Raw genomic sequence first — 68,178 nt, 5'->3', positions numbered from 1 at the left:
GGTCCTAGAGGGGACAGTTTGGGATAAAACTGGAAGATTTACATTTCAAAGCGCATAGAGAGGATTTATAAATGCAACTTTCTATAAGGTAGCAATTGTAAGGGGGTGGGGGGCCTCAGGGCTTATCTGCCTATTGGTAGGTTTTGGCTGGAACAAGGAGTAAAATTTCCCAGGGACTTTGAGCTTCCCCCCACCTCTCGCAGGCACTTGAGGGTGGGCTGGGGTCACAGCCTTAAGATGTGGAAGCCATCCTAGAGTTCAGTCAGATCTCTGAGCACCAGAGCTCTGACAGAGTGGTTATGGGCCGAGAGCTCTCCAATTCTCACAGGTAACATCTTGATTAATCAGTTTCTCCCAATTGTCCAGCAGGTTCACCGTCAGACTCTGGTTGACTGGTCGGCTTAGAGCCCGGAAAAGCTGCATCCTGAGGACATGATGTTTTCACTTCTTTGTTTTCCTGTGCATGTCGTTTCTACGTGTACTGTTAAATCCGCATGTTAGTCTGTGTGGTGGCTGCTGTGTGGATATAGATGGCCAAACGTATTTAGTTCTGGGAAGAACTTTTACTGGGGAAAGGTCCTCCAGGCAGTTTGAGTCTGGATTGTCAATTGATGAAGGGATCCTGTTTTTTTATTCTCTCAGGATTTCACAGTGTTTTAAATTTTGCCGTTTCTGTGCGTTTTACTGTCTCATACGTGACTAATCACTGCCGGAAAGTCTGGGCCACGTAAGACACGGTGTCAGTTGTCAAAGAGTACAGCTGCTGAAGGAGCTCCGCTTGCTTCGCTGCAAGACGCCACCAGAAAAGGGACGGGAAGTGTGCAGTTCAGAGCTTGTCATTTCTCCGTGACCCAAACAAAGCTTCGCTCTGAAATGAAGTCCCGGCATTTGGCGTGCGAAACGTGAACTCTTGGGACAGTCTGGGCGACCCCGTGAAGTCTGATGTGTGGTCGTGTTCTTATATTTTGTTTGTGGTCTGGTTGAAGGGGCTTCAGGACAGCTCTCTGTAGTGCATTTCCGGCTCTCCGAGGCCTGGGAAGAGAGGAATGTGCCTTATGGTCTAGGAAAGAGCTGTGGCCTCCCACTGAACAGGGCCAGCACCACTTCATGGCTTTTTCATTGTCTGGTTATGTTTGAATAGCACCCCCGCCTAGGGATTTGAGGTTAAAACGATGTACGTAGTAAGCATTTGTAAGTTTGCCCAAGTAAACCAAAGCCCTGTAACTTTGCCAAGAAACGGATAATAAAAAGTGTTTCTCAGGGTTGCCGTTGGTGCCGCACCGCGCTCGTTCTCACATGCAGTAAATGGCCTGTGGCTGGTACACCCGCGGTGGGACGGGCAGGTCAGCCGCGGCAGGCACCGCGGGGGGGGGGGGGGGGGGGGGGGGGGGGGGGGGGGGGGGGGGGGGGGGGGGGGGGGGGGAGGAGTAAGCAAGCACCTTCTTACAGCAGGAAAGCTTCCTCGCGGAATCTGCTTGGCCAGCCTCTGGTCTGGAAGCACATCTGCTCAGAATCCTTACCTCGCGGGCTCCGCAGCCTGAAGAGGGGCCGTAGGGGTGAGGCGTGGTGCAGAAGACCGCGACGAAACACTGCACTTACAGTGTGCCCGGTGTCCTGCCAGTTCTGGAACAGAGCAGAAAAGGGGGAGAGCGTCTTGCCCTTCACCTCCTGCCGGTGGATGACGTGGACAACAAGCGAGTACACCTGTGCCCTGTTGCCCCGTTGGGCCCCGCGTCCTGAGCGGGGCCAGAGGTGTGAGCTGTTTGAGGTCAGGAAGGCCGGCCTCTCAAGGAGGCAGCGTTTGCGCAGAGAACTGAATGGAGGACCGAGCCGAGCAAGGCGCCAGGAGGAGGACGTGGGGTTCGTACTTTCCCGGGTCCTGCCTGGGGGACTCTAGTGGAGAGAGTGGCTGGGGGAGCGGATTAGGGGGTCGCTGGGAAGGGGAGCCGGGAGAGGGTGCAGCTGGGCTGCATGTGGGCGGCAGGGAAGGGGACGGGTCTGCAGGTGTGCAGGGTGAAGGCACAGGTTCCCCAGAAGGGGTGACGCTCAGTAGGAGAGTCGCTTCCTGCCCTTGACCTACAAGGCTGTCCGAGGCGGCGTGGCCTGGCCCCTGCCTGTCTGGCCGCCTCCCACCTCCGCTGGCGCTTCCTCCAGCCACGCCGGCCTCGGGCTCCGGTCCTTGCCTGCATGGCTCCTCTGCAGCTGGGCGGGGGTGGGGGGACGGAGGCCGGCCTGAAGCAGCCGGAAGTGGAGGCTGCGTACATGTAACTCCTGAAAAACGTGGACGGACGGGTGCAGAGTGCAGGGAGGGCCTTCCCTTCCTACGGCGGGTGCCCGGCTGGCGCGTCCCGTGCTGGAGCCCGCACACGGGGAGGCGGTGCCCTCTCGAGCTGTGGGAAGCACGGCCAGCCCTCCGTCCCTCCCTCGCTCACGGCCGCGACGCCTCTTTCCATCCTTCACAGAACCAAGGGGCTTTGTGGGCTCTGGAACCGACCCAGCGGCATGGGACTCCCCAGGAGTTCTTCCCCCCCCGAGGCTTCTCAAGCCGGGGAGCAGGAAGGTACGGCCTTCGTTCCCCTGGGGGCACCTGCCGTCGGCAGCCCAGATCCCCCCACATCCCCTCCTCGCCCCCCCCCCACCAGCCAGGGTCCGAGCTCTGTGCCAGGCCGCCTCCAGACCAGCCGTGGGGCTCCCGCTGTGGCCTTAGGAGGCTGTGCCCCCTCTCCCCGGGGCCCTGGCACCTTCCAGGCTGCCTGTCTTCTCGTCAGGCCTTCGCGGGTGTCCTCCCTCCCTCCTCCTGTATCAACCCGACTTTTCTGTGAAAAGTTGATGGAACCATACAGATTCACGCACCGCGTTCCTGTGATCCCCTCCAAGCACTTCCTGGGATGATGACGGGAAACAGACGAGAACAGAGCCCAGCTCTCTGGCTGCATCAGCCACGGGCCGTCTTCCTGCGTTCTGCTCCAGCGGAGGCCTTGCTGAGCCTTGTGGGGGCCGTTGCCACGGCCGCAGGGCTCTACTGCCAGTTCAGAGCTCCTGGCGCACGTGGGTTAGCCCCCGGCCGTCCCCACTCCGCGCCCTGAGAGCACTTGGTTGCCAGTGTGGCTCCCGTGATCTCCACACGCGGTGCCGCGTTCACAAACACACTCTATTACAAGCCAAAAGGGACTTTGCAGACGTCATTCTCCACTGTGTCGTCCTGCAGACGCTTCAGAGCAGAGCTGGAGCTTACGAGGAAATCCAAGCGCTTCAAAGCACAGGCAGGATCCCGTGCAAGTTGCTGGCCTCAAGGTGGAGGCCGCCGCGCATCGAGGGGACAGGAGCCCAGCCCTGCAGACCCAAGCGACTGGGTTCTGCCAACCGCCTGAATGAGCTTCAGAATGGCTTCTCCACCGGGGCCCCCAGCAAGGACGGGGTGTAGCCCGGCTGACGCGAGTGGAGACGCACGCCTGCTAGACCTCTGCCTTCAAAAGCGTGAGATGCTCAGTGGGGGGTTTTCCAAGCTGCCAAGTTGGTAATGAGCTCGGCAGCCGGAGCAAAGTGACTCAGCTCTGCGACAGAAGGTCCTTCAAGCCTTCACCAAGCTGCAGCCTCCTGCGCTCTGTTCTGTGATCTCTCACGACACAACAAACCTAAAATTGAATAGCTTTGGGCCCCTGAATGGCTCAAGCACTTGAGCATCCAGTCCTTAGATTGGGTCATAATCGCAGGGTTGTGAGATCAAGCCCCAGGTTGGGCTCCATGCTGAGTTTGGAGCCTGCTTGGGATTCAGGTCAAGAATTTGGAAGACTTGGGCGCCTGGGTGGCTCAGTCGGTTGAGCGTCTAACTTTGGCTCAGGTCATGATCTCACGGTTCGTGGGTTCGAGCCCCATGTCGAGCTCTGTGCTGACAGCTCAAAGCCTGGAGCCTGTTTCAGATTCTGTGTCTCCCTCTCGCTCTGCTCCTTCCCTGCTCATTCTCTGTCTTTCTCACTCTCTTAAGGATAATTAAACATTAAAAATTAAAAATAAATAAATAAGTAAATAAAAAAGAATTTGGAAGACTCAGCTCCGCATTTTGAGCTATCAGGTGGTGACTAGGGCTGGATTCATCTCAAATGCTTCTTCCTTTCAGTGTCTGGTGCCTGGGAGAAAACTGGAAGGCTGGGGTCCTGGGGCAACTCCTTGGCTCTCTCCCAGTGGTCTGTGCAGTGGTGGTGGCTTTGGGTGGTGGAATTTTTTGAGACCTTAGGACCCCAAAGCTGCATGTACCCGGAGAGTCACGCAAAAGCTGCAGTCTCTCCTTTTCAGATGGTCCCAGGTGGCACATAATGTCACTTCGGCCATACTCTTCTAATTTAGATGGTCACAAAGGCCCAACCAGATTCCCAGAGAGGGGACATGGATTCCTCCTCTTGACAGGGACGTAGCAAGGCTCTGGAAGAGCATGTGGGACCAGCAAGGCCGCAGTGGCCGTCTTTGGAGAATTGACAGTCTTCCCTCTGAAAACTCATGCTCACGCTCCTCCTTCCTGAAGAGCCCCCAAGTCTTACCACCTTGTGTCGCGGTCCAGGGTCTTGTCATCAAGATCAGACCCAAGGGTGGGAGAGGGTCCCCGGGGACAGCCACCAAGTACAGCTCTCCACAGGTCGTGCACCAGTGAGATGCACCATCTGCCCCCTACCCCCATCGTGGGGCCCGCATCGCCCAGCAGCTGCGGACGGAGGCAGTTCTGAGGCGCAGCTGGGCTCTGTTTCCAGTCCCTCCGGCAGGGCCCAGTCTTCCCTGAATCCAGCTCCACCCTCTGGGCCTTCAGTCCCAACCTCTGAACCGTCTTTCCTTTTTTTGGAAGATGTAGCTCGGGGCTGAAGTCTAGTAGTTTCTCCCCGATCGCTTCTTGCCTGCCGAAATGTGGGGTTCCGAGATGCCGTTTTCATTGTCTCGGGTCTGTCTCCCTGTAACTCAGACTGATGTGTTTGCTTTTGAAACATTGCCTCTTATTTACTCACGATTGATACCCCCCTGAAAGCCACACCCACAAAACTCACTCTACCTCGGGCTTCCGGGATATTTGCAGGGACAGTGTCCTTCATATTCTTAGAGGTCCTGTCGTTTGTAAGAGAAGATTCATGCGGCAGGGCCTTCAAGATCCTTAGAAGGCCGTTTGCGTGTCTGAAAGGCTCTGTGAGGTAACACCATAAATCTTCCTGACATTTTAACAGAGGATTTCTAGTCATGCTTTTGGGTGCCATCTTTAAATTTTTTTTTAATGTTTTACTTATTTCTGAGAGAGAGAGAGACAGTGTGAGCAGGGGAGGGGCAGAGAGAGAGGGAGACACAGAATCTGAAGCAGGCTCCAGGCTCTGAGCTGTCAGCACAGAGCCCAAGGCAGGACTCGAACCCATCAACCGTGAGATCACGACCCGAGCCCAAGTCAGACGCTCAACCAACTGAGCCACCCAGGTGCCCCTTGGGTCCCATCTTTAAACCATATTCTCCTGAGAGCAACATGGATTTGATCTCTGTCCAGAGCCCTTCTTACATGTTAGCACTGTTTGCCGTCAAAAGAGGCTGGGAATGAGAACCCAGCAAACCCAGGAAGTCCTGGCTCTCTTACTTATTTATTTTTAGAGAGAGAGAGAGCACGCACATGTGAGCAGGGGAGAGGGGCAGAGGGAGGGAGAGAGGGAGAGAAAGAGAGAGGAGAGAGAGGGAGAGAGAGAGAGAATCTCAGGCAGGCTCCATGCTCAGCACAGAGCCCAATGCGAGGTTCAGTCCCACGACCCTGGAACTATGACCTGAGCCAAAATCAAGAGTCGGACGCTCAACTGACTGCTGGCTCTTTTGTATTTAACAGCTATTTCTTCTCTTCCATGCTACTATGAACACTGCCCTCACATTCCTTAGTTTGACCAGTTCATTAGGTACACATTTTCCGTAGGTTGTCAGGTTCTCTGCTGCTGCGTAACAAAGACCCCCTCTCCTCCAGAATCCCCATTGTGTTTTCAGCCTTCCCTGAAAATCACCTCCAGAGCCTCAGCTTTCTCTGTCTCTTCAACATCTTCCCAACCCGTGCCCACTGCCCAGTGCCAGACTCATGCCCACGTTTTAGACTGTGTCTCAGCAGTACCCATCTCCAGAGGCCGCATCTCCTCTAGCGACCTGCTTTCATGTACACCGTCTCTTGAAAACTTAGTGGCTTCAAACAACAGCCATTTATTTCTTGCTCTTTCTGTGGGTCAGGAATTTGGGAGCAACCCAGCCAGGCAGTTCAGGCTCAGGGTGTCTCATGAAGTTGCAGTCAGGTGGTGACTGGGGTCATCTGGAAGGTTTTGTCCACTCACACATCTGCGCCCTGGCCAGTTGTCCTGGACAAGAAGTGTTAAGTGGTGATTGGAACTTACCAGAACTTTCTACATTAACTCTGATGGAAATAATTTCTATTTGCAAGTCTTTAGATTGTGGGTTACGTGAAACAGACCTACCACGCATTAATTAATCACTTGATGGAAGACCGCTCCTGAATGGATTTTAGGTTCACCGACTGCATCACGACATGCAGGAACGGATGGCCCTGGGGAAAGCCAGAATCCAGAACTATTTCCTCTCACTCTGGTCACTTCTCTCCCTCTCCCTGGTGTGGCATGATGCAGTCTGCAGATGGCAGTAGCCATGTGGTCTTGCTTATAAAATGTACACGTTTTGGCAACGTCATTTTTACATTGGGAGTGATATTAAAAGCGGCTGTTGTGATGGCTGATCTATATTTTCTAAAATTTGCGAGTCTGGTGCTGTGATATCCAGGGAAATAGGACACAGAAGAGATGGACTCAGAGTGAAAACGCGATACGGAAGATGCCTGGAAGGTGCCGAGGGGCTGAATGCCACTTCCTGAAGAAAAGCCTCCAGGCCCAAGTTTCGAAAGTTGTTGTTTTTTTAAGTAGACTCTAGGCACAATGTGGGACTTGAACTCAGGCCCCCAAGATCAAGAGTCGACGCTCTGCTGACTGAGCCAGCCAGGCGCCCCAGGCCCAAGTTTCTAAAGAACAAAACCCAGAACAGCTGGGCATCTGGGTTAGACTTCTCCGACCGAGACTGAGTGGCATAACAATATGGAGGAAAAGAGTGTGGCATTTTAAGTTATCTAGGACCATAATCCAACCTCGCCAGGTGGATCCATTAGCTTTTGCGGCACAAGGCACCTAGGTCCCAGTGACGACAAACGTCGCTCAAGGGCCTGCAGTCTGGCTGGGATCTGGGTGATCCGGACTGGCTAAGTAAGTGTTTGTGGGCCAGCTGGGCCTATGTAGGGCACCTTGGTCAAATGTTTGTCCCCTCTCCCCCCCGGAGACTAGTAAGAGAACCCAGCATGTTCTTCTCCTAGCAGAGACCGAGTAAAGATGGCCCCGCCATGTCTGCACACTTTAGGCATGTGCTATGTCACGTCTGCTAACATGCCATTGGCCGGAGCAAGACACCAATCAAAGGGCGTGGGTGCAGGAAGGGGTGAAGAACCGGCATCCTTTATACCATCTGCCACAATCTGTCCCCTTGCCAATTACTCATGTAAAATTTCTTCCTCCTCCTCTAAGGATCCCCCCCTGATTTCTTCCAGTCATGGCATCCAGCTAGACGTCTGGGATCCTGTGGCCCACAGCAGCTTTTCCATGGCCCAGAGGCTTATGAACTTTTCTTCCTTTTTTTTTTTTTATAATGTTTTATTTCTGAGAGAGGGAGAGAGAGAGAGAGACAGTGTGAGCAGGGGAGGGTCAGAGAGAGAGGGAGACACAGAATCGGAAGCAGGTTCCAGGCTCTGAGCTGTCAGCACAGAGCCCGACGCGGGGCTCGAACCCACGAACCAGGAGATCGTGACCTGAGCTGAAGTCGGACGCTCAACCGACTGAGCCCCCCAGGCGCCCCATGAACTTTTCAAAAGACAAGTTCCTGCCCACTTCTCAGTTCAGACTACCATAATAAATACCATAGACTGGGTGGCTTAAAACAACAAAGTATTTCTCCCAGATCCGGAGGCCGGAAATCGATGATCAAGGTATTGGAAGATTTGTCATCTAGTGAGAGCCCTCCTCCTGGCTCGCGGACCGGCTGCCCGCCCGCTGTATCCTCACACGGTGGAGAGAGAGGCGGTGGGCTAGTTCTCTGGGGTCTCTCTTCTAAGGGCACTCATCCAGTCACGGGGGCTCCACTCTCATGACCTAATTACCTCCCAAAGACCCCGCCTCCAAATGCCATTTAAATGGGGATTTGGGTTTCCACATATGAATGTGGGGGGAACACAAACATGTAATCTAGAACACCTGCACAGAGACAACACACAATGGTGACGGGACAGGATAGCGCCCATTTGTAAGGAAGGACGAATTACAGCAGTTACCGAATTACAGCAATGTTGACGTGCTCTAGGCAAATACTGTCTGGTCCCTACTGTAAGGATAAGGCATATTCCTCGATTAGGCCTTGGTCCTGCAACCTAAAAACAGTTCACTAATGCAGGTGTTGGCACACTTTTTTGGGTAAAGGGCCAGATTATCCATTTTTTATGCTTTGTGGGCCACATACAGTTGTTGTTTTTAAACAACTCTTTACATATGTGAAAGCCATTCTTTGTTCAAGGACTATAATTTGCTAACACCGCCCTTTCATTGTTCTGGACACTTGTCTGTGCTCTCCAAGTGTGTCATGTTCTTCCTTTTCCACCACACTCCTTGGTCACTTCTGAAGAGGGCACTGAAAAATACATCAATTCTGGCTACGGAGCTTGTTTTCTGCCAGTAGAAAAACTGGGAGCCTGGAAATCTTTATACATGTTGGAGAGTCTCCGTCTTTCTTTATCCAAGCTGGCAGCATTTTTGCTAACGTGGCTGCCTCAAAAACGTAGTGGGTTTCCTATGTATTTTATTCCATTCCATTCATGTACCAAAAGCCAGGCAATCCCTGTTATGTCTAGATCTCTAGACTTAATTACTGCTACTTTTGTCATATCTGGCTGCTGAGAGATTGCTAGAAGCCTGTGCTAGGCAGAATTTTAATACAGGTCCTCATGGGCTTTGCTCTCTGCTATTCCTCCTGTGGTTAGTTACATTATGTGGGAAAAGGGGGATTATTCAAGCACACCTCATCCAATCACGTGAACCCCCATAAACCCTTTAAATTATAAAGTAGCGCTTTCCCTGGCTGAGAGCAGAAGGTGATGTCAACAATGACAACGGTGAGTGGCACCTGGGTGGCTAGGTCAGTTAAGCGACTCGCTATAGATTTCAGCTCATGATTGTTATACCGAGAGACACAGAGCCCAACCGAGAGCACTGAAGCCGAGTTAAGGGAGTCTTTATTACCGGCCAGGACCACACAGAGTTAACACAGAACTCTAAACTTGCCGCCCTGAGTCCAAGGACTTGGGGCTTTTTATAACGAGCAAGCGGGCAAGCGGGAAGTACAGAAGCAGACTTGAGCCGTTTTTGTAAAAAGGCTACAAAGTGATAAAGAGCACGGCCCTTGTCCTGGTGTGTAGGACAACAGTTGTCATTCTGAAGGCGAGGCTTAGGATTGTAGGGGGTCTCAAAGAACAGGGGCGCCTGGGTGGCTTAGTCGGTTGAGCGTCCGACTTTCGCTTAGGTCATGATCTCGCGGTTCGTGGGTTCGGGCCCCGCGTCGGGCTCTGTGCTGACTGCCAGCTCAGAGCCTGGAGCCTGTTTCAGTCTGTGACTCCCTCTCTCTCTGACCCTCCCCTGCTCACGCTGTCTCTCTCTCTCTCTCTCCCCTAGAAATAAATAAAACATTTAAGAAAAAAAAAAAGAATAGTTATAACCTCAAGGACAGAATATGCCAGCCGTGTCATAAATAACCGTTAACAGGGACCATTAACCCTTATCTTTTTACTTGTTTAGTTTTTGTTTTTCCTCGCACCTGAGGATAGTCATGTCGCCCTCCAAGCGTAGACCCAAAAGGTAAACTCTGGATCAAGATGGAAGGACTGAGACTAAATTCACATGCAACGTTCCCCACCGGCGTTAGGTATATGAGTCAAATCATGGACTCATCATCTTGGCTGAGCCTGTTGTAGGAAAATCTTAAGACCGTTTTCTTTATTAAGTTTATCTTTTCTCTTATAAAGTTGAGTAGCCACTTTACAAGACATGGGCCAAATAGGAGGCCCAGTACCGAGAGCACTAATGGACTTGGCAATAGCCTAACGGAGAGCTGGTAACCAGGGGGACCGTGAGAATAGAGATTGGTACCAGCCCTCCCCGTGTTGTGTAAATTTTTCCCTTTCTTTATGTTATTTCTGACCAGGGCCAAGCTCTCTCTCGTTACTCCAGAATAGTCTGTATAAAAGCAACAGGCTTCTCCCAGCGCGGCACGCAGGCGTCCTTGTTTGAAAACTGGGCTGTCTAGCCCTCGCCGGTCTTGGAGGACAACCTCAGCTGGGGGGTCAACCTGTGTCTCAAGCTTAGTAATAACAGATTTTATGAGACTGAGGTCCTTGTCCACCTGTCCAATTATTAAGGAAGCTGTCCCGACAGCCGTAGAGCCAGCACTGCCAGCCCCCACTCAAATGGGTACCAGAATGGGGGTGGCACGTTTTGAAAGGCCAGGGGTCATTCCAAAATGGACTTGTCCTTCTTCGCCACTGGCTTTTGGGCAGCCACTCGAGCGGTGGTGTCAGCTTGTCGGTTCCCAACTGCCTCCAGAGAGGGGCCTTTCTGATGTCCTTTGCAGTGGATTATTGACACTTCAGTTGGCAGCCAGATGGCTTTCAGCAAGCTTAAGATCTCTCTCTCTCTCTCTCTTTTTAATTGTCTTTTCCTGCTGAGGTGAGGAGCCCTCACTCTTTACATAGGGACCCACACACACGTCTGTGCCAAAGGCATACTGGCTGTCCGTATAGATGCTGACAGTTTGCCCTTTCACCAACCTCAGCACCTGAGTTAGGGCAACGAGTCAGCTTTATGTGCTAAGCTCCCACGCCCCAGCGCCTGGGCCCAGACTACTGTTCCCTGATGATCAACTACTGCTGCCCCTGCTCTTACAAATGGGGCCCAGATTTGAGGCAATCACTACCAACAGAACATAAGGTGAGTGCGAACAGGAACCTCTCACACTGTTTTCCCAGCTCTCTAGGGTAACCTCTGCCAATTCAATGGCAAAGAGTAAGGACAGTCTATCTTATCAGAATGGTGATTCCTCAAGCTTCTGCCGTGCGTAGACCAGCCAGCTTCCGCGGTGTGGCTGGAGCAGGGCTGGAGATCTCAGGAACCAGTGTCTTTCTGAGGGTCAGTTTAAGCGGGTTGACTGGATCTGGATCATTTTGCCAGGTTGAGGGCTCTTCTGAGTTGGCCTGCTTAACTCCGGAGTGATGGACCCATGGGGTGATGCCTGAAACTTTATTAAGGGCTGAATCCTTTGCTTGGTTGTAGATCTGTGAAATCCACCTCCAAGTATTTGAAAGGGGTGACCCCCATCCTTTGAGTAAACCAGATCTCCTGGGTTTAGTAAATGTCAGATCACGTTTAGGGAGGATATGGTTTGCATATTTAGAGATTCATCCTGTTTTCCTGTTGTTTAAATAATCCTATGCCCATGGGGTCATGTTATCATCCCCACAGAATAACAAACACAGAAGATTGTGTGTCCATGAAATACTGTGACAAGTTTTCTGAAGGTTACCTCAAGTTGTCTAATTTAGGCAAACAATAAACATTTAAAGACAATCAGAACTAGAATTTAACATCCATAATGGTGCGTTGTTGAAACATAGTTTTTCTCTCTAAAAACCCCCATTTCCAGAGATAGCCAAATCAAGACAAAAGCATTCGTAGAATAGTCCAGTCTTAACAGCCCTGGCCCAATTGTTTACATAAGCTCAGCAAGAATAGCAACTGTTCATGAGGATCTTTCCAAGTTTACTTTGCTGGGACCTTTTATAAGGAATCTCCAGGTTGAACTTTTTTTTTTTTTTTTTTTTAATTTTTTTTTTCATGTTTTATTTATTTCTAGGAGAGAGAGAGAGAGACAGCGTGAGCAGGGGAGGGTCAGAGAGAGAGGGAGTCACAGATTCTGAAACAGGCTCCAGGCTCTGAGCTGGCAGTCAGCACAGAGCCCGACGCGGGGCTCGAACCCACGAACCGCGAGATCATGACCTAAGCGAAAGTCAGACGCTCAACCGACTAAGCCACCCAGGCGCCCCTCCAGGTTGAACTTTTATTAGCCTCTCCAGGCCAGAAGGCAAGTCAAGTACTTGCCATCAGACAGATGGCAATACCTGTTGAATGGGGCGAATTCCTCTTCACGAGGTCCCCAAGATGGCCTGAGATTCCTGCACCTGCCAGGAAGTGACCTTCTTTACTCACCTGCGGAGGCTGCTGGGAACTCTTGTAAGCAAGGTATCAGGCCAACATTTCCAAGAGGCTTTATGGCTCCATGTTTTATAAAGCCAACCTTAGTTCCTTAAAGTAGTCTGGTCATATCTGAGTCGATGCATGACTCTCAAATATGACATTCCAGTCAAAGCCTTGGTTAAATACCCAGTGTTTTCAGTGGTGATCTGTTACAAGATGAACAGATTCTTATCGAACTTATGCAAACAATTGTAATTGCCATAAAAGAAAGAATACTCATTGGGAGTTTTTGAATTTTAGAGGGTTTAAGCAGAGAGAAGATGCCTCAGTTTACAAAAGAATATGACATTTCTGTATACCACAGCTATCATAAGAAAAAGTTTCCTTCATCTGGATATGCAAACATTAAAGAACCAGCAATATTTCCAACAAGACTCATTAAACTATAATCTTCCTCAGTTCATTTAGTCCCACGTTCCTAATTCTTGTTCAGTGTGAATGCAGCTTTTTAGCTCTGGATATTCTCACCCATTTTAGTATCAGTCTTAAAGATGTCAAATACCTGTATTTGTCACAAAAGTTCTTTTTATAAGTCTCTTTGAAGAAGAAACACTTCTTTTAAGAGAATAATTATTTTTTTTAAAAAACTTCATGTCATAGTTTAATTCTTCAATTTCCTTAAGGATGTATTTGATTTCTCAATTATTTCTTTTTTCTTTTTTTTTTTTTACAAATAGTTTATTGTCAAGTTGGTTTCCATATAACACTCAGTGCTCATCGCCACAAGTGCCCTCCTCCATGCCCATCTCCCCCCCCCCGCAACACCCATCAGTCCTCAGTTTGAAGAACAATTATTTCTGACAAAATCTCCAAAATGGACATTGTTAAAGATCTGATGAGAGTTCCTTATGATGCAATTGACAAAGAAATTCAGTTATTTCTGTGACACATAACATTTCAAGTAATCAGAATATTAAGTGATAACCTTATACCAAAACATGAAAACTTTAGGAATTGCCTACATATTTGGGCAGTTACAGCATTTACCCGTGCAGAACAGCCTAAGGTTTACCATTGTACAACAGTGCTTTTCTAAATAACTTAGCATCCCAAATAAAAGGGCCTGATTGGCCAAAAGACTTTTTTTTACCATCTAAATCCTGGGAAGTCTGTTAAAATCTTAGGAAGTTATAAAGCACATCCTAAGTAGGATTACAGATCATTACAAATCTTAAAACTTTATTTGTTTAACCGAAGTGGCAATAAAAGATCCTAAAGGCGAATGTATAGCATTATATAGTCATTAGCAAAGTTGGTAGCAAAACCTAGCTCTTTTAACACTGAGAAGTTTTAACTAAGCAATCAAAGACCTGATAAAGATGAAACCTAAAGCTTTGGTTTTCTTGGCAGACAGAAGAGAAAAACTTTGTTTACATTGTCTTATCAAGAGCAAATCAAAAATCCAAGAAAACTTTGTCTTTTGAACAGAGAGAAAAGCAGAGTTTTAACCTTATACCAATGTAGTTTTAAAATTTTACTTTTCTTAACCTTAGTCCATCCTAAGCACACATAATGTTTCTTTCTAAAGAATTTTTACAACTTTTCGGGGCGCCTGAGTGGCTTAGCCGGTTAAGTGTCCGACTTTCGCTTAGGTCATGATCTCGCGGTTTGTGGGTTTGAGCCCCGCGTCGGGCTCTGTGCTGACTGCCAGCTCAGAGCCTGGAGCCTGTTTCAGTCTGTGACTCCCTCTCTCTCTGACCCTCCCCTGCTCACGCTGTCTCTCTCTCTCTCCTAGAAATAAATAAAACATTAAAAGAAAAAAAAGAATTTTTACAACTTTTCTTTGCTTTAAACTTTGTCCCAAAGCCATTTTTCTCCAAACAACTAGTCTCATTTAGGACAAAATTACACTTTTTAAAAAACCCTTAACAAAAATGTATTTTGATTTCTTATATCTTTTTTTTATATATCTCCCATTTTTCTACATACAGGGATGCTTTCCTTATTTCCAACAGTCTTAAATACACTCAGAATTTTAACTGCCAGAAACCTTAGTCTCCAGTAAAAACTAAGTAGCCATCAATTGTAAACTCTATGTTGTATCAGAATTTTCTAGATGGCAAACTTATGAATCCATTAAGCACAAAACATGTTTGCTGGGAGCTGCATTGGCCTCGCTGGATGGCAGTCACCATGAGGAAATGGCAGCATTTGCACAGCTCCGGCCATGAGAAGTGAAAACTGGTATCTCCTTCTGCTACTACTGGCTCATGTTGGAAATGAGCCTGCTGGTATTGACCAGGCCTCACAATATTCCATATCAGACTTATATTCCTCACACAGATTTTTCATAAGTAATAGCATATTCCTGCCTCTTCAAAAGAGATTTTAGATGAAAGCACTGTAGATGTTTGTCAAAAGGCTCTTTCTATGGGCCTTGCAGATCCAAGACTTAGATAATTAAGTCTGGTTAAGAACACAAGAGTTACGGAAACTAATTTGACAATAAACTATTTGTAAAAAAAAAAAAAAAAAAAAAAAAGAACACAAGAGTTACAATTAAGTTTGGCCCTGAGACAAAGAGCCTAACTTAGGGTTAAGGTACAGATAAGGGCAGAACATAAGTTACTACATATACCTTTGCTAATTGGTGATGTATAGCAGCCCCTTCCTCAAGGCCTACATTCCACAAACACCCTCCCTTACCCGGCAGCTGGGATGAGGATGGATCAGAGTAGCTAAAACATAAACCCAAATACAAAGGCTGACACATTTAGGGCCCCCATGGTATTTACACATTTAGCTGCGACTAAAAAGGCTTATACAAGCATTTATTAACCAGCTCAAATATATTCTTCCTCTTGTGAGCCAGACAGAATGACTCCTAGCCGATGTATGTACAACCTAACCTATGACTTAAAACCTGTTTTTGTACACTTTTCAAAGCATCTTATCACAGAGAATTATTTTAAAAATTCCATTTTCTGATGTCGTGTTACCGTTTGACCTATAAATAAAGACACCAAAACGGACAGGACAGAGATGCCTGCCAGGTGATTAGAAGGAATCACGGGACTCTTATTTTCTCACCGACACCGTCCATCCTTCAGAGACCCCTGGACCGGCTGGAGCTGGACTCCGACACATGTTTTTTCCTAACAGTTCCAAATATCCGTAGTCTTTGGCAACAAGTCAAAAGCACAAACCTACCTCTAGTAATTAGTGCTTTAACTTCTTATCTTGGTAGAGAGCCAATGAATTCAATTACAATTTCTCATGCAAGCAAAACTGTTTAACGTTTTAGGTTACCAAGGACCTTGAAAGTTATCTTAACAATTACCCATGAAAACTATGAGACAGACCAAATTAGCCATCATTTTAAGTCATCCTTTTGTTAACAAATTGGAACAGAGATAACAGTAATTTATTTGACCTTCAACAAATCCAGGTAGAATACACATTTGTGTGGTTTTTTTTTTAATGTTGGTAAACATTGTTTATCTCAAACCAACAAACTTAAAGCAACGTAAACACTGAATACGTTTAACTAGGGTCCACGTAAGACACTTTGTTCCCCATGGTTAATTTTGGCCTGGAAAGTTGGTGGGGAAATCTGACTTCAGTGGCCTTCGCTCCTCAACATCTAGGGGAGGAGGAGGAGCTGATGTTGCCCGAGGCCTTGAGGAGTCAGTTATGCAGCACCCCCCTTCGGCCCCCAAGGAAGGGCAAAAAAGGAGAGGTGCCAGGAGAAGGCAGAGAGAGAGAATTCCCAGTTTTGAATTTTGTGAGCTCAGACAGAGGAGAAGACTTCACGTTTCTTTCGTTTTGTTTTAACCAGTAGAATAGGCAGTTCATGTCAGTCCGGAGAAGACAGGGAATTTCCCCGAAACAAAAGGAGTTTCGGCAGCTGCTTAGGAATATTCCTTAAAGTCCCCATCTTGAGTGGGCACCTGGGTGGCTCAGTATGTTGAGCATCTGACTTCGGCTCAGGTCATGATCTCACAGTTCGTGGGTTCGAGCCCCACGTCAGGCTCTGTGCTGACACCTCAGAGCCTGGAGCCTGCTTCGGATTCTGTGTCTCCCTCTCTCTGACCCTCCCCTGCTCACGCTGTCCCCCCCTCTCTCTCTCTCTCTCAGAAATAAGTAAAAAAAAAAATTAAAAACAATTATTGTTTTAATAATTTTATTTTTTTAATAAAATTGGCGGGCCCTTTCCGATTCAGGCACTCATTCTTCCAGTGTCCCTGTTCATTGCACCCAAGGGGGAAGGGTTTGGGCGATCTCTAACCAGGACTTGATACAGAAACTGATCAGAGTAATCTGGTAATCTGGCTACAACATGCCAGAGGCGGCGGATGGTTGAGACACCTAAGGTTTACTCTGAGGGCCACAACCTACACCAAAAGTGAGCCATTCTAATTTACATAATTTTATAGTTTTCCAAAAACCCCTTCTTTGCACGGTCCTAATCCCACAATGTTCCTGTGAGGTGGTGTCGCAAAGACAGACAGTCTCAAAGACTTCCAATGAGGAGACCAGTCAGATGCCCGTCTGGCCGTGTCCCAAAGGAACTTAGGTGGCGCTTAGACGCAGCGGTCTCAGCTTTGTGACTTACGATCGGGAACTATTCCGACGTCGCTGTAGATTGTATGCCATTCACCACGGAATCGCAGATGGGCCCACTCAGACTCCGTAGGCTTTTGGGGACCTTAAGGGTAACCGCCCGTGGAGCCACAGAATCGAACCCGGCAGGCAAGCCCGACCTAGTCGCACATTCACACTCACATACACACCGGAGGTTATCACATTCCCTCCCACAGAACTCCTACAGATGAGACTAAAAACAATGACAATGACAACAGGACAAAACAGGTATAGACGTGGCCACAAAACAGGTGAACAGGTTTACTGAAGGGCCCAATAGACCAGTGCGCCCCGGGGCGGGAAGGAGCTGCGTGCAGCCTTCCACTTAATCCCCCAGACAGAAGCACATGTGCAATCAGAACTCAGATGATAAACGGACTTACCTCTGGAGGTTCAGACAGGTGACTGCCACAGGTTAACTGGGGCCATTTTCGGGGCAGCAGGAAAGACAAGAGTGTTTCCCCAGGTGCCAGGACATCAGAAGCCGGGGAGGGTGTAGGCGTCTCCTGTTTCACCCCGAAAAGGAATTGGAATTTGGAGGTCTGGGGTCTCCGTAATCTTGCTGGGGCCTCCAAAATGTTATGCCAAGAGACACAAAGCCCAACCAAGAGCACTGAAGCCGAGTTAAGGGAATCTTTATTACCGGCTGGGACTGCACACAGTTAACACAGAACTCTAAATGTGCGGCCCGAATCCAAGGACTTAGGTTTTTTTATAATGAGCAAGTGGGCAAGCGGGCAGTACAGAAGCAGACTTGAGCCGTTATTGTAAAAAGGCTACAAAGTACTGGTGTGTAGGACAACATTTGTCGTTCTGAAGGCGAGGCTTAGGGTCGTGGGGGGTCTCAAAGGAATAGTTACTACCTCAAGGACAGAGTATGCCAGCCATGTCATAAATAACCATTAACAGGGACCATTAACCCTTATCTTTTTACTTGTTTTTTTTTTCCTTGCACCTGAGGATAGTCATGTCGCCCTCCAAGCATAGACCCAAAAGGTAAACTCTGGATCAAGATGGAAGGACTGAGGCTAAATTCATGTGCAACAATGATTTCACAGTTCGTGAGTTCGAATCCTACATCAAGCTCTCCCTCTCTCTCTCTGCCCCTCCCCTGCTTGCTCTTGTCTCTCTCAAAGTAAACTTTAAAAAGGATAAAAATATTTGCCGATATGTTAACTAGCACTTGTAATTAACATACCATAATGTACAGAGCTGTCAAATCACTACTTTATACACCTAAACGTGTGTCAACTACAATTTTTTAATAAAGCAGTAAGAAAAAATGTTGGGGAATACTGTTAAAGCAACATTTATTGAGCTCTTGCTGTCTGCCACCGCAGGGGAGGGCAGTGCGGAATCTGAACCAAGAACCTGCCCCCAGGGCCTGTTGTCGTAAGGAGGGGCTTATAGGATCTGATGAGGCAGAATTCTCCAGAATTCCTGCCCAAGGACACACTTGGCGCCAGGCGGGGCTGAGAAATGGTGCCGGCCCAGACCTACACTGCAGTCCGGGTAAAGCAAGGCGCAATGAAACCTACGCTTCCAGCAAAAATAGGGTCGGAGGCTGGGCTGGGCGGCAAGGAGAGCGGGGCCATGCAGGCGGCGTTGGGGACAGCCACCTCCCGGGAGGCCAGCGCAGGGGGCGGCCGGGGCGGGGCACGGCCCAGACCCGAACCCCTGACGCTCAGCACGGCCACCCCGTAGCTCGCTGCACTAAAGGACTGTGGCAGTGCCGACCCAGTTCGGTACTTAGGACCGAGAACGTTAGGCTAAGAGTACGACGCAGTCAGCGCGGTCCCCGGGCCGCGCTGCGCACCACACGAGCGCAGAGGGCGACGCCCGCAGCGCCCGAGCCTCAGGAGCCAGCCCCTTGCCCTCGACACACCGGGACCTACTGACTGGGGAGCGCAGCGCCGGGGCTGCGCGGCCGCAAAGGAGCTCTCGCGTGTCGTAAAAGGGCCGCACGCGGGCACGGCTCCGCCAGACGGCTGGGGCTCCATTTTGGACGCCGACTCGGCTGTGGAAAGTTTGGAGGACCTGTTGCTCGTCACGGAGGCGCTCCCGCCGAGCTCGGCTCCGCGTCCGGCGCTCGCGGTCGGCGGCCCGGCCTCCCGGGCTCGGCGAGCAGGCCCGCGGCGGGGCGGCGGGGCGGCGGCGCCGCGATGGGGCCGGCGGGCGCGGACGAGCGGCCGGGGCCCGAGCAGCCCCGCGCGCGCCCCCGGAGCCCCGCGCGCGCCGCCCTGGAGCGCGAGCACGTGCGCGCGCACCTGCGGGCGCGCCTGATGCTGTTGGAGGTGAGCATCCTGCTGGAGCGGCTGGAGGGCGAGGTGGCCGCGGTGGAGGGCGCCGTGGGGCAGGGCCGCTGCGGGAGCGGCGAGGCGGAGGCGCGGGTGCTGCAGCTGTGCGAGAGGGCGGAGAGGAAGGCCGCCGAGGTGGCGCGCGTGGGGCGGAGGATCGTGGAGCTCCACGGGCAGATGGACGGCTGCGGCTTCTCCTGACGGTCGCGGGGGAAGGTAGGTGGCGGGAGTGGCCGCGGGGGGGGGGGCGGGCGACGCGCTGGAGAGGGCCCGGGACGCCCGCCTGGCGGTGCACGCGGGGCGGTGGAGGAAGGGGGGAGGGGGTGCAGACCGGGGGTCGTGCTTGTAGGCTGGTGACAAGTGAAAGGCGATTAGGTGGTGTTAAAAATGACACGTGAGGGGCGCCTGGGGGGCTCAGTCAGTTAAGCGTCCCACTTCGGCTCAGGTCATGATCTCACCGTTCGTGGGTTCGAGCCCCGCGTCGGGCTCTGTGCTGACAGCTCAGAGCCTGGAGCCTGCTTCAGATTCTGTGTCTCCCTCTCTCTCTGCCCCTCCCCTGCTCACGCTGTCTCTCTCTCTCTCTCTCTCTCAGAAATAAAGTGTTAAAAAAAATTTTTAAAAAAGAATTTCAGTTGTGATCGTTAATTTCCCCACCTGTGCTCTAGACTGACTGCTTGGAGAGGCTGTAAGCTGGACTTTTTGGTTTTCTCTCCCTTATTTTTCTATATTTTCACCACGTGAAACTAAATTTCCAGTATTCTTCTGGGGAGATGGCTTCAGCATTACATATGCAGATATGATTATGATTATTAGATGAATTCCGTTTCAAAAAGACAGGTTTTAGGTATATACTCTTACATAAAATAATAGGGTGCAGATTGTGAGCTGCTGCGAGGTCATATTCGCTACTGTGATGTTAAGGCGTTTTAAGTTCCAAACTATGCTCTTTTGCTTTGCCTTTTTTTTTTTTTTTTAAATGCTTCCTGGAATTCGGGGACCCCATGAAAGAAGCTTGAGGTCAGAGTTCTGCAAGAGAGAAGACACTACTTGGACGCAGCTGCTGAAACAAGAAGCCGGACCCCAGTCAGGGAGGTGGATGCCACCGCTTTGGATCGGATTGAGAGGCCCCCCAGGGGCTGTCGGGCGCGGAGAGTGATGTCCCCGCTTTGGGATTCTGCAGTCCGTCAGCTCGGAGGAGGAGAGCTGTGTTGTTTCCTTTTCTTTGTTTGCTTGTTTGTTTTTTCCAGAAGCATAATGTTTTCTGTGGCATGTAAACTGGTGCACTCTGTGTAACGTGTCTGGTAAGCACCGTAGACTAGAGGATCAGTTCTGGGTGCCGTGAATTTTGGCTGAGTTTGAGGTAAACCTTTTTGATCCAGTCGCGAGTTTCAGGAGCTTCTGCGCCTCAGCTGCACATGACAGCTGCGTGGCCTGGAGGGTTTGGGGGAGGACCTGGAGCTGACGGGCCCCACACCGATAGCAGGGAGCACCTTCCAGGCTTAGATGACACCCGGCCGAGGTCCTCAGAGCAGAGCTCCCAGGAACTGAGAGCAGAGCTCTAGCTTGTAAAGTCTGTTTTCCTGGAAAACACGCATTGAAAGCCAGTTTTAAGAATCTTTCTGCAAATTACCAAAGCCATTGACTCGGCCAGGAAATGGTGAGATAAATAATAAATTGTTTTCACAACGACAGTTTCTCTTTGATGGTCCTCATTGTCAAATGTAGGCCTGGTGCTTCTGTTTGGGGAGTGTGCTCAGAGGCCTGTGGGCCAGTGGGAGGCTTGGTCTGCAGGGAGAGGGAGGCTGTGCGGGGAGACAGGAGAAGGCAGAGCAGAAGGGGCCTCATGGAAGTGTTGGGTCTGGCCTCTGCCTCAGGGACTTAACGTTCACTGTGACGTGTGTCACTCTAGACTGCTGGACTCTCGCAGTTTCCTGGAGAGACAATCTGGGGTTGAGACAACGTTGAATCACAGTCCAGTGCCCCCGGTGCTGGTCCTTGGTTAACCACGGAATGAGGGTTCGCAGATGCTGGAGGTACATCCGTGGAAAAGTGGTTATCCACTTGGATCTGATATCTGTCATTTAGAACAGTGCCTCGTTTTAAGGCAGGAAAAAATGGGTATTGGGTAGTGGTACTTTCTGCAGAAAACATGGGAGGGGGTATCAGGTGTGGGGGAGGTGTTGCTGTTTATATAGGATGGGCAGATGACACAGTGGCCTGAGTGAAGACAGGTGTGTGGAATATTCGCGAGGGCACCCAGGGAAATTGTACTCTATGTCCCAGGTAGGTGGAGCGAGCAGGGCAAAGGGGTGGGGAGCCGTGTGAGGCCCAGGTGGCGTAGGAAGGACCGTAGGCCGGTGAGGTCCCAGGGCTCGGTCGCTCTGACGGCAGATGATGTGGAAATGGTTTGAGGGTCTAAGTGGCGGTGTAGCAGGATCTGGTCGGGTCTGAGGGAGACTCGCTGGCCGCTGGGTTGAGAATTGCCCGTCGGGGGCGGAGCACGGATGAGAGCGGGCAGGCAGTGGGGTTTCTGGGGCAGGGCGGTCGCTGCAGGCGCGGGTGAGCGTGGACCGCGATCTGAAGGCGTCGCTGAGGGGCTGTGTAGACGTGCGAGGACCCAGCAATGGTCCTGAGGTTCGCGGCCCGAGCACCTGTTGCGGGTGGCCATATCATTTGCCAAAGTGGGGTAGTTTTGAAAGGGAAAGGTGGCCCTAGTAACCGTGTGGTTTGGGCCCACAAGTGTGAACTGGGCCTGGCAGACAAGGAGGTGTAGGTACCCTGAGTTTTTACTGTGGTGGGAGCACTGAAGAGGGAGTCCACTGAGCATCGGAGTTTGAGAAAACTTTTCAGATGAAGTGACTCTTGGCTTGGGTCCAGAAGCATGGGCTCAGGTGCCCGACCGGCACCCCGGGCACAGGGAACAGGCGTCCTGGAAGTCTGTCAGTAGGTAGAAATGTGACGTGCTGGGGAGGGTTTGTGGGTGTTGGGGGGGAATGCAGAGGTGGTGAGGGGGGTAAGGAGCACGGGGGTAGAGGTCTGCACACGAGCTTTGTAGAGTGTAAACTTGGCCGTGTGCGTCCCCGCTTCTCCGCCTGGGGCTTTGTGCTTCAGGCTGCGCCTGCTTGTGCTGGATGGTCCCTCGAACCGGAGGCAATGCTGGTAAGATACCCCGTTTTTGAACCTGTGATGGGAAAAACATCGTTTAATTTTTTAAGTGACCTACGTCGCCTGCGAAGTTTAGTGGTTTGGGTGGTTACGGCCATCGGCTGAGCCCTGTGCAGCTGACCCCTTGGGGTCTCCTCAAAATGCAGGTTCTAACCTGTAGTTAAGGACTCAGTGGTGGGAGTTTCCGACAAGCTCCCCGGTGGGGCCTGCGTTGCTGGTCGGGGTTCCAGGTCCTGATAGCGGGGCCCCCGGGTTGCGGGTGGTGAGTCGAGAACAGTCGGGAGGCAGAGTGACGGCGGGCTATGGAGAGATTTGAGGGGGGCGACAGCACTGTCACATCTGTAGTTTAGGAAACATGCACACGGCTGAGAACACGGACGAGGCAGGGGTGTGGGGTGAGGTCCGGGATCTCACTGCTGTGATGGCACAGAGGGGGCGTGAGGAGCAAACCCACCTCCCTCCCAGACTTCCCTGGCCTGTGTGTGCTGCCCGTCGCTATGTGCACTGTCACCGCGTGTGCCACCGATCGCTGCGTGCGCCGCCCGTCGCTGCGTGCGCTGTCGCTGCGTGTGCCGCCCATCGCTGCGTGCGCTGTCACTGCATGTGCCGCCTGTCATTGCGTGTGCTGCCCATCGCTGTGTGCGCTGTCGCTGCGTGTGCCACCCGTCGCTGCGTGTGCTGTCGCTGTGTGTGCCGCCCGTCGCTGAGTGCGCTGTCGCTGCATGTGCCGCCTGTCATTGCATGTGCTGCCCGTCGCTACGTGCGCTGTCGCTGCGTGTGCCGCCTGTCACTGCATGCGCTGTCGCTGCATGTGCCGCCTGTCATTGCGTGTGCTGCCCGTCGCTGTGTGCGCTGTCACTGCGTGTGCCGCCCATCACTGCTAGAGTCCCCTCAGTCTCCTATCCAAGCAGCCCCTGAGTCTGCCGTCCTTTCATCAGCGGGGCGATCGTGTGCTGTGCCCTGAGTGCTCCTGGGAGCACTGGGAACGCAGCCAGGAGCGGCTGGGGTTGCCAGGGTTGAGGAAGGAGGGTCTGCACCCCCTTCTCTGGGAGCGCCAGGCCCCCGGGGTCCCTCATCTGGCTGTCCCCTAAGGCCAGACAGTGGGTGACCAGGCGGCAGGGTCACGTGGAGAGGGGCGGGAATGGGGGGAATTCTCTGGGAGTCCGTTTCCTTTTCGAAACAGCAGTCATTGATATTCTAACCCTTGCTTTCGTCGAGCTCATGAGGAAGGTTGGTCTCTAAGACGTGGACGGGATGGAAGAGGTCAAACCCCGAACTCACTCACAGAGCTCAAAAGTGAGAGGCATATCGCTCCTGTTCTTGCTCGTCAGCGCCCGTCTGGGGTCCGGACCCTGGGTGTGTGGGACGGTCAGACACAAGTCTGGGTTAGAAGAATCTCCTTGGGATTCGGCACTTAACACACGTTATCTAATTGTCACCTATTTGGGCCGTCATCTTATTGTCCTCATAGTTTGGGTGAGGAAACTGAGGCTGCAGGAGCCCTCAGGAACTGGCTCTGTGACTCGGCGAGCGGCTGGGCCACCGTCACATGGTGGTGTGGCACTGTCTGCTCTTTGAGCTTCCTTGGGGTCTTGACATTCCACTCGTCCCCTGTTCATGTAAGGAACTGGCCAGCTCTTGGACACTGTCAGCCCCGGCCCTTGAGGCAGAGCTTTGAAGGCCCGTGTGTCACGCCGTCCCCTGGACTTTGGGAATTCCCGTGGGGGTCCGGCGCCCCTGGACTTGCACACAGGTCCTGTGCTGTATCCGGACCGAGACAGACGGGACAGAGGGTGGCCGGGTTCCTCACAGGCCTGAGGCCTTCTCTGCTGCCGGGAAAGGGGCGCTGAACAGACGAACGCGATCTTTGGTCTTCCTCCACCCCCACCCCTGGGTCATCTGGGGACACCCACAGGGCAGTTCTTGGACAGTCAGAAGCCCCCTGAATTTGGCCGAGCCGTGCAGTTGGGTCGTTCGCTCTGTCCACTAAGTCACACGTGTTCACCCACGTTCCTCATCTCCCTCGTGCAGAGCTCCGTGCTCGCCTCGCCGCCGCTCGGGCAGACGAAGCACCCCCACCAGACCCAGCAGTCTTCTCACAGGCGTGTGGAACTCCCTCTGAGTGGGGACTGTCAGATCGTCCCTGTACTTCTGTCTGTACTTTGTTCAGGCTGCTTGAAACCACGTAAGTGCACACCGTTTAGAAGTGCCCTCCCTTCCTGTTGGAACTTGGATCCTGTGGCGATCCTCTATCTAGTGCTAGTTTTGTTTTTGTTTTTTTTAATTTTTTTAATGTATTATTTATTTCTAGGAGAGAGAGAGAGGGAGTCACAGACTCTGAAACAGGCTCCAGGCTCTGAGCTGGCAGTCAGCACAGAGCCTGACGCGGGGCTCGAACCCATGAACCGCGAGATCATGACCTAAGCGAAAGTCGGACGCTTAACCGACTAAGCCACCCAGGCGCCCCTCTAGTGCTAGTTTTTTGGTGGTGGTTTTTTTTTTTTTAACATTTTTGAGAGAACACACGCGTGTGTGTGCGTACAAGTTGGGGAGGGGCAGAGAGAGGGAGACACAGAATCTGAAGCAGGCTACAGGCTCTGAGCTGTCAGCACAGAGCCCTATCTGGGATCGAACTCATGAACTGCGAGATCATGACCGTAGCCGAAGTTGGACTCTTAAACCAACTGAACCACCCAGGTGCCCCCATGTTAAGTACTAGTTTTGGTCTGGAGTAAGCCGCCCCAGCTCGCTTTTGCTTTGTAGTTTTTTATCATTTTAGTTTCAGTCTTTCTGTGCCTTTACATTTCATAAGTGTGTTTTGATTTTGTATGTTTTGGATTTTTTTAAATCCAGGTTAACAATCTGTCTTTTGGCTTGAGAATGACATCCTTTTACATTTATTGTAATTGCAATAGATGCAGATTTATGTTTACCATCTTATTTTGACCTGTTCTACTTTTCCCATTTCCTTTCTTGCCTTACTGTGGAGTACAAGTTTTTAAATTCTTTTCTCCCCGCTTTACTGGTTTAAAGCTCATATACTCTTACTTCTTTAATTATCATCTTCAAAATATGTACATGCATCATGAGCTTACCAGAATTTCAAGTTTATGGTATCTCTGTCGTCCTAAAATACGCAAGGATCTAAACACTAGGGTATGCTAGTCTCTTGTTCATTTGTTTTTTGAGAGAGAGAATCCCACGTGGGCTCGGCTCTGTCAGCACAGAGCCCAGTATGGGGCTCGAACTCAGGAACTGTGGGATCACGACCTGAGCTGAAACACAGAGTAGGAAGCTTTATGAGCGGAGCCCCCCAGGTGCCCCGTGGGTCCTTATTGTCAGGGTGTGGTTTTGCTGGGTATGTAGTGAGAATCCAGGCTCCACAGTCAGGACCAGAGACCGACGAGAAAGGGCAGGGTGGGCGGACTGGCGCAGTCTCCCAGCCCCAGCTCCTTAGTGCTGTTCACCACTCCGGCCACGGAGGCAGTTTTGCTGTTCCCTAGCCTTGACGATCACTTGATGGCCCCAGGCCTGTGCCAGGTTGTTGCCTCTGACCAGAACTCTCAGAACATTCCACTGTATCTAAAAGGGAGTGATAACAGAGAAAACACAGAGTGCTCTGAAGGAATCCTCTGGAGCAGAGACGTGACAGGGCGGTGGCTCAAGGGAGAGTTTCTCCATTTCTTTGACAATCTGTGACCGACCTGGAGCAGCATGACCTGCTGCGGGCCGAGCAGAGCCCTGGGAGGCAGCCTGCCCGCCAGCTCTCCACGACACGCCTGCGCCTCTGTCCTCCCTCCGTCCTCCGGCTGAGTTGACGTGGGCTTCCCCATGCTCAGTTCTCTCTGACACTGGCAGCCAGAGGCACGTCAGCACTGACGCTGTTTCTAGGACATTTCCTTCGGGAACATTCCAACCATGGTCTACATGCCCCTTACCCGGCACCTGCCCGCTTCCCCTGAGAGGCCTGAACTCCATGTGCTGGGGGCCTGTGGCCCTGCTGAGGCTCTCCCCATGCGGCTGGCCCCACGGTTCACCCTGCCCTGCCCCACCCACCCCATGGCCTCTTGGGTCCCTCCCTCCTGGGCAGTCTGCTTGGTTCTGGGATTCTGTGTTGGACGGTAATGGATTCATGAACCAGAGCCCTTAACGCCACCCCCCCGCCCCCGCCCCTGGTGTCCTGGGGTGGTGACCTGGAAAGCCCATACAAGATGGCAGAGTTGTGGCTTTCTGGTGGCTTCCCTGGCGATGCAGGTGAGCTCACTACCCCTCTGCTTCCCCCAGAGCAGCCCTCTGCCGAGGGTTCAGAGGCCTCAGCACCTTCAGCAGGCTCTGGCTGTGACCTGTCCCAAGGGCTACCCAGGTCAGCACATAACCAGCACGGAGCACGGAGGCGCCACCGTCATTGCTCTTTCCGAGTTTGCCGCAAGGCACATCCGCATAGAGTGTGTCAGATCCCTTCTGTCCCTTCCCACAAACAGGAGCCCTTGGGGGAACCATGAGGTCTTGGTCCCAGCCGCTTAGCCTCAGTCCAGTAATGCAGGCGGCCCCCTGCTGGCAGGTTCGGGGGCGGGGGGGATGGGGGAGAGCAGGGTTAGACCAGGGAAGAGCGTGCCGCCCCTGTAGAGACTTGGGCCTGCAGTAGGAGACAGAGGGGTCCACTCAGGACCCACAGCCACGGTCTCCCTGAGCTGGACCACAAAGTGGTGTCCTTGGGGGTGAAAGACGGCCAAGCTGTCTGCTGCTGGCGCATAAGGGGGGAGGATGGGGAGCGTGGGGAGAAGGAAGGTTTGTTTAAATTTTGCTGCCGTGTACCTGGGAAAGCACTTTTAACTGGAAACACTAGCCAGCTTTCCTCACACAGTCGTGGGGCGTTTCACAAGCCTGGCATGGGTGGCACAATGGAACGGCATGCCCGCCCTCGCCTTGACCATGACCCCTTCGGCCCTGGCTTCTGACACCTGCGTGTGGCCTCCTGGCCCCCCACCTCCGTCCCTGTTCTGACACCACCCACTGCTCCAGGCAAGGGGCCCTGCCCTGGGTTGGGCTCTGGACACTCAGAGGAGGGCTGGACCCCCTACCCCAGCCTTTGAGGGGCCCCCAAGCCCCTGGTGGGGCAGTGCTGTGGGAGCCGAGGCATTGGAGGGAGGCTGGAAGGAGGCTAAGGAGGATGTTCCCAGAAAGGCCGGGCCGCGCGGAGCACCTGCTGGGAGGGGGAGGGGGTGCCGGTGCCCATCTGGGTGGGCGACTGGCTGGGGGGGGGCTGAAAGGAAGGACGAAGACTGCCGCGCACGTACAGATTCCTGGAGGCGGGGGCACACAGACACCCTTCTGGAAGGGATCACAAGCAACTGTTAGTACTTCCCTTGGAGCGGGGGGGGGGGGGGGGGGGGGGGGGGGGGGGGGGTGCTGGGCAGGGTGAGCAGTCTCGGTCTCGCCTGTGCCTTCTGGTCTTGCTGGGTTCCCCACACCTGTTAATGTCAATAAAGGTTAGCTGAGTGGGAAAGGTGGGGCCTATTACTTTGTTTTTATACTTCCCTATATGTAAACAAAATAATACTAAAATCACAAATACAAAATAAAAAGTCTTTATGTCGATTTTTGAGAGAGAGGGGGACAGAGGATCTGAAGCTGGCCCCACGCTGACAGTGGGGTCTTGAACTCATGAACTTCAGGACCATGACATGAGCCAAAGTCAGAAACGCAACCACCTGAGCCACCCAGGCGCTCCTAAAATAATAATTTTAAACACTAAAGGTAAAGTGTTCACAGTTTTTCAAAACATTCAACCCCTTTGTCGTCTTAGCCCTGCGAATGTCGGAAGCAAGCCCGGGGACATGGGTCCTGGTTGTAGCGGTCTCCCTCTACAGACCCGGGAAGCAAAGTGTCCGTCACAATCGCTGGCCTGTAGGGGAAGTGGCTTGTGGGCGGGCACTCCCCTCTCTGTGTCCTCACAACACCATGAGGCCGGAGCCAGCCCGGCTGCTGGGGAGGATGGGTGCAGTGGGGGAGGGGTCCCCAGCCCTGTGCTGCCGTGCACACCGCCCTCAGTGAGGGGGAGCCCCCACTTGGGACAGCAGGGGCCGCTGACAAATCTGGGGAGCCTCCGGCTGGCAGGGCTGCACCTCCAGCCTCGATTCCGGGGGAGGAGGGGCCGGCCTCGCCTTGACCCCAGATCCAAGGCAGCTTCTCCAGTCAGCTGGCGCTTGACCAGAATTTCTAGTCTCGGGCTTTGGTATCAACCCGGGTGAGGAGCTGAGTGCTCCTGGCACTGGTGCGTCTCCCGCTGCCTCCCCACCCTGCACCAGAGGTGATCGGATGGTCCCCCGGTGGGGCCACACCACCTTCTCCAGGGCATGCGCCCGCACCCAGCGGAGGGCTACCCCCGCCACATGTTTGCTACACCGAACCTGGAGCAGGCTGGCGCTTGGGAAAACAAATCCACCAGAGTGCGCAGGAGTCCAGCGCCGAGCGAGGGGAGCGTGGCTTCGGCTCTCGCAGGACTGTGTGCCCGGTGGGGTTTCCAAGTGAGGAACAGAGCACGCACTTACGGATCGGTGGGGCCTGGGCAGGTGTAAACCCGCAGGCGGCCCGAGGCTGGAGATGGAGAGCAGGGTCGGCATCTGTCCTGAGCCCCCCTTCTGCAGATAGGCTGGGACCAGGCAGCGCTTCTGATTTGTGTCTGGAGTAGACTTCCTTCCTGCCCCTTGCTCTTCTACCTCAGTCTTTTCTCTTGAGGATGTCAACTGTTTGGGTGAGGCCCACCCACACGGCGGGTCCCCTCCCTCAGTTAAAGGCCACGGCCCAGTATAGTCACAGCAACACCAGGGCTGCTGTTGGACCACTGGACCCTGCAGTCCCGCCAAGCCGACACCTAACATTAACCATTGCGGCCGGCAGCGGGCAGCTGGCCCTCCTCACAGCCCTGGCGTCACACTTCATCTCATCTCCAGGGGAAAACTGCACTCACAGAGGCCCCCGACCAGCAGAGTCGGACTCAAGCCCTGCCCTGTGGGCCCGGGCATCGGCTCCCCTGCCCCCTGCCACAGGACTTGGCCCAGAGCTGGACGCTCGGCCCTGGTGGGTTAGGAAGTGCGGTTCGGGGGACTGGCAGCCTGGAAAGGCGGGCCTCGCTGACCTCGGGCATCGTGGGACCTCAGTAAAGCCACAGCCTCTCGGCGCCTCTTCCTCTGCCCTGTGCTCATACACCTAGGGGAGGGCGGAGCCCGGCTCACGCGGGTCCCACCGGCGGCTGGCGCCTGGCGCGGCGGCAAGGACCATCTTGCAGGAACCGGATAGAAGGGCCCAGGAGGTGGAAATCGCAGGTCACTGCCATGCTCCTGCTTTAGCTTGAAGTCTTCTGTGAGCTGCTCCACCCACACGGAAATACTTTTAAGATCCTGGATGTTCCAGAACGCCCAGCATGCACCGTGCACCCCAAGGATAACGGGCACCATGGAAAGGTGGGACACGGGAGTTCAGAGTCCTGGAGCGGGGCTAACCTGAACCCCTCATTTTACAGGTGAGGAAGGTCGTCCTACAGGGGAGAAGGGACACAGCAGTCACTCAGCGTGTCAGCTGCCCCGGGGGGAGGCCCCAGGCGCCCTGCCCCGAGGTAGCCCTGGGCCCACGGAGCCAGGCTTCTGCCGCCACTCTTCCCAGGATCCCCTGTGCTTCTGCCTAAAATGAAGATCAGGGGGCAGAGTGTTGGGGATCCCAGGGGAGACGTTTGAAGGACGGAAACCTGCTGGAGTCAGCCAGGCCTGGGTTTGAGTGCCTGGAAAGGTGTCTTGCGTCCCTTTGCGCAGACGGGCAATGGCTTTTCTGATTCACGTCACCCACAAGTCTTGACTCGCAGAAGAAAACTTGGCGAAGTTTCCTAAGGCGTGGCTCCGGAGGAGGCCCTGAGCCCCTGCGCACAGCTGCGGGCCCTCAGAGACGGCAGTGAGGCTGGGCTGCTTTCCCTCCGTTGAGCCCAGGAATCCCAAGGGTTTCAGGCAGTATCAGAAGCGGAGAGAGAGGCAGGGAACAGTCTCCCTCCGAGGCCCCCAGGAAGGAGCCAGCCCTGCTGACAGCGTGAAGTGGGACTTGCAGAACTGCGGCGGGAGCACCTGTTTTCAGTGTTTTCAGCACCTAGTTTGTGGTCATGGGTCACGGCAGCCCCAGGAGGCTAACAGCTAGCCCGGAATGCTCTCAGGAACGGGCCACGAGGATCCATCATGGCCGTATCCACATGGTGGCAACGTGGCTGCTGCCTCACCGGATGTCACTTCCAGGTTCCCGAAGGAAGACCAAGGGAGGCTGGAAAAAGGTTTGCAGGTGGCTGCTCGGGGGCCCAGGGCTCACTGCCGCCGCTCTGGGAGTCCTCTGCCCGGGGCAAAGACAGGGCCCTCACTGCAACGTGGTACGTGACCCCTGACATTCAGCTCGTTCCTGAGAAACTCCTTTCCTCAACTCTCTCAGCCTCCTCCCTCAGCAAATATTTGATCCATTACTGAGGATAAAACCGGTTTTTGCAGTGAGAGTGGAGGAGCCCGGCCTTCCTCACCCATGTTCTTGCTCGGAGCCTCTGTTTCCCCTTTTGCAAAGCGTGGGTCAGAGGGTGGGCCCCCTCCTTTTCCTTCTCTTTTCTGCACCCTGTTGAGGCCTCCTCCGGTTCCCAGATGCTCTTTGGGCAGCGGCCACAGGGTCCCTGAACTTGGTGGCTGGAGGGCTCCTGAGCCTGCAGCCTTCTCTTGGCCTCCCTCCCTCCCGCCTCACCTCCTCATCTGAATCTCCCAGCTGCTGAGTTAGCCTGAAAGGAAAATCTGACCGTGTCTCTTCCCAGCTGCAGACTAAGACCATCTGGTGTCCACCTGTCTGAACAGCAGGGTCCCCTGGGAAGCTTTGGGGCAGCAGAGCCCAGTGACACTGCAGCTCTGGGGGGCGGGGCCCTGACAGCTGGCACTGCAAGTCCCCCAGGAGCTGTGCTGGGCCGGCACGGCCATGAGGACCAGGTCCCAGTGAGGCGGCCCCCAGGGCCTTTCCTGCTCTGCACCCCGCTCTTAAGCCCACCCCAACTTCCCACCTCCAGAGCGGCATTCTTTGTGCCTCTGTTCCTTCGCTGCGCCCCTCTTCCCCCCAAGTCCCATCGGCCTGGCTCTCCACGCCCACCCCCCACTGCAGAGTCCCCTTCACCCTCCAGGGGCTGCCCTGCCCCAGGGCCTCCTTGCCCCTCTGCCCTCCCTCCCCTCCCTCTCAGGCCTCTCTCCGGCCAGGAACCCCAGAGGTCAGGGTCTGCACCCACGCGGGGGCCTGGGTGACTCCGAAGAACTTGCGGCAACAACATGGCTTGGGGCCTGTGCCTGATGGGTCTGTGCCGACCTGGGCCACACACGAGGGGCTTTGGGTTGTGTTTGCTGAGCACAGATGTCGTCCTCAGAGTGACCGGGACCCCCGACCTGGCCGACCTGTTCCCACAACCAGCCATGCCTTTCCCCCAAGCCCCTGACCTCTCCCAGGTCCTGTGACCCTGATACCCGTTTCCTGGGTCACAGAATCTCCGTGCCATAAAGGGGCACCAGCGACCGTGGGGCGCGCAGGTCTGGAGGGTGGGGTAAAAACGCACCCGGGACCGGTATCGGACAGAAAGGTGTTTCTGCATGATGTACTTCGCCACCTCCTTTTGGGAAGAAGCTAGCTTTGCAGATGAATGCTGTTAAAACACAAAATTTGGCTTTGTTAAGCGGAACCGGATAGCACCCCAGGTGGCAGGCAGAGGGGAGCTCCCGGAAGTGTACAAAACGGAAGGTTTTTACAGGAAAGAGGGTGCTGTGAGAGGTCATCAGCAAAAGGTAAGTTCGCACACGCAGAGACACTTTCCCTGGGTGTGGAGTGGGGAAGCCGGGAAGTGCCTGCAGGTCACCTGTTTGGGGGGAAGGGGCTGTGGCTGCGCTTCACCGGGTTGATCAGATAATTCTCATACCTGGTCAGGTTGCATTTCTGGGAGAGGCGGGAGCCGCAGCTAGATCAGGTTTAGAGGCCCAGTTTGGGGACTTGGCCCAAGTGACACCACCCCGGGCCTGTGCTTTTCTTTGTAACAGCAGTTTCTGTTACAGTTTTAACAGTTGAGACCTAGTCTGGAAAGTTCATTAGTGTTACCTCCTGCATGGTCGGCTGCCGGAGGCCAAGCATTCAGTGACTTCAGGCCGGCCTTCTTTCCTATCTGTGATCACTCTGACGGTGATCATTGAACTACGTTTTTAAAAAATCCCTACAGGGGCCCCTGGGTGGCTTAGTCGGTTGAGTGTCCGACTTTGGCTCAGGTCATGATCTCACGGTTTGTGGGTTCGAGCACCGTGTAGGGCTCTGTGCTGACAGCTCAGAGCCTGGAGCCTGTTTCGTATTCTGTCTCCCTCTCTCTGCCCCTCCCCTGCTCATGCTCTGTCTCTCGCTCACTCTCAAAAATAAATAAACCTTTATTTATTTATTTAAAAAAAATTTTTTTTAATGTTTTATTTATTTCTAGAGAGAGAGAGACAGCGTGAGCATGGGAGGGCCAGAGAGAGAGGGTGTCACAGACTGAAACAGGCTCCAGGCTCCGAGCTGGCAGTCAGCACAGAGCCCGTCGCGGGGCTCGAACCCACGAACCGCGAGATCATGACCTAAGCGAAAGTCGGACACTTAACCGACTAAGCCACCCAGGCGCCCCATAAATAAACCTTTAAAAAAAAAGTTTATTAATCCCTACAAAGATCTCCATCAGGAGAGGTCCTTGAGTAGTGATCCTTTTTGCAACAAGTTGGAAAACACCCACATGCCCCTCACTAAATTATCCCGGGGTGGGGGGGGTGGGGAAGCAAGGAGGGTGAGGGTGAGGGTAGGTTTGAGAGTGCCAGCGAGGAGGACCAGAGCCCTGCAGGCCCTGTGCTGTCGCCGGCCGGCCCCCACCCGCCCCCACCGGCTCTGGGGAAGCCCTGCCCTAGCCAGCCCCTCCTGGCCCCCAGCCGGCCCGTTTCTGTGCCAGGTCTTTGCCCCGGGGTCTAGCAGACTCCCCTTGACCCGCCTCAGGCTCCCCCGCACCTGCATCCTTGGGCCCACCTGTCTTCCCCGCCCAGCTCAGCCCAGCTGTAGCGGGAATCAGAAGTCACCTCCCCACCCTTGATGTCCCACCAAGTTCATCCCCCGCTCTGGAGGGTAAGCCCTTGGCCTGCCTTCCATAGGAATCCCCCAACCCTGTCAGCCTCCTCCCAGTAATTTCCCGCCCGCTGACGACCCCCCTCTGATGTGGCCCGGTGTCCCTGCGGGATGTCCCTGCCAGCTCTGCTGCGGTGGGAGCTGAGCCAGCCCCCTCTCATTGCAATAGTCCCGAGCCCTGTTGTGACAGCCCTGAACTCTCTTCCTTCCCCTTCTTTCTTTTTTTAAAACATTTTTTAACTTTTTTTTCTTAAATATTTATTTCTGAGAAAGAGCATGAGCAGGGGAGGATCAAGGAGAGGGAGACACAGAATCTGAAGCAGCTCCAGGCTCTGAGCTGTCAGCACAGAGCCCGAAGCAGGGCTCGAACCCAGGAACCGTGAGATCATGACCTGAGTGGAAGTCGAACGCTTAACCGACTGAGCCACCCAGGTGCCCCCTCTTCCTTCCCTTTCAACAAGTGTCACCACGAGGCCTCTTAACACCCTTTTGTCGTTGTTGGTGAGGCCCCAGGAGACCGGGACCTGGAGTCTCTCCGTAAGAAGGACTTCGGGACAGGGAGTGTGCCGGCCTTTCCCAGCCCCCAAATGATCAGCTACGGGGCCTGGCTAAGCCTCTCCTGCAGGGGACCTGGGAAACAACGCGGGGCTGACCTAGGACCCGCTGCCGCTCCTGGGGAGAGTGCCAGGCTGGGGCTGAGGCCGCTGCGCGTGGAGCTGGCTGGGCCTTCTGGCCACCCTGGGGTTCCTGGTATCCGGATGCCGGGCAGCCGGGCCTGGCAGGCCTCCCCAGCAGCAGGGCCCCAGCGCGCCACCCTGGGGACGGAGGGAAGGGCAGCTGTGTGCTCATGGCGTTCTGGCGTGGTCCATGCCTCTGTGTCGCACGCTGCCGCCGGCCCTGAGGTTCTGATAGACCGCGAGTCCTCCGCACCGGCCATCAGGAGACAGACGGACTTAGCATTTCAGGTCCCAGAAGCCCACGGCACCCCTGGGGCGCCCCAGCCAGGTGGCAGGAGAGAGGAGCCGGACGGGGTGGTGTGGCCGGTGGCGTCTCTGCTGGTCTCACTCGTCCAGCTGTGGGTTCGGGGAGCAGGACTGAGGCGTAGGTGGTCCCATCCGGAGTTCTGCTAAGCGCTGCAGGTGCAAAACGCGTGCAGCTCCGCCTTAAGTCCACGTGCACAGGGGCCGGAAGACCGGACAGGACCGGTCCGCACATTCCTTACTCAACAAACGCCCACCAGTCACCTGCTTACTGTCCCCTGACCGTAGTGTCAGCAAACCAGTGATGAATGACCCCAAGACACGGGAAGCCCGGGAAAATGTGGGTGCACCACAACTGCGGGCCGGGCGAGCTTTCAGGAAGTGTCCACAGTGCATTTCACGGACTGAGCAACGCGGCGGGGGGGGGGGGGGGGGGGGGGGGGGGGGGGGGGGGGCCAGGGCCTGCGGACCGCCCGGCACTGCTTGGCCCACCCTCTGTGTCAATATGAGGCTGGGCCTTATAAAGCGCCCAGAAGCCGCCGGCGGGACATTTCCTGGGCCAAGCCAGCTCCCGCAGGCAGGAAGGTGGGCGGCATCCAGCACCATGACGGAACTGGAGACGGCCATGGGCATGATCATTGACGTGTTCGCCCGCTACGCGGGGGCCGAGGGCAACAAGCAGAGCCTGACCAAGGGGGAGCTGAAGGTGCTCATGGAGAAGGAACTCCCGGGCTTCCTGCAGGTGGGCGCCCAGGGGCGCAGGGCCCGGTGGGGGGGGGGGCGGGGGGAAGGCAGGGAAAGTAGGGTGGCGAAGGCGGAGGGGGTACCCGGCTGGGCTGGCAGGGGGGAGGCTACCCTTCCAGGAGTGGACCAGCTGCCCTAGGGGATGAGGGAGCAGGGCCGGCCACACTGAGCCTTAAAATCCGGAGTTAGAGTCCCAGTTCGCTTGCCACCAGGATTCTTTCTCCGCAGGAGGCCCAGTGGGAGAGGGAGGGATGCAAACCTGAACCTGAGTGGTGGTGGGGGGGTGCCCGGGGCCATGTGTGAGGCTGGGTTTCCTGGTCCCTCACAGCTGCACCCCTCCTAGGCTGCGGGCTACAAACACCCCTTTCCCACTACCTGCGGGGGGCGTGGGGGGGGGAATCCCTGTCGCCTGGGGGGACAGAGCACAGATGGGAGCCCACCCTGCCTGTGGGCCATGTCTGCCCAGAGCCGCTGGGCCTGAATCCACCCCAGGGGACCTGTATTCCCAGGCCTGCCCTCCTCTGCTTCCCCTCCCCCCCACTACACTCCAGCTTTCCGCCGGCTGCCTCCTCCTCCCTCCCCACCTCTCCTCACACTCCCTTCTCCCTCCTTCCCTCCCCCCCTTCTCAACCTCTCCCTCTCCCTTCCCCCACCATCCTCCCTTCCTTCCCTCCTCTGCTCTCCCCGCCTTCCCTCCCATCCCCTTCCTTATACTCTTCCTCCCCCAACCTCCCTCCCCCTCCGAGGCCTCTCCTCATTCCCCCTCCCCTCCTCTGCCTCCCTTCCTCTCCCTCCCTCTTCCTCCTCTGCCTCCCTCCCTCCCCTCCTCTTCCCTTCCCTTCCCACAGGGACCCTCCTCCTTTCTGCTGCCTCCAGCTCTCCTCCTCCTCCCCTCCGCCCTCCCCCTACCTGCCCCCTAAGGGCTCTACACTGAGCTGATTCCTGGAAACGGAAGCCTGAAATGTTCAGTCTCCCAACACACTGAGGGCTTCAGTACGTGAATGCAGTGAGGATATCTACTTTTAAATGAATTTCATTTTTTGTCTATTATAAATACGTGTTTGTGGTCGAAAATGTGAGAATACAGAAATGTGGGGGCAGAGAACCCCCCAACACACCCGTCTCCCTCTTCCATCAGTCTTCTCCCCATGGAAAGTTGATGTGAATGAAATTCTAACATCCGCAATTTCTTTTTTAACTTAGAAGTACCGCAAACAAGCCTCAAGCCCCGAGGCTCCCGGAAAGCCCGCCCACGGGGCACTGGGCCTGGGGGCACATGTTCTGATAACCGGCCAAGTGGAAGAGCTTAGCCCGGCGGGTTTGAGACAAAAGGCTGGGGGATGCAGGAGGGGCAGACGCAGGTGGTCGTCCGGGGAACACAATTTGAGAACCCGTGGCCGAGCCCGCGATTTCCGTCTTGGCAAAAAGCAGGGGCTCGGGGCCCTCCATCCTCCAGGCCTCCAGCTGATGCGGAAGCCGGAGCTGCGACACTGGGCAACGGTGGCTGCAAACTTGAGGGGCCCAGCGTGGGCGGCCGCGGGGTCGCCCCTGCGCGGTTCCCGCTGGGTCCGGCGGCTGCAGGGCTGGGTCGGCGCGCCCCCTGGCGCTGGGTCTCAGCCCTGCACGGGGTGCGGCCGGGCCTCCGCAGTCAGGTGGGCGGGCTCTTGCAGACCCCCTGGGGCCGTGGGGGGGAGTGGGGGAGTCGCAGCCTGGGGTTGCCCCTGGAGCCCTTGCTGGTGCCGCCGCCCGCCGGGCCGTGAGGATCCGAGGCTCGGTGCGTGGACCAGACGCGGCTCAGTGAAGGTGACCCCGCAACGCAGGCGGCGTGCAAGGGTAGCGCACGGTGGCCGCGTCCCTGGGAACAGTCGCCACTCTAGCATCTTAAACAATCCAGTCTGCTGCAGAACGCGCGCCCCGGCGCTGCCTAATGCAGTTCAAATTCGGCCTAAAACAAAGGACGCGGGTTTGTTAGTTCGAGGCCGGGCAGTTCTTGGTGACTCAGCTGTCCCCGCCCTCCCCCACCCCCACGCCCAGCCGCAGTGCTTGGCAAAGGGACCCTCCGCGCTGACCCTGGGCCTCTGTCTCTAGAATAAAAGGGACAGGGACGCCGTGAACAAACTGCTCAAAGACCTGGACGCCAACGGGGACTCCGAGGTGGACTTCAACGAGTTCATCGTGTTTGTGGCCGCCCTCACAGCCGCCTGCCACAAGTACTTTGAGCAGGCGGGGATCCACTGACGCCCTGCAGACCCTGATCCCTGGAGGGGGCTGGGGGGGGGGGGCTGGGGTACCGCCCCCAGCTTCCAGATCCCTGGGGGTGATTGCTTCCCTGGATCACCCTCTGATCAGTAAAATGCTTGTGACACGCACCTAGTCTCCCAGAAATGGATGAGTTCCTTACGCCCTCAGTGCCCCAGCCCCCAACACAAGTTTTCTACTGTGTCACTTAGTGCTCCTGGCCTGTGGGGACAGGCAGTGACACAGGTCAGTTCGTAAGGGTTTATTCAGGGGCCATTTTCGCCTGGCTGAGACACCGTCCCTGCTTTTGTGGATCCCTCAGCACAAAGTGAGCGTCACCCTGTCCTGGACCCAAGGAAGCTCATGAGACCCACATGCATCTGTCCAGTCGGTTGGTCAGTCAGTCAGCCAGCCACTCATCAAACCCCGGGCCCCTCCATCTCTCCTTACATGTTTTCAAGTCACATCTTTTTTTTTTTTTTTTAAAGCTTATTTATTTTTGAGAGAGAGAAAGACAGGGTGAGCAGGGGAGGGTCAGAGAGAGGGAGACACAGAATCTGAAGCAGCTCCAGGTTCTGAGCTGTCAGCACAGAGTCTGATGCGGGCCTCGAACCCATGAACCACGAGATCATGACCTGAGCCGAAGTCGGATGCCAACCGACAGCCCCCCAGGAGCCCTTACATCTTTTTAATGTACAATTACCAGCATGTTCGTGCCACACACAGTAAAACACACTTAGGAAAGGGATGAGGCGGGGATTAGAATCACCAGCGAACCACTGCCCACACGCGTTTCCGGTTTTATGAAACTATCTTTAGAAAGAAACCAACCAGCGTGACTCAGGCGGGGGCAGGGGTGTTAGGTCAGTAGTTTGCCCGGATTGAGACTCGGGCCACCTTTTGAAAGCCCAGCAATTGGAATCTCCCCTTTTGCTTGAAGGCGTGTCCACCAGAGCAGAAATGGTGTCCGGAGCCTGGCCGAGGACACATCAGCAGGAGGTGTGGTTTGTCCCTTGCTGGAGGGGGGGGGGCGGGGAGGGAGGAGGAAGGGCACAGGTTCCCTTCAGCTTAGATGGGGGCCGATACACCTTTTAAAGCACGAAAGTCAAGCTAACGGGACGTGGGGGGGCTGACCGTGCAGAAGGAATGGAACCGGGTTTTTTTTTTCCTGCCATTTCACAACTTAGTCACAAATTGGATTTGTCCTGGGAATGACAAGTCGCCCGGGGGAGGCAGAGACCAGAGCCCTCCATCCCTGCCCTTGCCTATAGATGGGGTACAGGCCCCTGACCCCGGTCCCCCAGACTCAGCCCCCACCCCAGACACTTGCTCTGGAATTCTCTTCACCCAATCTTGCCGCTTCCCTGCCTCCCCCCACACCTGGGAGATTCTGTCTGGTCTGCTGAACACACCCTGCTCCCCCAAATTAGCCTCCCCTGGTTCTCTGTGTGCCCCTGGGCGGGCTGCGGAGCGCCCCGTTCCTCCTGGGTGAAGTCCACGGTCACCTCTGTGGGCTTCACACTTCCTGGGGGGCTCCTGGCATCCAGGTCCTCCAAGGCAAAAGCCATGTCCTACCTGCATTCTTAATGGCTGCAAGGACTTTGCTGGAATGAGTGGACCCACATTTGCCCATTATTAATGATATGGTTCTTCCTATTTTATTTATTTTCAGAGAGAGAGTGAGCGAGTGAGCAGGGGAGGGGCAGAGAGGCAGAGAGAGGAATCCCAAGCTCCATGCTGCCAGTGCAGAGCCCCACATGGGGCTTGAACTCAGGAATCGTGAGATCATGACTTGAGCAGAAACCAAGAGTCAGACATTCAACTAACTGAGCCACCCAGGCTCATATTTTTGTTTTTGAAAAAAAAAAAGTTACAATTAATTTGTTCACACATAAAATTTCATCTTCAGCTCAGATCATTTCCCCAAGACGGATACCATCTTTAACCTGGGATTGATTACCAGCTTCAAAGTTTTGGGGGCTTTTTATTGTGGTGAAAACACATCACATTTCTTGAGTGTACAGTGTTAAGTATATTCACAGTGCTGTGCCACCACGCTCCAAACTTTCTCTTCTTGCAAAAGTGAAACTCTGTACCCATCAGACGGCAAGTTCCCCGGCCCCTGGCACCCGTTATTCTAGAATTTGTCTCCTTGGAGACGGCACCCTTCCTCAAGACCCAGTAGTGGCATGTGCAAGGAAAACTGTCATGAGAACTTTATCAAAACTGCAAAGACCGTAACATGAATGGCATCCCCTAGAGCTGTGCAGTGCACAACATGCACAGCTGTATATGTATGATGCCCTTAGCCGGCAGAGATTTTCCTCCCTGAGCAAAGCACACAGCTGTGAAAGCGCACCCTCACTTTCTTCCAGGACTTAGACACGTCACACTGTGAGGGTGTGACGTGTACAGCTGCACCAGCAACTGGGCAATCAGAAGGACAGAGTTAAGAGGATCACGGAAGAGCTTTGGTTTCACCGAGTGGCCGGCAGGGTCGCTCCACCGCACAAATGGTGCTGGGAGGTCCTGGCTGCTAAAAGGAGTCAGACCCACGTACCTCTGGAATGATGGGATACAAAGCCATATTGCTTAGGGCCCATTTACTCAGTATCCGCCTCATAATCACTGCATAGTGGAAACTTGTGACTCATTCTGGCCATTCAACTTCTGTATCTCTTTCTGTGTTTGGGGACTTCATCACACATGCACCTTCCTGGGTGTCCAGTCTATCCACCCCTGTTTCTAGTAGAAAATACTAGACTCTCTTATAAGAGAACGGTCATGTGACCTAGCATCCACCAATCGGATTCATCCACACCCAGTGCAACTAAGCTAGTGTAGCCGGGGAGCTGGGGCACATGAGGGCACGGGAAACTGGTGTCCTTCGCTCCGAGCCAGCTGGTTCTGCGGTGTGGACTGCCTCTGGAATCGTCACCCTGAGGCTCTTCTCGAGCCCTCCCTGAGCTTCTGGAAACCGCCTAACTGGCCAGGGTCAGCTTCTGAGCTGGCAGCTAGGAACCCTGACAGATTCTGGCCACAAACCTCTCGCATATGTTATCTGATTTATTTTTTAAAGTTTATTTTTGAGAGAGAGAGAGAGAGAGAGAGAGAGAGAGACAGAGCGTAAATGGGGGAGGGGCAGAGAGAGATGGAGACAGAGAGTCTGAAGCAGGCTGTAGGCTCTGAGCTGTCAGCACAGATCCCGACGCGGGGCTTGAACCCACAGACCGTGAGATCATGACCTGAGCCCAAGCCTGACGCTTAACTGACTGAGCCCCCCCGGGCACCCCGCCAATTGTTCCTAATAAGATCTTTTACAGAGCAAAGGTGTCCTGTTTACAGTAAGAATGCGTCTCTGCAGCACTGACTTGTGTGTGTTGGCCCTTCTTCAGTCAGGGCACCGGACACAAAGTTTTCGGAAGAAACAAAACGCTGAGAAGTATCTCAACAAAACATTACTGGAGACTCAGTCGTCACCAGTGGCCGATGCAAATGGCGGCTGGAGAGGAGGACACAACACAGGATTTCAGACCTCATGGCAAGGGGAGTTTGGGCACAATGGGCTGATTTCAGAGCAACTGACAGAAGGCAATTCAAATTTTCTAGGCGACCTGAAGTTGTTTCAATTCCAGAGATAATCCAATCCGGGGGAAATTTCTGAGTGACAGTAGGAAATACAAAGCCCGGGGTGCCTCCAGAGGCCGCCACAGCTCAGGCAGGAGTTGGGCCACTAGTTCGTCACCACAGTGCTCCACGGAAAGGCCAGGGGTCAAGAATGATTCAGAAGACTCTTGAAGGGCCCTGACCGTGGAGGAGGCCTGGTATCGAGACTGAGTAACTAAGGGGCGCCTGGGTTGGTTGAGCGTCTGACTCCAGCTCAGGTCACGATCTCACAGTTCACAAGTTCGAGCCCCGCGTCGGGCTCTGTGCTGACAGCTCGGAGCCTAGAGTCTGATTCAGATTCTGTGTCTTCCTCTTTCTCTGCCCCTCCTCCACTTGGGCTGTGTCTCTCAAAACTGAATAAACATTAAAAAGTAAAAAAAAAAAAGACTGAATAGATAAAAATGCAACCCAACAGAGGAATATACTCCATGGTCAGTTAATCAAGGGGAAAAACAGGCATGCAAGGTTTCACTCCCAGAACATCTATTTTTAAATCAGTAAGTAACTTGTAACTTGTAAGTAGCTTGTAAGTTTCCTGAACCAAAGTCCCTAAAATCCCAGCAGGGGGTGCTCCTTCAGCCTGCTCCTGGAATGGAGAGAACATGGAGAAACATGGAGTGTACATGGATGGGAATGAGAGATAAACCTTGGGGGCTGTAGCCACGAAGACTCTGGGGTGAACTGGTTAGAGCAGTTTAACCTAGGCGGGCTGACCGATGCAGAGACACACCACGCCTTGACCCCAGGGAAGGCTGGCCGGTCCCTTCCCACGCCCCTGCTCCAGCGCAGACCCTCAGCTCCCACCTGCACCAGCGCCCATATTCTTGCTCACACCCTCCCCTCCCCCCCAGCGCTGACCCAAAGACCCCACGGAGGCGGAGTAAGCTTCCCACACTATGAACGTGCCCTCTGACGTTCTCTTGCTCCTCTGTCTCAATGGCTCCCAGCACTACCTCTTTCCCACTGAAGAATTCAAGGGCAGGGGGCGCCTGGGTGGCTTAGTCGGTTAAGCGTCTGACTTTCACTTAGGTCATGATCTCGCGGTTCGTGGGTTCGAGCGCCGCGTCGGGCTCTGACTGCCAGGTCAGAGCCTGGAGCCTTTTTCAGAGTCTGTGATTCCCTCTCTCTCTGACCCTCCCCTGCTCACGCTGTCTCTCTCTCTCCTAGAAATAAATAAAANGTTTCAGAGTCTGTGATTCCCTCTCTCTCTGACCCTCCCCTGCTCACGCTGTCTCTCTCTCTCCTAGAAATAAATAAAACATTAAAAAATAAAAAAATAAAAAAAAAAAAAGAATTCAAGGGCAGGAGCCCAGACAAGGATTCCAGAGACCGGAACAGCCTCTGTAAAAGACTTTGCTTTGTGCCCACGTACTTTATTATAAAAATGCCTGTTTTCTGCACTGATCCGAGACATGCATCTCAGCTTGTCATTATAAACATGTATATGTTCTCATCGAATCACATTCAGCGATTCTGGAAAATTGCAGCCTGTCCTGTGGCTTTGGGCAGCCATGAGCACAGGCTCCTGAAGATGAACTAACTCCCTAACGAAGCCCTCTCTCCTCTGCTCACCCCCTTCACAGGTCTCCACAATGGCCCCCCATTCTCTCCCCAGTGCTGCAGCTCACGTCCCTTCCTGAGCTTCGGATGCCCCCACTGGTTTATACTCTCACAAATTAGACTCGGCGTTCAAGGACAAGTCATTTGCTCTGAAGAGCTCTCCCCGTCTCCTCCATGCAGTCCCTCCTTGTGCTCCCACAATACTCCGGCACCCCGCGGTGCAGGAACCTGTCCCAGCTGGTCCCAATCGGGACTCCCCTTTGCATTCCTCGTGCCCTGGAGCGGACAGGCAGCACATCACACGCCCATGGACCGAGTGGCTACACAGAGCTCAGCGGTTGAAAAGCAGGGGCTCAGGCCAGATGATGGCCTCAAGTGCGTCTCGTCAAGAGCTGACTGTTCTGTCATCCTGTCCCCCCTGCACCCGCCACAAGCGATTCTCCCAAAGCAGGGGGCTTTGGTCATCTGAACATATTTATTAGAAAAAAAAAAAAGGTTTTTTAGAGAGCTTTGTTTTTCAGGGCAAACACCTATCGCGTGTCTGATTTTGACCTCCCGTCCCGGGGAAGTCTACCCTGATCAACTAAAAGGCACTTTATGGGCCTTGATGATGTCTTTTGCTTTGTCCACTGTCCCCGGACCCTTCGTAGATGGTCTCTTTGATGCGACACTGTGAAACGCCCGTAACGCGCGAGGGCATTACGACAGTGAAGGTACTGTGTCGTGCCCTGTTCTAACTTCTTTGTCACGTAGGGTCTGCTAGGTTATCTAAGTTGAGTCACCTGGCGGGTGGTACAACATACACCAGACAACGTGACACAGAACACAGCTCTCCTCGGCCCCACGGGACGTAAGGTTCCAGAATTCATACACAAACATCTTCCACTCCTTCCCCGTCTTCCCCAAAGCAGCCTCACCCCGTACATGGATCACCGGGTACACCCCAGGAGGGTCTCCCTGCACCTCTAAAGGGAGAAGATTCTGGCCCCGCGTCTACACAAGTCCCAGAAAACAATCAGGTCACATGGGTAACAGCAAAGCAGGAGACCATGACCCAACATTTCAAACATGGCAAAGTAACAAGAATTAACATGACAAGTAAAACAACTTTTCATTGAGCCCCATTTCCCTTACAAGAGTGTATCTCGTACAGAAGTTACTTTTCTCAGGGCCCCTGGGGGGCTTGGTTGGTTAAATGTCTGACTTCGGCTCAGGTCATGATCTCACAGTCATGGGTTCCAGCCCCGCGTCGGGCTCTGTGCTGACAGCCTGGAGCCTGCTTTGGATTCTGTGTCTCCCTCCCTCTCTCTGCCCCTCCCTCCCCTGCGCTCTCTCTCTTAAAAATAAACATTAAAAAAACTTTTTAAGTTAATTTTTCAGGACAATCTACACCCATATCTGGGTCACCGACTCAAGCCGGACTCCATCGTGTTAGTTCAGATGAAAGAACGAATTCTAGAGATCTTCCTGCCCCCAGGCACAGCTGCACCGGCCGGGAAACACGCCGACCCAGGCCGAAGAGAGAGGAGCGAGTGTGTGATGGTTCAAAGGAACTCAAAGGAATGAGACCCCCCCCCAGCTTGTGCACGTACAAGTAGATAGTTCAGGCACGAGTGGCAGCTGATCAACACTATACTAACTACGGAATCACCAGATGCGCCTAGTAAGATCGCTAAGATATGAAATAAAGGTTATTTCTTAATTCCAACTCTCTCAAGATAGAATAGAATTCTTTGAGGCCACAAGGGGCAGCAGAAATAACTAAGAAACCTCTGGTAATGACTCCAACACTAACCACAGCTCTCAGGAGACTCTTGCCCGAAATTTTGCCCTTAAAACCCCTCACCTGGGGGCGCCTGGCTGGCCCAGGCAGTAGAGGACACACTCTTGATCTCAGGGTGGTAAGTTCAAGCCCCACCTTGGGCATGGAGCCTACTTAACAAAACCCCCACCTGTAAGCCACTGGGCGGTTTGGGACTTGGACCATGAGGTCCCCGTTCTCCCAGGTGGTGTCATACCAATAAACTGCCCATCTGTCTTCACTGCAGAAGCTCCACTCAGTTTTTCACTGGCTTGCTGTGCGCGCCGGAGACAAATTCTCCGCTGGTTCTGATAACACAACCACCGACCGGAGGGGAGACTGTTACACGCGGGTAAAAGCTGTTTCAGTTTCCTCGAGGTGTCAGCCCAGCCTTACCAGGAGACCAGAGTCGTTGCCATCAAGGAGCCGAGTCTCAGATTTCTGTAACCTGATGTTTAAAAAAAATTTTAAAAAGTCACCATCCACCCTCTGACACGACCCTGGAAACTCCTAGCAAAGGCCTAGAGCTTCAGTTTCCGGTTTCTTTTCCTGGGTTTTCACCTTCCCCTATTTTGCTCTACGGGCTGGGTTTTCTTTGGTCCCCCGCCACCACCACCCCCCTTGAGCTCTACCTGCGGCAATTGTCCTTTTGGGGCTGACTTCTGGGTTTCATAAAGACGACCCCGAAGTGATTTTAATTTTTCTTTGATTGCCAGCGGGGGCGGAAGGAACCCCAAGAATCAGTATGTCCGTACTAACACCTGTCCGAGGTAGCGCGCACCCACTTTCCTCTTGACCCCAACTTTGCCCCCACTCCCCAGTTTCCGACGCAGTGCGATTGAGGCTGCACCTTCACTCCTAGAATAAATACTACTACCACTCGGGAAACTGTTCAGTCACGCCGACCGCAACGACCCGGACCGCCTCGGGCCCCGCCCACCCCTCCCCCCCCGCCTCACCGCCCGCCCTCCTTCACGACGACTCGCTTCTCTCTATCCGCCGGACCAGCTCCACCAGCATCTCTGCCATCTTCGCGATCTCCTTGGCCTTCTCCTCCGCCTTCTCGCCCCGTCTGGTCCCTCTGCCCTCGGCCCCGTCGTCGGGATTCTGCAGATGGTTCAGGGCGCTCTCCTCCGAGGCCTCCACCTGCGTCTTGATCTGGACGAGCATATTGTCCATCTCCCACAGCTTGCTCCGGTTCCGCAGGTGCGCCCGGCCGCGCTCCCGGGTCAGCGCCGCGATGTCCTCGCGCATCTCGTGGATGACGGGCAGCAGAAACTGCTCGAAGTCCTCCTCGGGCTCCAGCACCTCCACCTCCTCCGGCTCCGCCAGCCCGACGACGTCCAAGGGCCGCATCCGTCCCGCCAAACCGTCCCTGCGGGCGTCGGCGCGTCAGCGGCGCTCCCGGACTGTCGCTCCAAGTTCCCCCTTCCACGCGCTCCGCTTCAGAACCGCTCCGGGAAGCAGGGAGTCTGCGCAGCCTCCTCCGGCGGTGGGCGTGTCCCCGGCACCTGCAAGACTTGGCCACGCCCCCTCACGGCCACGCCTCGGGCCCGGCCCGGGCGCGCGCACTTAAAGGGGACTCTGCGGCGGGCGCGCAGGCGCACCGCGGCCACCACCTGCTTGCGCGCCCTGCCCCGCCCTCTTCTCTAATAGACTTTTGGGCAGCGCGGAAGTTCTTCGCTTCCCTTCTCGGCGACGGCATCTCGGGCTTTTACTTTTTCTTTTACTTCATTTTTTTAAGTGAAAGCAATTCTTCCTCCTTCGTATTTGAAAATGACAGGCTGGTGTTCACAGCACTTACTATCCAGGCACGCACTTCTTTAAGCGCTTAGATTAATTCATTAGATTAATTCATTAATCCACCTCCACAACAAACATTTAACCTCACAACAAACCTGTAAGATGAGAAACTGGCTAAAAACCGTACTTTGGGTCAGAATTGGACGTGAGCCATTTTGGGTCCTACTACAGTCGCTGCTCTTAACCACAGCACCTGCTCCTTCTGGGTCCTTAAGTCCAAAACCGGGGATCCTAACTCCGTGCTCCCCACCACTTCCTCCCAGACTTTTGTCCTGGGGGGATTTCTCTCTCGCTGCGTTGGGTTGTTCTGGTCAGTAGCGTTTGGGTCTCTCTTTGAGGTAGGGGAGCTGAAGGGACTCCACTTTAGAAAGGCTCTGTCTCTGCTAAGCTCCATTTACTCGGGTCCTATATTTTGCATCTGAATAAGGCAAAGAAGCTGTGTTCCTACTTCCGGGGGGAAACAAGATAGTTGATCATTTTCTGGATATTTGCCTTAGACTCCCAAACACCTGATAACACCTAACACGACGGTAGTTTTGAACAAACCTCAGCTGATGTTGGCATCAATACCCCCTACCTTCGATGATCTGTAGAATAACACCTTTATTCACCTGCCAGTCACCTTCGATCGGACCCTATCCTGGATTCCTGATGGAGCACATACACCAGACCCCTTTCCAATATAAACCTCTAACCTCAAGTGAGGAAGGGATTCATTCTCCTTTCCTTTCTTAGTCTCACAGACGCTCTACTGCTAAATTCTCACTCATGGTATTCAGTAAACTCTGTTTTTACTTTTTCTGGCCTGCAGAGCCCACCTCTGGGTCCGTGGACCCAGCCTGCCTGCATCATCTTCACGAGACTGTAAGCAACCCAAGAGAAAGGGCCACTTCTGATTCGCCTCTGTCCTTAGCCCCTCCTCGCCACCTGGACTCAAGGGCCTTAGGGAAAGTTTTAGAGAGATGGCCCCCTTCCCTAAAATATAAGCACCTCCATCATACTGGAGGTTCCAGGTGCTGGTCTCCTACAAGACCTGCAAAACAGCAGGGCCCCGGTAAATGCTGCTTTAATATTCATTTAACAAAGTTTTTGAGCACTGACAGTGTGGGCCGCGGTGGAACAGATGGAGTCCATTTCCAGGCTCGTGCAATCAGTGCCAAGCTAGCAGTAATTTGGAGGGGCCCTGCTTGCACAGATCAGAGCTTTAGTTTTCCAGTATCATAAAGACCAGTGACCCAGCCTGAATATCTTTCAGTGGGAAGATGCATAAGTGAGATGATGTGCATGAAAGTGTTTTGCAAATACCAAAGTGCCAGCAGATATGAGTGGTGACAATATTATAATGATTATGAAAGTGAATGGAGGTTGTGTGAGGCCGAAGGTTTCAGAGTGAGACACATCCTTCATTAGGTCCTAGTCCCTCCAATTACTTGCTCTGTGGCCTTGGACACGTTGGGTTACCCTGAACACAACTCCCTCGGTGTCAATTTCCACCTGTCGCTCTAGGGTGGGCATTGGACATATGATCTCCAATGATCGTAATATGATCCTTATAGTCCATAATAATTACACGGTTTGCTCAAGAATTTATGTCTTATGTTCTGAGTGGCCCCTGTCACTCTCAAAACTTTCCTTGTTTGATGAACTAGAATTTATTAAAATTGTCAAGTGTTCATCAAAAGCACCATAGAGTACAGATGCAAGCCACAGAGTGGGAGAAGATATTTTCGGTAGCTATATGACAAAGGGCTCATATTCAAACTGTATTGAGAACTTCCGTAGACCAGTAAGGGAAAGACAACTCAATTTAAAAATGGGCAAAAGACTTGAGCAAATACTTCACAAAAGGGAATATCCACAGGGCCAGTAAATATATAAAAAGGTGCTAAAGTTCATGATTCATCAGGGAAATGCAAATCAAAACCACAAAGAGCTAGGGGCGCCTGGGTGTCTCAATCGGTTAAGTGTAGGACTTTGGCTCAGGTCATCATCTCACGGTTTGTAGGTTCGAGCCCCGCATCGGGCTCTGTGCTGACAGCTCAGAGCCCGGAGCCTGTTTCAGATTCTGTGTCTCCCTCTCTCTCTGACCCTCCTCTGCTCATGCTGTCTCTCTCATAAATAAATAAAACATTAAAATTAAAAAAAAAAACACAAAGAGCTAGCACTCACTATACATCCACTGGCGTGGCTGAAAAGTAAAACACGGACGATACCAAGTGTTGGGGGGTATGTGGAAAGAAGCCGAGAGCTTCCAGAGTCATCAAGAATACCAAGGTTTCAGGGACCTTCCTCTAGTTTATTCCTCTTGTTTCATTTCACTGTAAGCAGCAAGAAGAAACTAGGGACGGTGGGAAGCTCTTCATGGGTCCTTGACATGTTCTAGATCTTGATCTGGATGGAGGTTACACGCGTGTGAAACAGATGCACTGAGGTTGCACGCCTCCGGGAATAGTTCCGTGATACTTTCGCGTTTTAAAAAGCGTTGGTGTATGAGCGCGTGCGCGAGCACGAGCGTTCAGGGGCTGGAAACAGAGATTGGGGCGCGTGCGTGCCCGCCCGTGCACGCGCGGAAGCCGGAAGCAAGGGCGTGCGTGCGCGCTCCCGCGGAGGAGGCGGGGCAGGGCGGGGAGGCCGGAAGTCGGGCGGGAGCGCGTCCCCAGCGGGCGATGGAGGGGCCTCCGGCGGACCGTGGGCTGTCGCGCGAGGGGTCGGCGGAGGAGGCCGAGCTCCAGGGAGCTGCCTGGAGCGGGGACAGCGGCAACGTGTCGCAGAGCCACAGCAGCGCCTCGGGGCCGTGGGAGGATGAGGGCCCAGAGCCGGGCGCGCCGGGCCGCGACCTGCCGCTGCTGCGCCGCGCCGCCGCGGGCTACGCCGCCTGCCTGCTGCCCGGAGCCGGGGCGCGGCCCGAGGTCGAGGCCCTGGACGCCAGCCTGGAGGACCTGCTCACCAGGGTGGACGAGTTCGTGGGCATGCTGGACATGCTGCGCGGGGACTCCTCCCACGTCGTCAGCGAGGGCGTGCCTCGCATTTACGCGAAGGCCACCGAGATGCGGCGGGTCTACAGCAAGATCGACCGACTCGAGGCCTTCGTGGCGATGATCGGCGCCAGCGTGGCCAGGATGGAGGAGCAGGTGGCCAGGGCGGAGGCCGAGCTGGGCGCCTTCCCCAGCGCGTTCCGGAAACTGCTGCACACGATCGCCGCGCCCTCCTTCTTCAACAAGGCGCCCTCCGGCCGGGCCCCGCAGAGCGGCTACGAACCCCCGGTCCTGTTTCGGACCGAGGACCACTTTCCCTGTTGCAGCGACGGACCTCAGATCTGAGGCCGCCGGACGGCCCTGCAAGGGCACGCTCGCCGCCTGAGACGGTCTCGAGTGTTCCATCGGTGGGGAGTTCCGCGGACTGACACCCACGACGTTGGAGCCTGGCACATTTGTCTTTTGCACACTCCTATTTCCCGCTATCTTCATGATGCGTAAGGATGTATGGTTTTGTGTGTCTTGCAGGGCTAAACTGAGGACGGCTTGGTCCGGGGGTGGGGGCGTCGGAGAAGAAAATCGAGCTTTTTTCTGTGCCCTGTGGCAGAACTGTTGTTTTTCTGGGTTTTACAGCTCAACTGACAGTAAAAACTTTTCCAAGTTGATAGGTTTTATACTCTTAAGAAAAACTGCTGAGCTGTTCAGGTCTTGTTAATGTTCGATCTAGTAGTGATTCCATGTTCTGTAGCTTACTTTTAGCGTAGATGGTAAGTTATTTCACTTTATATTAAACCTTACATATCATGGGTTGTAAGCGAAGGAAATGATAGAGTCCCTGAGATGTATTGATTTATCTCATCGAATTCTGAAGTCGTGTTTGAAAGTATGCCCCCACAATCTTCGTTTGTCCTCGGCAAACAAGTTTATATGTGGTTGCCAACATTTGGTTTATAATTTAAATATTAATAAAAAATTTGCATTTTATTGGAAAAGCCTTTCTTCTGAAAAGGACTTCACATATTTTTTGTTTGAAGATAGACCCGTGGCTCATGATTTTAGGGATAGGTGAAGTGGCTTCGGGGTACCTCCTTTAGAAGGCTAATGTGCGGAGCGCCTGGGGGCTCAGTCAGTTAAGCAATTGGCTCTTGGTTTCGGCTCAGGTCTTGATTTTACAGTTGGTGAGTTCAAGCCCCGAGTCAGGCTCTGTGCGGTCGATGCAGAGCCTGCCTGAGACTCTTCCCCTCTCTTTCTGCCTCTTACCCGCTCGAACACACGCTCTCTCTCTCAAAACAAATTAAGAAAAAAAAAAAAAGAGGGCTAATTTGAAAAACCTTAGCTAGTGTTTCACGCAATTGTATGTTTCTTTCCTCTCCAAGTAAATAGTCAAATCGCTTGTGTGAACGAGTAGTATTAGCATTTGGTCCTGCCCCTCTCCTCCAGCACGGAATCTGAAAGAGGTCTTGTAAGCACAGCAGGCTTTGATCTTTGATCTGTTTTATTAGTTGATCCTCCTAGAGAGGGGTGGACACCAGACAAGCACACAGCTTAGGCTGCTCGTGTCATTTGTCATAGAGCTCAGGGGCTGGTAGCGTAGGCATAGTCTCACTTAGCGGTCTGTCAGGAAAAGCTGCTAATCTAGTCTCCTCCTCAGCTTGCCAGGATCTTCTGTGTCGCACATAGACCGTATTTTCTGGAGGTAGTTCATTGATTACAAATCAAGGAACGCCTGAATTTAGAAGCAGAGAGCACCCTTGAGCTCCATTTAATATTGGGCAACTACTGGGTCCTGCTGTAATTAGTATATCCCTCTGACAGTAGTCACTGAATCCGAAAATAGCTTTCTTACGTAACATGCATGTTGCTAAAATGCTTTTTAAACTTGTGGTGAATATTAAAAAGTAGGTCGTGATTAGGGCAAATTATGAAAAAGCTTAGAATAATTTTTAAGCTGAGATTTCATATCTGCGTAATAAAACCCCCAAACTCCAGAAAGCATAAGTTAACAAGTGTGCTGTAAAGCAAAACTTTATTAGGAATATATAATGCTTAGATATTTGCTTTCATTACCTACAAAAAAGGAAGTTGGGTTGAGAAAATTAAAAGTAGAATAACCAGTAAAAGATTACTTACTTCAGCAAAGAGCCCGACACGGGGCTTGAACCTATGAACCGTGAGATCATGACCTGAACCACCCAGGCGCCCCTAAGATTTTATTTTTAAGCAATATCTACACCCAGCATGAAGCTTGAACCCACAGCCCTGAAATCAAGAGTTGCATGCTGTACCACTGAGCCAGCCAAGCACCTCGAACATAAATAAACTTAAAAAAAACAAGCTCTGGTTTAGATGATAAACTACATGATTACATGTACAGTTTATCTCTAAGGGACCTTGGCTTGTGAAATTCTCTTAGTCACTTGGTGCTGTCCTTGAGGTTTCTAAATAGAGATTAATGCAGAGCCTTGTTTGGAATGGGGACTTGAAGCCGGTTTGCATGGTGCAAGACAGAAATTAGGTGAAAGTCCTTGGTCTCAAGACTGGGGGGGGGGGTGCGCCTGGGTGGCTCAGTTAAGCGTCTGACTCGGCTCAGGTCATGATCTCACAGTTCGTGAGTTCGAACCCCGCATCAGGCTCTGCTGACAGCTCAGAGCCTGGAGCCTGCTTCGGATTCTGTGTCTCCTTCTCTCTTTTCCCTTCCCCCACTCATGCTCCGTCTCTCTGTCTCTCTCAAAAAATAAATAAATGTTAAAAAAAAAAAAAAAAGAATGGGGGTTGTGGGAGGTAGCCCCACCTCTGTCCAGACACTGCCACCTTCAGACCTTCCGGCCCCTCCTCTCCCACCCCTGACGAGCTGGAGATTTAAGGAGGGCCCTTTTGGATCCTGGAAAACTGGTCCTTCCCCCCCTCAGAAGTCCATAAAAGTTGGAGGAGGGGGCCAGCTGTCATCCTGGGTGATCTCTGCAGACCTGTCTCTGCTGCCGGCATCTGGAGCTCCCCTACTTTCTGGAATAAACAGGGATGGGTTTTAGAACTTTTGAGAGGGAGTCCCCACCAATCACACCGGAGCCCACGTGTTCTTCACTCTCACACCTGCTCATGAGCGCAACAGCTGATTCGTGTCCGGGAGTCCCAAGAACATCCGCTTTGTCCAAGGGCAGCCTCGGTGTCCAGGAGGCAGCTTCTGAACACACAGAAAATTGGGTACTCATGGCTTCTTGTCCTTTGGCCAGAACTTGAGGAATCTGAGCTTTGGACCAGGTGTGAGGCAGGGGATCGCGTGAGGAGGGGCTTTATTGTTTGTTTTTTCCCTGCCGATGAAAGTGAGTAAGAAAGATAAATGGGCTTGGGACAGCAGACAGGGAGGCCAGGCTACCAGCTGGCCTTGGATGTAAGTCACAGTCGCAAACAGCTGGTACCCAGCTCGCCCACTTCCTTTACCAGAAAGGAAGTTTCGGGGGCTCCCCCCAGCACTGTCTTGTAAGGAATTGGGCTTAAGACGACCGGCTATGAATAGTGAAGGCGAACCTCGAAGTCTTCAGCGCCCCATCTCAGCTCGGCTACCCAGCGCTCTCGTAAGTGCTTTCCTGCTTTTCCCGTCCCCTCTCCAAGCCACTCTCCAGCTAGTACGGGGCAGCCAATGGTGTCTCTAACGGGCCAGGGGCGCCTGGGTGGCTCAGTTGATTAAGCCTCTGACTTTGGCTCAAGTCGTGATCTTGCGGTTCATGAGTTCGAGCACCACATCCACCTCTGTGCTGCCAGTGCGGAGCCTGCTCAGGATTCTCTCCATTCCTCTCTCTCCGCCCTTCCCCCTTCACTGTTTCTCTCTGTCTCAAAATAAATAAACAAACATTTTAAAAAGTCATTTTCCAAAGTGACCTAGACCATTAGCCCCAGTCATAGAGAAGGGAATGCATTTCTTTTAGAATGAGAGATTCTTCTTTATGATCTTCATCACCAAAGGGAGGCCTGTCCTTCCTTGGTCGGCCTGGGGCAAAGGATGAGACTAAGCGACCCCAGGCCCACTCTGGTGGGCGGTGGGTGAATGGCAGCGGGGCCGGCGAGCCGCAAAGCTGCAGGAACAGCCCCTGCACCAGCAGGGGGCGCTGCCGCAGCAGGAAAGGCCGCCTGCTAAGTGCAGCTCCGGCCCAGGCCCCGGAACTAAAACGCACCAGTATCCGCAGTTGCAGATTCAGAGCCACCAGGCCCTGTCCACTCCTCAGGGGCTCGCAGTGGGGGGACCACGGCTATACCCCAAGGTGGCTCTTCTTGCTTGGGGTGGGGGAGGGGAGGAAGGTGGGATGGGAGCAGCCAGTCTGGCGGGGTGGACTTTCTGCAGGAGGTAGGGCGGGAGGTTGGGGCCCGGAGGTGGGTGTCACGGGAGGTGGGTGTCACGGGGGAGGTGGGCAAGCTGAGTTCAAGCGCCAGCACCACATCACGACTTTACAGGTTGTTTAAGTGTTCTTTCCTAGCTGACTTCTAGTTCATTGTCTCTTTTTTTTAAATATAGTTTATTGTCAAGTTGGTTTCCATACAACACCCAGTGCGCATCCCCACAAGTGCCCTCCTCCATGCCCGTCACCCCCCTTCCCCTCCCCCCCACCCCCATCAACCCATTGTCTCTATTCTTTTTAAAAGACTTTGTGGTCAAATACACATAACCCAAATTTAGCATCTTAACCCTGTTCCGGTGTCCAGGTCAGCGCGGCTCAGCACGGTCACCGTGGCGGTGCAGCCACCCGCCCCCAGAACTCATTCCTGGCAGAAGTCACACTCTGTCCCCGTTAAATACTAGCCCCCGCCCCCCTCCCCAGCCTCCCGCGCCCACCGTCCGCCTTCCGTCTGTGGCTCTGTTGCGCTGGGGACCTGCTATGACTGCAGTCTACACCGTCGGTCCCTTTGTGACCGGAGTCCTTCACGGAGCACCAGGCCCTCCAGGTTCAACCGTGTGGTAGCAGGAGGCCGGGCGTCCTTCCTTAAAGGCGGGGAACTAGTCCCTGTGCGCGTGGGCCCCACTGGACTTCTGCATTCGGCTGTTGCGTTGCTTCTGCCTTTCGGCTGCTGTGAACAGGGGGGTGTAAGTGTCTCCCTGAAGCCCTGCTTTCAATTGTTCTGGGTAAATACCAAGAAGAGGTATTGTTGGATCATGGGGTAGTTCTAATCTCAATTTTTAAAAATTTCTTATTTTGGGGCGCCTCGGTGGCTTAGTCAGTTAAGCGTCCGACTTTCATGATCTCACGGTTCGTGGGTTCGAGCCCCGCGTCGGGCTCTGTGCTGACTGCCAGCTCAGAGCCTGGGGCCTGTTTCAGAGTCTGTGACTCCCTCTCTCTCTGACCCTCCCCTGCTCACGCTGTCTCTCTCTCCTAGAAATAAATAAAAACATTAAAAAACATTTTCTTATTTTTAAATTTTATTTTATTTAAAAACAATTTTTTTTAGTTTATTTATTTTTGAGAGACAGAACATGAGTGGGAGAGGAGCAGAGAGAGAGGGAGACGCAGAGTCTGAAGCAGGTTGCAGGCTCTGAGCTGTCAGCACAGAGCCTGATGCGGGGCTTGAACTCACAGACTGTGAGATCACGACGTAAGCCTAAGTCGGACGCTTAACCAACTGAGCCACCCAGGCGCCCCTAAGTTACTTTTTTAAAGTGTTCTTTTAATGTTGATTAAAAAAAATTAATGTTTATTTTTGATTGAGAGACAGAGCAATCGGGAGGGGCAGAGAGAAAGACAGAGGGAGACACAGAATCTGAAGCAGCTCCAGGCTCTGAGCTGTCAGCACAGAGCCCGATGCGGGGCTCAAACCCACGAACCCTGAGATCACAACCTGAGCGAAGTTGGACGCTCAGCCGACTGAGCCCCCCACGCGCCCCTCGCCGCTGTGAATTCTAACTGAAACCCACGGAGGTCTGGGAGTACATACGTTGTACGATTTCCATTCTTTTCAACATATGTATATTTGCGGGTGTGTCTTAGACGCCGACGAGCTGGGACAAACGCCCCACGGGGGTTCGAGAAGAGTGTGTATTCCGCTTCCGGTACGTGAAGTAGTCTCTGTGCTTTTTGTTTTTAAAACTTTTCTATTTTGAAGCAGTCTCAGACTTGCAGAGACGTTGCAAAAATAGTTCAGGGAGCTCACGTGCGCCCTTCAGCTGGCGCCCTCAGTGACGGCGTCTTATGTAACTGCGTCGCAGTGATCAACCCGGGAAACCGTCCGGGGCGCGCTCCCGCTACCCGCCCTTGTTCAGTTCCTGCTGCCTTTCCCGCACTCGCTTGCTCTCTTCGTACCCAGCTCTGTGGACCGGCCGCCCCGGGTATGGACATGTTTGCCATTCCCTTGTGCGACCCCCCTTGCTGGTCGTCCCCCCTCCGTGGCTTTTTTTTTTTTTTTTAATCTCAAGAGTGATAGATACATACACGAATGACCCGCATGCAATCTGAGAGGGGCTTTGTTCCCGCACCATGCCCTTGAGGTCCATCCTTCAGGGCTCCTGGGGTGGCTGCGCCTTATCTTTTTGGCACTGTCTACCGTCCCCTCCGGGGAAGAGGTGGAGCCCTGTCCTCAACCCTGGCTTCCTGGTGCCTGGAGGCTGCGGTGTGTGCGGAGCCCCCTGCCCACAATCTGGCTCAGCCCCGCTGGGTAAGTCCCCACCTCTCAGATGCGGGGGAAGCAGCGCTCAGAAATGTCATCGGCTTCTAACCTGGCGCGAGCAGAGGTGCGCTGCGTCTGCTCCTGGGCACACCTGCTGGCCCACCCCCCTCCCCTGCCATCCCACTTCCCATGCAGGTCCCTGCCCGCCACCCCCGCCCCCCGCCCCCCCGGCCCAGGATGGAGACAGCCTTTGGCAGAAGGCGTCCTCCATGCCGAGACCTGAACCAGGAGAGGGAGGTGGCCGGAGTGTGATGAAGGGAAGGGGGGCTGACACCCAAGGGAACAGCAAGTGCAAAGGGCCTGAGGCAGCAGGCGCCTCTCCATGAGGTTTCCAAGTAAAGACGGGGAGGAAGGCTCTGGTGTCGGGTGGTGAGGATTCTCCAGGCGGGGACTCCACTTCCTGGCCACTTGTCCTGACTTTGGCCGGGTAAATCTGGGGCAGTGACAAGGGAATGCCTACATGGAGAGGACAGAAAGCCGCGCGGGGAGATATGTGTACACGCATGCGTGTGTGCATGCCTGTGAGACGCACTTTAGTAAATCCTGAAGCAGATGGGAGTGGGGGGGCTCCAGGAGACGTCGGTGGGACCGAGAGGTGACTGAATCTCATGAGAAGGCAGACAGCAACAAACAAGGCAGTAGGGTTCAAGTTCTAGCTCAGCCCCACCTGTGGTGGATGAGAAAGCCAAAGCCCCGAGCGGGGAGGAGACCCGCCCAAGGCCCCCCTCTGCCCCCGTGCCACCAACCCCACCGCCCCCACTCGGCACTGGCTCTTTGTCCCAGGGCACCCGTCACATGTCATACTTTTTTCTGTTTCTCCCACTCTCCAAACCTGGTGAGAACAACCACCAAGAAATACTCACTGCTTGATGGAGACACACGGCCAGGGACTGGCAGACACACAGCTCTCAGACTCTCCCAGCCTTTGACCTGAGGGTCTCGGGACGTCAAGAAAACTACCCAAGGTCAGGGCACCTGGGGGGCTCAGTCGGTTCAACATCTGACTCTTGGATTTGGCTCAGGTCATGATCTCAAGGGTTCGTGAGTTCGAGCACCGTGTTGGGCTCTGCACTGACAGTGCAGAGCCTGCTTGGGATTCTCTCTCTCTCTGCCCCTCCCCCCCCCCTTTATTCTCTCTCTCTCAAAATAAAGAAATAAACTTAAAAAAAAAAGAAAGAAAGAGTGACACCTGGGTGGCTCACTTGGTTAAGCATCCAACTTCCACTCAGGTCACGAATTCATGGTTTGTGAGTTCAAGCCCCACATTGGGCTCTGTGCTGACAGCTTGGAGCCTGGATCCTGCTTCGGATTCTGTGTCTCCCTCTCTCTCTGCCCCTCCCCTGCTCATGCTCTGTCTCTCGCTATCTCAAAAATAATAAACATTGGGGAAAAAAGCCCATGTGTTCTTTATTCATTCATTCAACAAACACTGTTTGGAGTATGTACCACGTACTGGGCACTGCAGTGGATAAGACCCAGGCCCTGACCTAGGTCACTTGGGAAACTGGGGGAGAGAGGGCTAAAGGGTCATCGTAGATGGTCACGAGAAGAAACCTTGGCATTCTGGGTGAGGTCTGGGGGAGGGGTGGGTAGTCTGGGATGGCTCCCTGGAGGAGGTGATGGCTGGACTAAACATTGCAGGATGACTCAAAGTCTTGGCCTGACGCCCAGGGGCTTGCAGGGCGGGGGCATCTTGCCCTGTCGATGGTTGACCTCAGGTAGTGGAAACCCCTGGGGCTTTGACTGTCTGAGGCCAGGGCGAGACACATGCACCTCTGAAGCCACTTCAGAGACTGTGGCCTTGATCCTGGGGCCACGGGAGTCCCTGGGTAGCTTCCTGAGCAACTCAGAGCAAAGTTCCACCCAGCGTCATCCAGACACCCCGTGGCGCCCAGCAAGTGGCAGGTCCCGTCTGTCCAAGACGCTGCCAGTGACCCCCGAGACCTTCGGGATGCCCATGACAGGGGGGGTCTCCAGGATGACAGAGCGTGTCCACACAAACGTGCATCGATCCCATTCCGTGCGGCACCTGCCAAGGGTCAAGAGTTCGCCTGCGTGACCCAGCAGGGACAGCACCTGCTCCCCCGTTTCCCAGATGTCAGCGCGTGTCCCTGGGCATTGTGTCCCCGGGCCTCTCGCCTCTGGTCTCTGGAAGATGGCGTGGTGTTCCCCAGAGCTGAGCGCTTTGAGCAAGTAATCGCGACTCTCTGGGCCTCAGTTTCCCCATCTGCAGGCCGTGGTGGAGACTACGTGAGCTCGTCAGAGCCAGGGAAACCTGGACGGCTGCGTCCTGCACTGGGCGCGGGGCCGAATCACCCCAAAGAACCACGATCCCACGTGCGCTCCGGACACGGGGCCCTAGACACGTCTCCCACCACCGTCTCTCCCCCACCTGCTTCTGTCTCTGCAGACGCTCCCTCCGGGGGAAGCCGGCTGCCGTGTGCGAGGAAGCCCAAGCCAGCTGACGTGGAGGGACCGGGTGGGGAGGCCCCCAGGGCACAGCCAGCATCAACGCCCGACACGAGTGGACTTCCAGATGATTCCTGGGCAGAGACGAGCCCAAATGCCCTGCCCACGGAGCCCGTGGGCTTAACGCATCCTTGTTTCGGGCAGTCCCCGGGGTGATTTGCTCCACAGCCAGAATAAGGGGCCCCGACACCCTGCCCTTGAGAGGGAAGCGGCTGGGAGTGGGAGGGAGGAGTCATCTACCTCCCCCCCATGACAAGCACTGGGCAGGGGAGCCCTGGGGGGGGGGACCTGCCAGAGAGGCACAGGCGTGAACCCCATGTGCTTACGGAGCTTTCTTAGCGCTCCAAGTCCAGTGAGAAGGGGAAGGGCCTGCAGCCTTGGGGTCTGTCCCCAGGAAAGCCTGAATAAGGGAGAAGGTGGGGCAGGTTCGATGGAGATCCCCGGGGGAGCACGCTGCGGGGGGGGGGGAAGGGGGGCGGTGAGCAGGGAGACAATCACAGCCTTCTTGGATCCCCCTTCTGTAAGCAGGCGGGTCTGCCGCGGGGCTGAGAGGCTCAACAGGCCCCTGAGCCGCCCTCCTTCCCTGCCCCCTGGCCCCCTTCCCCTACTCTGGGGCTCCGCTACTTTTCCTGCTCACCAGCCACAGCTCCCTGAGGCCTTGACCTCGTCAAGGAAATGCCTCAGCACCTTTGCACAGACAACGGGGTACTTTGGGGCTGATTTCCCCAATAGTTGCTGTAAGTAAGCTTGGCCGGTCCCCACAGCCAGCCCACCCTGCATGTCCCGATCAGGTCAAGTTTCTGGATGCATCCTGGAGCAACCAGACACACACACACACACACACACACACACACACACACACACACACACACACCCACCCACCCACGATGGTGAAATGTGCAGGCCTGGGGCTGGGGCAGACCTGGGATCCATCCCTGTTCCCTTATTTACAGCGACGGACCTGGCCAAGTCACTGACGCTCTCTGACCCTCAGTTTCCTCATCTGCGGAATGGGGTCTGCTGCTAAGGGCACCTGCTTCGTGGAAATGTCGAAAGCAGTTGAGCTCAGGTGTCAGGAGTACAGAGGCTCACGTGGCGTTAGTCACAGCTCACCACCCTTCATCTGGGCCCTGGGGAGGAGGTGGAAGCAAGGAAGACGTGCGCGGGCGTGCGAACCCCCCGCGGATGGCTAGGCAGGTAGGCTCGCTGGTTGTGGCTGCGCTTGTGGCTCCGTGTCCAGCCCGCCACCCTCCCGGCCCGGCCTCACGGGGCTTGCAGATGGATGGCCTGGTGTGTCCTCCGTTTCAGGCCGTGCCGGGCCCTCCCTTAATAAAGACCTGTTTCTTCCTGGCTGCGCTCTCGGCCTGGCGACCGCGGGCTCAATGAGCTCCTCTGAGCGCCCGGCCGCCCACCCTGCTGTTGGCCCACGGCGTCCCGTGGAAAGCTCACAATGTGGCCCTGTTCTCCCGCCACACGGCCGCCAGCTCCCCGGGCCAGCTGGGGAGGGGGGGGGTGCTGGTTTTCAGGAAGACGCACGCACTGTGTGTGGCCAGAGACGGGCCACCTCTTTGCTGGCAGCCCCTTTGGATTAAGGGGTGATTTGTTGTGGGCAAAGCACGTGCAGCAGGCAGGCCCGCTCCTCTCCCAGCCCCGCGCTAGGGCTGTTCCTCCGGTCCGCATGGGCTGCGTCCTTCCTCTCCCTCTGAGCTGGGCTGGCTTCTCCCTGGACCGGGCTCTGCCACCGCTGGCGGCTCGGCTCTGTCTCGTGGCCCCGTTGATCGTCCCCATGCGGGTAGCATTGGTCTTGTTCCTCTAGAGCGTAGCCTGTGTGTCACATGCATGGCCATTCCCCAGAGCCCAGCACCGTGCCTGGTGCATAGAAAAGCACACCCAAGGTTTGTTAGATGGATGAATGAACAAACCAACCACCATATTAAGAAATCAGCCTGTGAGGGGCGCCTGAGGGGGGACTCAGTCCGTTAAGCATCCAACTTCGAGTCAGGTCATGATCTCACGGTTTGTGGGTTCAAGCCCCGCTTCGGGCTCTGTGCTGATGGCTCAGAGCCTGGAGCTGCTTCAGATTCTGTGATTCCCTCTCTCTCTGCCCCTCCCCTGCTCATGCTCTGTCTCTCTTTCTCAAAAATAAATTAACATTAAAATAAATACTAAAGAAATCAGCCCGAGTCTGTGACACCATGATTCAATGCAGCAGTCACTGAATTCATGAGGCCAGGGCATGCAGGCAGGAGTCCTCGCCTAATGTGTATTTCATTAATCACCTGATCTTCCCCAGCCACATCTCAGCCCTTCCAGGGCAGCCCAGGGGCCAGCGTCCCCACGCGGTACCTGAGCCCACAGCCAGCCCTGGGCCCGGCTACACACACCACTGCTCCTGAACGGTGATTGGATGAATAAGCTGGGGCCCTCACAGGACCTCTGATCGATTTGGGGTCCCCTGGCTTCGTCCCTTCTCAGGAGCTTTGTGCACACTGTTCCCTGGGCCTGGAATTCTGGTGCTCGGCCCCCTTCACCCGAGGGTCCTCTTCCTTGGGGTCTCAGCCGGAACAGCCCCTTGGCGGGGCAGGCTGTGATGGCTTGGGGCAGCGGGCCCAGACCCGACACGTGGTGCACCTGTGGTCACAGAGACTGTCCGAGATACGGGAACTAAAGTCCTGTCCCCCATCCATTGATAGGGCAGGACTTTTTTTTTTTTAAGTTTATTGATTTATTTTCAGAGCGACAGAGACAGCATGAGCAGGGGAGGGGCAGAGAGAGAGAGAGGGAGGGAAAGAGAGAGGGAATCCTGAGCAGGCTCCACTGTCAGCGCACAGACGGACGCGGGGCTTGGACTCAGGAACCGCCAGATCATGACCTGAGCCAAAGTCAAGAGTCAGATGCTTTTTATTTTTTAATGTTTATTTATTTATTTTGAAAGAGAGAGAAAGGGTGAGTGGGGGAGGGGCAGAGAGAGAGAGAGGGACAGAGAGAGAATCCCAAGCAGGCTCCACAACATCAGTGCAGAGCCCGACGCGGGGCTCGAACTCACAAACTTCGAGACTGTGACTTGAGCTGAAATTGGACACTTAACCCACTGAGCCCCCCCGTGCGCCCCTATATGGCAGGTTTTTACCCAGTGGATTCAGAGATGGAGCAGGAGCCGCTGAGGGAAAGAAACACGTGCTTCCATAGAGGGAGACAGGAGCTGGAGGGTGGAAGAGCTGGGCTCAGGCAGGGATGATCTGGGAAGGCTCCTTGGGGGAGGTGAGGTGACCCCTGGGTGGGGCCCCAAGAAAGGAACTGCCATTCAGTGGAGGTGGGAGCCGCATGCACAGCCCCCGCAGGGACAGTCCCCGCCGAGAGGACGCAGAGCCGGCCCCGGGCTCAGCAGGGCCTGGGGGAAGGGGAGGCCTCGCTCCATTTGCTCTGCACATTTTCAAGAGCCTGGGCCAGGGCTGCAAGGCCAAGAAGACCGTGGGCAGAAACACACAGAGAAGGAAGGAGCTGCCTGAGGCAGGAGTGAGCCCTGGACGCCTCGGGTCCGTTGGAGCTACAGCTTAGCGGGGGGGGGGGGGGGGGGGGGGGGGGGGGGGGGGGCAGGAAAGCAGCCAAGGCCCCCATAATCCAGTCTATGGGGCCGGCTAACGCAGGCAGAGGAGGTATTAATCAGATGGTATCGGCACGCTTCATGTACAATGTGCAGCCAGATGATCATACACTTTGTTCACAATGTGAGAAACCCTGAGTCACAAGTTCCACTTTCATTTCTTTTAATTTTAATGTTTATTTATTTTTGAGAGAGACAGAGAGCACAGGTGGGGGAGGGGCAGAGAGAGGGAGTGGGGGAGGGGCAGAGAGAGAAAGAGACACAGAATCTGAAGCAGCTCCAGGCTCCGAGCTGTCAGCACAGAGCCCGACACAGGGCTCGAACCCACAAACCATGAGATCGTGACCAGAACCGAAGTCTGACGCCCAACTGGCTGAGCCCCCCAGCGGCCCCCCAAATCCCACTTTTAGGAAGCTCTCCTAGACGGTCAGCACACATGAGTGCAGGCACTGTGCTCCAGTAATGCTCACAGCAGTGCTGTTTGTAACGGGGAATTGGAAATGGGCTGAAAGTTCGTTTGTATGTTTTTTCCGTCTCCCTTCAAGACTGAGCTCCAAGGGGGTCGGCCCTTGTCTGTCTTACTCACCACTCTGCCCATCTCCTCTGGTGGGTACAGAGATGCAGTGTCATCTTTTTAATAAAAGTATAATCTCTGGGGCTCCTGGGTGGCTCAGTCAGTTAAGCGTTTGACTTGGCTTAGATCATGCTCCCAGTTTGTGAGTTCGAGTCCCGTGTCAGGCTCTGTTCTGACAGCTCAGAGCCTGGAGCCTACTTTGAGTTCTGTGTCTCCCTCTCTCTGCCCCTCTCCTCCTCCCTCTCTGTCTGTCTCTCTCTAAAAAATAAATAAACATTAAGAAAAAATTTGGGGGGGTGCTGGGTGGCTCAGTCGGTTAAGCGTCCGACTTCGACTCAGGTGATCATCTCACAGTTCATGGGTTCGAGCCCCGCATTGGGCTCTGTGCTGACAGCTCAGAGCCTGGAGCTGCTTCAGATTCTTTGTCTCCCTCTCTCTCTGACCCTCCCCTGCTTGCGCCCCCCTCTCAAAAATAAATAAAACATTAAAAAAAATTTTTCTAATAAAAAGAAAAAAGAAAAAAAATTTTTTTAAGTATAATCCCAGAAAACTGGAGTGGTTCAGTTGGTTGAGCGTCTGACTCTTGATTTCAGCTCAGGTCATGATCTCATGGTTCATGAGTTCAAGCCCCACATCAGGCTCTGAGAGGACAGCTCACAGTCAGCTTGGGATTCTCTCTCCCTCCCTCTCTCCCTGCCCCTCCCTTACATGCACACTCTTTCTTTCTCTCTCAAAAATAAATAAACACTTAAAAATAAAAAGTATAATCCCATTGAAGAGAGAGAGAGAGGGAGAGGGAGAAATGCATCAAAACATTACCAGGGCTTTTAGGTGATGAGATTCAAGGTACTTTTTGTTTTCTTCTTTACCTTGTGCTACGTTTTCCATACTATACAGAATAAACGTGTATTGTGTTTGCAATGTGAACATTTTTCAGAAAGAAGGGACTGACAGGGTGAAATCAGAGTACAAAAATAGTATTAGCTTCCTTTGCTGAGCTCGGAGAATGGATTTTTAAAGCCAAAATGAATTGACGAAGACTTTATCTGACCGTCCCTACTGGCCCATTTTCACCATCTGGATGGGATCCCGCAAGAACAGCCCAAGTCGCTCGGGTGGGCAGAAAATAATTTCCAGTTTCACAGAGGCCACCCCTAAAACCACTCCTCTCCACCCCCGCCCCGCCGCCCCCCCTCCAGGGTGGCCTATTTATAGCTTCCGTTGGGTGTAGCCGTGACATTTATCTGTGCAAACCAGGCATCCACTCTCCGGGGCTTCCCAAGGCACTTCTGTTCCAAGCAGATAACAGAACACAGATAAATTACCAGCAGGAATCTGCCTTTGAATTTGCCTCCCAAACAAGCAAGTGCTCTTGCTGGTTAGGGAGAGACCCACCTGTTTTTTGAATCGCTCAAGATGACGAAATAGCCCTCTCTGTTTCTCGAGGGCCGGAGGGATTCAGCTCTGAAGGATGGCGGCCTGCTAGAAATCCGGTTCGCCCTTCATCCCCTGTGGGAGGTAGAAAGCTCCCTGTCACTGGAGGTGTGCAAGTCGCAGCTGGTTGAGCCTTGCCAGAGGCACCATAGCAGGAATTTGAGAGTCAGCTCAGGGGCAGTGCCATGGGCTGAACTGCGTCTGCGGAATCCACACGTTGAAGCCCTGGACCTAGAGAAGGAAGGAGAGAGCCCTTGGTTTGGGGCAGATCATGGAAGGCTTCCTAGAGAAGGCGCCCTGTAAGCCAGGACTTAGAGGAGCAAACCCCCAGCAGGAGAGAAGAGGGGCCCTCTATGACAATGACGGCGAGAGCACAGAACTCGCCAAGCCAAGGGCCTGCTCCTGGGAGCTCGTGCGCGGGGATGTCCCGTAAGGTCCCCAGAGAGAAACATGTGTCGACGCCAGCCACCCTGGGCACTCTGGGCAATGGGCTCCGAGGTCCACGGAAGAACCAGCGTCTGGTGCAAATCACGGCTCTGCCTCTTTCTGGCTGTGCACTCTCGGAGAAGTTACACAACCTCTCTGAAAAACTGTTAGAAGTAACCTTTCGTCGCAGGATGCCTCACGTGTGCATGACCCAAGCCCCCTGCATGGTGGACGCCGCTGTCGGCAGAGGAAAGAGCGGCGATCGGGGTGCAGCTCGCGGGAACATATCGTTCTGGAAAAGCCCCAGGGGTAGGAAACTGAACGACTCCATGAAAATCTGCTTTTTGCTCCTTTAACTGCTTCTATTCTTGCCAGGCCCTGCACCGCGGCCCTCTTTGCACCTGCCTCACAACGCAAACAGCACATGTCCTCCCCGGAAGCGACAAGAGCGAATGATTCCTCTGGAAGAGACGGCATCTAAGGAGGGACCGGGCGAGCATGAAGCCATCATACTCGCATTCTGGCCACGCCAGGCGTCCCCACGTGAGGCCCCCCGGCTCCGAGGATCAACACCTGGGCCCTCATGCCTTTCTCCTGACCGCTTCCCGGATGACTGAGGGGACACGCCAGACCCCTGTCCTCTGTAAAAACCCCAACAGACACCAGTCTCCTGCTCCCCTCCTTTCTGAGTCCCCCAGACGCTCCATCTGTGTCTCTCTGTGCCTTCAGTAAACTCTGTTTCCACTCTTGCTGGCTTGGTCTGATTTCAGCCTGCAGGCAGCCGGGGCCCCCCTTGGGACCTCCTCTGGGTCCTCAGACCCAGCCATGCCTGGGGCACCACACCCCAGCCAGGAGGGGAGTGCCCCGAAGGGCGGGACAGGAATGCAGATAACACGAGACGGGAGGGGTGCGGCTTCAGGGTGGTCAGGGAGGGCTCAGCAGAGGGGGTGCCCTGTGGACAGCAGGAGAGAGAATCCAGACACAGCCGTGATGCCAGGCTCCAGTCATCATCGGTGTGGGAATTTTCTTTCTTTCTCTCTTTTTAAGTTTATTTATTTGTTTTCAGAGGAAGCAAGAGCGAGCATGAGCAGAGGAGGGGCAGAGAGAGGGAGAGAGAGATTCCCAGGCAGGCTCCACACTGTCAGCCTGAAGCCCTATGTGGGGCTCGAACTCACCAACCTGTGAGATCGTGACCTGAGCCAAGATCGAGAGTCAGACGCTTGGGGCGCCTGGGTGGGGGCCCAGCTGGTTAAGCGTCTGACTCTTGATCTTGATCTCACACTTTGTGGGTTCAAACTCCACATCAGGCTCTGCACTGGCAGCGCGGAGCCTGCTTTGGATCTCTCTCTCCCTCTCTCTCTGCCCCTCCCCCGCTTGTTCTTTCTCAAAATAAATAAATAAAAACTTCTTTAAAAAGAGAGAAAGTTGGACGCTCAACCCACTGAGCCACCCAGGTACCTCTCCCAGACTCCCCTTATTCTCTTGACATCAAATCCAAGAAACAAGCCCCACCTCTGCTTAACCCTGACCTACTGGTGACTGGTAGCAACCTGAGAAAGGACCCCATGTATCTCCCACCCCCGATGAGCAGCTTCTCATTTGCCCAGACTCTGAAAGGTCCCCATATAGTAGCCTGAGCAGCTCCTCACAGAGATGACGTCCCAGGGAGTACCGAGTCCCAGGTGCAGCGACTGAGCTGGGGACAGCCAAAGTGGCCACGCGGCCCTGCGAGGTCTGCTCGGATTTCCAGGGCTCACAGCCTCTGCCAGGATGATTCAACCATTCCGGCCAGTGGAGGGGGGTGGGTGTCTTGGGGGCACCCAGGGAGCCTGGAGCTGGAACTGGCCAGGTCATGAGTAGGTGGAGAGGAGGGGCCCACTCTGCATTCTCTGGGTTCTTACTTTTCTTTCAAAGCCTCCAACCTATTGTCCAGAAAGCCAGGTACCTTCAGCCTGTTGGAGAAATCCAGCAAGTGTTCTTTCTGCCAGCCGCCTCCTCCTTGGAGAAGCATCAATCACTGAAAAAGCCAGGATGCTCAGAACCAGATGGGATGGGACCCAAGACCAGCCCAACCACCATCTGTCCCATTTTGCCCACTTTTAATCAAGGTGTCTGTTTTGTTGTTGCTGTTGTTATTGAGTTGTAGGTGTTCTTTATATATGCTGGATACTAATCTCTTTTTCAGTGTATGGTTTGCAAACGTCCTTGTCCACTCCATAGGTTGCCTTTCTCTCTGTTGATAGTGTCCTTTGACGCACAAAAGTTTTTAGTTTCAGTGAAGTCCAGTTTATCTTTTTTTGTGTCATCTGTGCTCTTGGTGTCAGATCTGAGAATGCGTTGCCAATTCCAGCGTCATGGAGCTTCTCTGCAGTGTTTTCTTCTAATGGTTCGCTTAATGGTTTTGGCTTTTATGTTTAGATCCATTTTAAGTTAACTTTTGCATATGGTGTCAGACGAGAGTCCAGCTTCATTCTTTTGCATGTGGATGTCCAATTTTCCCAACACCACTGGTTAAAAAGAGTGTCCTTTCCTCATTAAACGAGCTTTTGTTGAAAATCACTTGCCTGTATATGTGAGCGTTTATTTCTAGGATCTCTATTCTGTTTCATTGGTATTTATGCCAGTACCACACTGTTTTGGTCACTGGCTTTGTGGGTTTTTTTAACGTTTTATTTATTTCTGAGAGACACACACACACACACACACACACACCGTGAGCAGGGGAGAGTCAGAGAGAGAGAGAGACAGAATCTGAAACAAGCTCCAGGCCCTGAGCTGTCAGCACAGAGCCTGATGCAGGGCTCGAACCCATGAACCGTGAGATCATGACCTGAGCTGAAGTCAGACACTTAACCAACTGAGCCATCGAGACACCCTGGTCACTGGCTTTGTAATAAGTTTGAAATTAGTAAATGTGAAATGTCCAACTCTGTTCCATTTGGAGTCTCTTGAGATTCTATGTGAATTTTAGGATGGATTTTTCTATTTTTTTTTTAATTGTAAAAATGTTTAGTTTATTTTTTGAGAGAGAGACAGGGCACAAGTAGGGGAGGGGCAGAGAGAGAGGGAGACACAGAATCCAAAGCTGGCTCCAGGCTCCAAGCTGTGTGCACAGAGCTCACCACGGGGCTCAAACTCACGGGCCGTGAGATCATGACCTGAGCTCAAGTCAGGTGCTTAACCCACTGAGCCACCCACGTGCCCCTGGATTTTTCTATTTCCAAAAATACTTTTTTTTAAAGTTTATTGATTTATTTTGAGGAGGAGAGGGGCAGAGAGAGAGGAAGAGAGAGAATCCCAAGCAGGCTCTGCTCTGTCAGCTCAGAGGCAGACTTGGGGTGCAATCTCATGAATGGTGAGATCATGACCTGAGCCGAAATCAAGAGCTGGATGCTTAACCAACTGAGCCACATAAGCACCCCAGGTTTTTCCTTTTCTCCAGAAAAGTGTCAGTGGGATTTTTATAGGGATTGCACTGAATCTATACATTGCTTTGTGCAGAATTGACAGCTTAGCAATATTAAAGATAAAAGTTTTTATTTATTTATTTTTTTTAATTTTTTTTAAGGTTTTTTTATTTATTTCTAGGAGAGAGAGAGAGAGACAGCGTGAGCAGGGGAGGGTCAGAGAGAGAGGG

General features: G+C 53.9%; 5 protein-coding genes across 9 annotated transcripts in view; 4 read left to right on the top strand and 1 right to left on the bottom strand.

Annotated features, from left to right (window-relative positions):
* Window positions 1–1,265, top strand: part of LOC120231797 (putative MORF4 family-associated protein 1-like protein UPP) — a 2,740-nt gene extending 1,475 nt beyond the window's left edge. For 2 of the 3 annotated variants that reach the window (XM_039232033.1, XM_039232032.1), the window contains exon 3: window positions 367–1,265. The gene's annotated coding sequence lies outside the window, so the exon portion shown is untranslated. The remainder of the gene's footprint in view (window positions 1–366) is intronic. The other variant, XM_039232034.1, reaches the window with a different exon arrangement.
* A 17,391-nt stretch (window positions 1,266–18,656) lies between these two features.
* Window positions 18,657–20,970, top strand: LOC120231798 (putative MORF4 family-associated protein 1-like protein UPP). Of its 2 annotated transcripts, none has more exons than XM_039232037.1 (2): window positions 18,657–19,495; window positions 20,291–20,970. In XM_039232037.1, exon 1 carries the CDS (start codon window positions 19,145–19,147, stop codon window positions 19,478–19,480), a length of 336 nt encoding a protein of 111 aa, XP_039087968.1. In that variant the 5' UTR covers window positions 18,657–19,144; the 3' UTR covers window positions 19,481–19,495; window positions 20,291–20,970. The 2 variants fall into 2 exon arrangements, with proteins under 2 accessions (XP_039087968.1, XP_039087967.1); XM_039232036.1 differs by having other exon boundaries at window positions 18,945–19,495; window positions 20,288–20,970.
* Window positions 20,971–35,132: 14,162 nt separating this feature from the next.
* Window positions 35,133–37,712, top strand: LOC120231849 (S100 calcium binding protein P). The gene is made up of 2 exons (XM_039232136.1): window positions 35,133–35,341; window positions 37,432–37,712. Exons 1-2 carry the CDS (start codon window positions 35,204–35,206, stop codon window positions 37,579–37,581), a joined length of 288 nt encoding a protein of 95 aa, XP_039088067.1. The 5' UTR covers window positions 35,133–35,203; the 3' UTR covers window positions 37,582–37,712.
* Window positions 36,381–46,055, bottom strand: LOC120231850 (MORF4 family-associated protein 1-like). Of its 2 annotated transcripts, XR_005528440.1 has the most exons (3): window positions 45,568–46,055; window positions 45,005–45,056; window positions 36,381–37,288 (listed from the first exon to the last, which is right to left on the bottom strand). XR_005528440.1 is itself a non-coding variant. In XM_039232137.1 (2 exons), exon 1 carries the CDS (start codon window positions 45,962–45,964, stop codon window positions 45,581–45,583), a length of 384 nt encoding a protein of 127 aa, XP_039088068.1. In that variant the 5' UTR covers window positions 45,965–46,055; the 3' UTR covers window positions 36,381–37,288; window positions 45,568–45,580. The 2 variants fall into 2 exon arrangements, 1 of the variants encoding a protein (XP_039088068.1); XM_039232137.1 differs by lacking the exon at window positions 45,005–45,056.
* A 2,985-nt stretch (window positions 46,056–49,040) lies between these two features.
* Window positions 49,041–50,370, top strand: BLOC1S4 (biogenesis of lysosomal organelles complex 1 subunit 4). The gene has a single exon (XM_039232043.1). It carries the CDS (start codon window positions 49,078–49,080, stop codon window positions 49,729–49,731), a length of 654 nt encoding a protein of 217 aa, XP_039087974.1. The 5' UTR covers window positions 49,041–49,077; the 3' UTR covers window positions 49,732–50,370.
* The last annotated feature ends 17,808 nt before the right edge of the window (window positions 50,371–68,178 follow it).

This window comes from Hyaena hyaena, unplaced genomic scaffold (assembly GCF_003009895.1).
Source record: "Hyaena hyaena isolate Hyena2069 unplaced genomic scaffold, ASM300989v1 scaffold_63, whole genome shotgun sequence".
NCBI lineage: Eukaryota > Metazoa > Chordata > Mammalia > Carnivora > Hyaenidae > Hyaena > Hyaena hyaena.
This window is presented reverse-complemented; position numbering and strand designations above follow the sequence as displayed.

Coding starts and splice junctions, on each gene's coding strand:
- LOC120231798 (XM_039232037.1), top strand. CDS start 19,145: ATGGGGCCGGCGGGCGCGGACGAGCGGCCGGGGCCCGAGCAGCCCCGC.
- LOC120231849 (XM_039232136.1), top strand. CDS start 35,204: ATGACGGAACTGGAGACGGCCATGGGCATGATCATTGACGTGTTCGCC. Junction 35,342..37,431: donor AACTCCCGGGCTTCCTGCAG/GTGGGCGCCCAG, acceptor CTCTGTCTCTAG/AATAAAAGGGACAGGGACGC.
- LOC120231850 (XM_039232137.1), bottom strand. CDS start 45,964: ATGCGGCCCTTGGACGTCGTCGGGCTGGCGGAGCCGGAGGAGGTGGAG.
- BLOC1S4 (XM_039232043.1), top strand. CDS start 49,078: ATGGAGGGGCCTCCGGCGGACCGTGGGCTGTCGCGCGAGGGGTCGGCG.